At 41.7% G+C, this 72,089-nt stretch overlaps 1 protein-coding gene across 1 annotated transcript; it reads left to right on the top strand.

The window, feature by feature from the left end:
* The first annotated feature begins 34,278 nt into the window (after window positions 1-34,278).
* LOC139839333 (F-box/kelch-repeat protein At3g23880-like) lies at window positions 34,279-35,604 on the top strand. The gene has a single exon (XM_071829381.1). It carries the CDS (start codon window positions 34,279-34,281, stop codon window positions 35,602-35,604), a length of 1,326 nt encoding a protein of 441 aa, XP_071685482.1.
* The last annotated feature ends 36,485 nt before the right edge of the window (window positions 35,605-72,089 follow it).

Here is a 72,089-nt window from a genome sequence, read left to right as displayed (position 1 = left end):
TACCACCTGTATTTCACTATCTCTTCGCCGAACTAGTGCACCTATTAGGTGTGTTGGGGACACAAGAGACTTCTTGCTTCGTGGTTGCAGGGTTGCATGAGAGGGATATCTTTGACCTCTTCCTCCCTGAGTTCGATAAACCTTGGGTGATCCACTTAAGGGAAAACTTGCTGCTATTCTACAAACCTCTGCTCTTGGAGGCCCAACACTGTCTACAGGAAAAGGAGGGGGAAGTAGACATCAGATGTCATTCCCATCGACATTGAGGATGAGGGTAGCCACACCTGAGCACTGATGTAGGCATGAGTTGTATCCCGACACTTGTATCGTAGCATGTGAAATGGTTCTTAAAACCATTGGAGTGTTGAACTGTTAGTTTGTAATGTGCTATGTGGAATGAATGAATGAATGTTTGTGTGTGTCATCCAAAGCATTCAAGTTTTTACAAGTTTTTGAACTCATTCAAAATAAACCATAGAATTTCCCTCTTATCTTATAATCTACTGTATATTCATATGGTCCCTCCCAATCGCAACAACAACGATGCCATGATGCAACTGCTGCAAACCCTGCTTCAAGACAGGGAGACTGAAAGGGCTGAACGTCAAGCCAACATCGCAGCATTGCAAAACCTTGCTAACCAAGGCCATGGAAATCATGACCATCCCGGATCCAAACTCAAGAACTTCCAGAATACCAACCCTTCGGTGTTCAGCAAGACTGAAGAACCCCTCAACGCCGACGACTGGCTCCAGACTATGGAGAACAACTTGGAGGTCGCCGGAGTTGAAGCCAATGAGAAGGTCCTGTTTGCAACCCACTACCTTGCCGGACCAGCCCGAGCCTGGTGGACCAGCACCCGTTGATGACCCACAAGTATAGGGGGTATATCGTAGTATCTTCGATAAGTAAGAATGTCGATCCCAACGAGGAGCAGAAGGTGTTGACAAGCAGTTTCGATAAAGGATTCACTGTAAATGCTCACAGACAAGTATTCAGGGGGTTTAGATGTAACAGTTGAATAAAGTACGAGTAAGTAAAGTGCGAGAGTAATAATTGCAGCGAGTGGCCCAATCCTTTTTAGCACAAAGGACAAGCCGGTTTGTTTACTTATAATTACCAAACGTTCTCGAGGACACACGGGATTTTAGTCTAGTGCTTTCGCTACATACGGCTAAATAATCTTCATTGTTATGATAAGTGTTGTGTGGGTGAACCTATGCTAATGTACCGCCCTTCCTAGGACTAATACATACTTGTGATTATACCCCTTGCAAGCATCCGCAACTACAAGAAAGTAATTAAGAATAAATCTAACCACAGCCTTAAACTCTGAGATCCTGCGACCCCTCCTGCATCGATATACCAACGGGGGTTTAGGTTTCTGTCACTCCGGCAACCCCGCAATTGGCAAACGAGTACAAGATGCATTCCCCTAGGCCCATAAATGGTGAAGTGTCATGTAGTCGACGTTCACATGACACCACTAGAAGAATAACACCACAACTTAAATATCACACCATTGAATATTACTCAACCATAGTTCACTACTAACATTTAGACTTCACCCATGTCCTCAAGAACTAAACGAACTACTCACGAGACATCATATGGAACATGATCAGAGGTGATATGATGATGAATAACAATCTGAACATAAACTTGGTTCAATGGTTTCACTCAATAGCATCAACAACAAGTAGAGATCGATACCGGGAGAGTTTCCCCTATCAAACAATCAAGATCAAACCCAAATTGCTACGGCGGTGACGGTGTCCAGCGGTGATGACGGCGGTGATGATGGTGGAGATGATGATGATGGTGATGGCGATGATGTCCAGCTCGATGACGGTGACGATGGCGTCGATTTCCCCCTCCCGGAGGGAATTTCCCCGGCGGATTCCTGCCCACCGGAGAGCTCTTTTCTCTCTGGTGTTCTCCGCCCCGCAGAGGCGGCTGTAACTCTTCGCGAGGTACCCTCTGTGGCTTAGATTTTCGGGACGAAGGGTTTCGCGAAGAAAAGGAGGCGAAAGGGGTCGTGGGCCCCCCAAACCACATGGCGGCGCGGCCAGGGCATGGGCCGCGCCGCCCTAGGGTGTGAGCCCACCCTGGGTCCTCCTGGCCCCTCCTTCTGGCTTCCTTCGTCATCTTGAAAAATAGGATTTTTGGTATAATTTCCTCCCACAGTTGATCTTCCGAAATATTGCGTTCTGACGGTGCTTTTTCCAGCAGAATCCTGGCTCCGGTGCTTGATCCTCCAATAATGATGAAACATGCAAAATAGATGAAATAACATAAGTATTGTGTCCCAATATGAAATATATCAATGAATAACAGCAAATTATGATATAAAATAGTGATGCAAATTGGACGTATCAACTCCCCCCAAGCTTAGACTTCGCTTGTCCCCAAGCGAAACTGAGCTCGATAGACAGGACCACATGTTTATGGAGTGAAGAGTCGATAAATAAAATACGGACAAGAAGCATCATATTCATTCACACAGGACATTATAGTAAACAACCTCTTATAACTCATCTTGAAACAAGTATAAGGTAATCACAAGTAAAGGTGCATAAGAAATCATAATTGGTGATGGCAAACTTCGTTCTTGGTCAGAGAACAATTAACAGATTATATTTATCTCATTGAGCAGCACTCTCATGTTTAAAGTTTATAAGGCACAACTTGCATACTCAATCATAATAGTCTTTTCATGATCATTGATAACTTGCAAAGGTATATTCATTCAGATAAAACTTGTACTAAACAAGGAAGAATAAAAGACATGATGTAGCAAATCACAATATAATGGTTTGATCACAACTACTCAAATGCTTGCTTGAGATGGAGGGAAATAGGTTTACTGACTCAACATAAAGTAAAATACAGGCCCTTCACAGAGGGAAGCAGGGATTAAATCATGTGCTAGAGCTTTTTCAGTTTTGAAATCATATAGAGATAATAAAAGTAACATTTTGAGAGGTGTTTGTTGTTGTCAACGACTGGTAGCGGGTACTCTAACCCCCTTGCCAGACAACCTCCTAAGAGCGGCTCCCATATTATTTTCATTTTGTGTGGCACTCCTTCCAACCTTTCTTTCACAAACCATGGCTAACCGAATCCTCGGGTGCCTGCCAACAATCTCATACCATGAAGGAGTGCCTTTTTATTTTAGCTTTATTATGATGATGACACTCCCCCCAACCTTTGCTTACACAAGCCATGGCTAACCGAATCCTTCGGGTGCCGTCCATCAATCACATACCATGGAGGAGTGTCTATTTAGTTTAATTAATTTGGGACTGGGAATCCCATTGCCAGCTCTTTTTGCAGAATTATTGGATAAGCGGATGAAGCCACTAGTCCATTGGTGGAAGTTGCCCAACAAGATTGAAAGATAAAACACCACATACTTCCTCATGAGCTATGAAACATTGACACAAATAAGAGATACTAAGTTTTGAATTGTTTAAAGGTAGCACATGAAGTATTTACTTGGAATGGCAGAAAATACCATGTAGTAGGTAGGTATGGTGGACACAAATGGCATAGGTTTGGGTTAAGGTTTGGATGCACGAGAAGTATTCCCTCTCAGTACAGGTCTTTGGCTAGCAAGGTTAATTAGCAAGCATAAGAGTCGAGGGAAACAAACAAATATACATATGATAGAAACAATCATGCATCTTCCTTGTAAGCACAAACAATCTTAACTTCAGAATAATAAGCTATGAGCTAACAAGAAAGACAATGAAACATCTACATGTATTTCTCTTTTCTACTTAAACCTCAAAGTGTTGTTGCTATTGACCAATGCTAAGTTTGCCAAAACCAAATAGATTTATTCAATGCTCCCAAAGTGATACCAATACTAACAACAAGGTGAATCATATGATAGAGATTGCAAACTAGAATAAAATGTGCAATATGTAAATGATAAGACTTCTCATTAATATTCCATAACGATAACTCACACCAAGGGATACATTGATAACTAACTAAAGGAGAGACACTTCCAACTGCAACCCATCTTATATGATAACTTCCCTACTCATGATATGACACTACTTGACAATAAAAGTAAAAGGTAGTGATAATGTGATACCGCGGCACTCCCCCAAGCTTGGAATAAACCAAGGGGATGCCAATACCGATGATGAATTACTCCTGCAGAGATGGTGGTGATGAACTCCCGTCATCAAACTTCCAAGGAAGAGGCTCTCCATCAAGAAACGACATCTTGGTCTCGGGGATCCTGAAACTAGCAGCACGGCTTATGTATTTAAACCTGTTTTCATACTCACAGTTCTGATTCTGAAAATCATAGAGTTGTGCTTGGAGCTTGTTGGTGGTGTCGTGAAGTGAGAGGATGTCGCTCCAAAGCTTTGCAGTTTCCTTCTCATGTTCAGCAATGAGTTCAGACACAATCCTGTGGAAGATATCCACCTCACGCTCAGCCATATTCTTGTATTTGAAAACCTCTTGTTCTAGCTTCTCCATCCTGTCTTCCAGGCTTCCTTCTCCTTTAGGACCCTAGACATCCTTGACCTGCAGTTCTCCTTCAACGAGCCGCAACTCCTTGGGGTGCATCCTCAGCTCCTCCATGTACAAGTTGCCAACATCCTTGCTGGAGCTGTCCTTCGGAGTTTCCGACGAAGACATGATGGCTCTAGATCCGAAGCAAATCCTGGCAGAAACAACTCGAAACAAAACACGTCGAGAAAACGATATACGGACCTCCAGGGGTCCGGGGGATTATATAGCAAAAATTTTCGCGACAAACGGAAAGTACCAGATCGAACCAGAGTCGGAAAGGGGCGAAGGGGCGGCCAAACCATAGGTCGGCGCGGGCCCAGGCTTGGCCGCGTCGGCCTATGGTGCCACGCCCTCGTGCGTCCTTTCCACTCCGTTTCGAACTCATAATTTTTCATATTTTCCATAAACAGCAAAAATATTGTTCGGAAAGTAAATTGCGTACTTTTCATTACCAGTACTGTTACCTATTCAAAGTCGAGTTCTGGCGGACTGTCAATTTGCCCTTTGATGAAAGCTTCCGGTGTTTCCACTTGAATAATATCAACATCAACATTATAGGAATCACCTGAGATATAATGCTTGAGTCTTTGTCCATTCACCACTTGCGTAGCATTGCCTTGGAGAGAGCTAATTTTAATTGCTCCTGAACGATACACCTCCTCGACAACATATGGTCCTTCCCATTTCGAGAGTAATTTCCCTGCAAAGAATCTGAGACGAGACCGATACAATAGGACTTTATCCCCAATATTAAATTCTCTTTTGATAATCCTCCTATCATGCCATTTTTTAACTTTCTCCTTAAATAGTTTAGCATTTTCATAAGCTTCACTTCTCCATTCATCTAGAGAACTTAATTGCAACAACCTCTTATCACCGGCAAGTTTAGGATCTCTATTTAATTCTCTAACAGCCCAATAAGCTTTGTGCTCTAGTTCTAAAGGTAAATGACAAGCTTTCCCATAAACCATTTTATACGGTGACATTCCCATGGGATTTTTATAAGCAGTTCTATAAGCCCAAAGTGCATCCTTCAATTTACTAGCCCAATTCTTTCTAGTTTTATTAACGGTCTTTCCCAAAATAGATTTAATCTCTCTATTTGATAATTCTACTTGACCACTAGTTTGAGGATGATAAGCGGAAGCAATTCTATGATTAATACCATACTTAGCAAGAGTTTTTCTAAAACCTCCATGAATAAAATGAGAACCTCCATCAGTCATAATATATCTAGGCACTCCAAATCTAGGAAAAATAATATCTAACAGCATTCTTAAAGAGGTCTCACCATCAGCACTTTTTGTAGGTATAGCTTCCACCCATTTAGTAACATAATCAACAGCAACAAGTATATGAGTGTTACCTTCCGAAGACGGAAAAGGTCCCATGAAGTCAAATCCCCAACAATCAAACGGTTCAATAACAAGAGTATAATTCATTGGCATTTCATTGCGTCTGGAGATATTACCAACCCTTTGGCATTCATCACAAGATAAAATAAACTTTCTCGCATCTTTGAAGAGAGTTGGCCAATAAAAACCTGATTGTAGAACCTTTTGCGCGGTTCTTTCTCCGGCGTGATGTCCTCCATAAGCACTACCATGACATTTACTCAATATCTCCTGTTGTTCATATTCGGGAACACATCTTCGCATAATACCATCCACTCCTTCTTTATATAAGTGTGGGTCATCCCAGAAATAATGCCTCAAATCATAAAAGAATTTCCTCCTTTGCTGAGCTGAAAAGGTCGGAGGCAAGTACTTGGAAACAATAAAGTTAGTATAATCAGCATACCAAGGACTGTCTCGCGAGCTCACCTTTATTACAGCTAATTGTTCATTTGGAAAACTATCATTAACAGCAACAGGATCATAAGCAATATTTTCCAATCTAGACAAATTATCAGCAACAGGATTATCAGCACCTTTCCTATCTACAATATGTAAATCAAATTCTTGCAAAAGAAGTACCCATCTAATAAGCCTCGGCTTAGCATCTTTCTTTGTCATTAGGTATCTAATTGCAGCATGATCAGTATGAATAGTAACTTTTGAATCAACAATATAAGATCTAAATTTATCACAAGCAAAGACTACAGCTAATAATTCTTTTTCAGTTGTAGCATAATTTCTTTGAGCAGCATCAAGAGTTTTACTAGCATAATGAATAACATTCAGCTTTTTATCTACTCGCTGTCCAAGAACAGCGCCTACAGCAAAATCACTAGCATCACACATAATCTCAAAGGGTAAGTTCCAATCAGGAGGTTCAACTATAGGAGCAGTTGTTAAGGCTTTCTTAAGAGTTTCAAAAGCTTCCTTACAATCATCATCAAAAACAAATGGTACATCTTTTTGAAGAAGATTAGTAAGAGGCTTTGAAATCTTGGAGAAATCTTTAATAAATCTCCTATAAAACCCAGCATGACCAAGAACACTACGAATACCTTTAACGTCCCTTGGATAGGGCATCTTCTCAATTGCTTCAACTTTAGCTCTATCAACTTCAATACCTCTCTCAGAAATTTTATGTCCCAATACAATTCCTTCATTAACCATAAAGTGGCATTTCTCCCAATTAAGAACAAGGTTAGTTTCTTCACATCTCTGCAAAACTTTATCAAGATTTCGCAAGCAACTATCAAAAGAATTCCCATAGACGGAAAAATCATCCATGAATACCTCTACAATACTTTCACAAAAACCATGAAAAATAGCAGACATGCATCTTTGAAAAGTAGCGGGAGCATTACATAAACCAAAAGGCATGCGTCTATAAGCATAAGTTCCATAGGGACAAGTAAAAGTGGTTTTCTCTTGATCTTTAGCTTTAACAGCAATTTGTGAAAACCCAGAATAACCATCAAGAAAGCAAAAATGAGTATTTTTAGACAATCTTTCTAGCATTTGATCAATAAATGGTAAAGGGTAATGATCTTTCTTAGTAACTTTGTTAACTTTTCGAAAATCAATGCACATTCTATACCCTACAACTACTCTTTGAGGGATGAGCTCATCATTATCATTAGGCACAACAGTCATTCCTCCTTTCTTGGGAACGCAATGCACAGGACTAACCCATCTACTATCAGCAATAGGATATATAATACCAGCTTCAAGAAGTCGTAATACCTCATTCCTTACCACTTCCTTCATCTTCGGAATTAGACGACGCTGATGTTCAACAACAGGCTTTGCATTATCTTCCATATTAATAGCATGTTGGCAAATAGAAGGAGAAATCCCTTTCAAATCATCAAGAGTATAGCCAATGGCTCCTCGGTGCTTCTTCAATATTTCCAATAACCTTTCTTCCTCAATCTCTGAAAGCTTAGAACTAATAATAACAGGATATATTTTCTTATCATCAATATGAGCATATTTAAGATTATCAGGTAAAGGCTTTAAATCAAAAACAGGATCTTCCTTTGGTGGCGGTGTTGTACCCAAATCTTCCACCGGTAAATCATGCTTGAGAATGGGTTGGCGAAGAAAAATTTCCTCAAGCTCATCTCTTTCTTTCCTAAAAACTTCACTCTCGCTATCCTCCAAATGTTGCTGCAAAGGATTATTAGGAACAAGAACAATAGATGCACACTGCTCCATTTTAAAATCATTACTAGGCAAATCAGCTTTATAAGGAGTTTTAGTAAATTTAGAGAAGTTAAACTCATAAGATTCACCAGCAAATTTAGTCAAAATTTTCTCTTTCTTGCAATCTATAATAGCTCCACAAGTATTTAGAAAAGGTCTACCAAAAATAATAGGACAATAATCACTAGCAGCAGAACCAAGTACCAAAAAGTCAGCAGGATATTTAATCTTACTGCATAAAACTTCCACATCTCGAACAATACCAATTGGAGAAATAGTTTCTCTATTAGCCAGCTGAATAACCACATCAATATCTTCAAGTTCACAAGAATCAATTTCGTGCATAATCTCCGTGTAAAGCTCATACGGAATAGCACTAACACTTGCACCAATATCACATAATCCATAATAGCAATGATCACCAATTCTAACAGATAGCATAGGCACACTAGCTTGTTTGGGTTTATTAGGATGTGAAACAATATTAGAAGCATCCTCACAGAAAATAATATGACCATCCTCCACATTTTCAGTCACAAGATCTTTAATTATTGCAACAGCAGGTTCAACTTTTATTTGTTCTTCAGGTTCTACAGGTTTCTTTTCACTTTTATGAACTGCACTATTTATAACAGAGTACTCCTTCATTTTAGCAGGGAAAGGAGTTTTTTCAATATAAGCTTCAGGAATAACATGATCAGCAGTTTCAACTACAACACATTTATTAATAGATGAATCAATTTTATCTTTATACGGTTCATGATACTTATCAAAATTCTTCTTTGGCAATTCATAATGAGAGGCAAAAGCTTTATAAAGATTTACAGCAACTTGAGAATCAAGACCATATGTAGCACTCATATTACGAAATTTATCAGTATCCATAAAAGCTTCAATGCATTTATAATCATAAATTATACCTGATTCTCTATCCTTGTCGTTCTCCCAACCTTCAGTATTTTCTTGGATCCGATCAAGAAGGTCCCTTTTAAACTCTTCTTTGTTGTGTGTAAATGATCCAGAACAAGAAGTATCCAGCAAGGTCTTGTCTTGAAAAGAAAGTCTTGCATAGAAATTATCAATAATAACATTACCAGGAAGCTCATGAATGGGGCATTTGAGCATTAAAGACTTCAATCTCCCCCAAGCTTGGGCAATACTCTCTCCATCATGAGGCCAAAAATTATATATGCGATTCCGATCTTTGTGAATTTCACTTGGAGGATAGAACTTAGAATAAAACCGGGGCACAATATCATTCCATTCAAGAGAATCCCCGTTATCCAGTAATTTATACCAATGCGCCGCCTTACCAGACAGCGATAAAGAGAATAGTTTCTTCCTCACTTCATCCATAGCAATACCTGCACATTTGAATAACCCGCATAATTCATGCAAAAACAGTAAATGATCACCGGGATGGACAGTTCCATCCCCTTCATAGCGGTTATCCATAACACGTTCAATAATTTTCATAGGTATTTTATATGGTATCACTTCCTCACCTGGCGCCTCATCCACTACCGTTGCAGTAGTAGTAGATTTCCCAAATAAAAATTGAAGAGAAGATCTCTCCATAATGACTTATAGCAGCAGGCAGAAATAAAATCAGCACAACAGTAAAGGTTTTCCTTACCAATTCCACTTACCAATAGCGCTTCACTCCCCGGCAACGGCGCCAGAAAATAGTCTTGATGACCCACAAGTATAGGGGGTATATCGTAGTATCTTCGATAAGTAAGAATGTCGATCCCAACGAGGAGCAGAAGGTGTTGACAAGCAGTTTCGATAAAGGATTCACTGTAAATGCTCACAGACAAGTATTCAGGGGGTTTAGATGTAACAGTTGAATAAAGTACGAGTAAGTAAAGTGCGAGAGTAATAATTGCAGCGAGTGGCCCAATCCTTTTTAGCACAAAGGACAAGCCGGTTTGTTTACTTATAATTACCAAACGTTCTCGAGGACACACGGGATTTTAGTCTAGTGCTTTCGCTACATACGGCTAAATAATCTTCATTGTTATGATAAGTGTTGTGTGGGTGAACCTATGCTAATGTACCGCCCTTCCTAGGACTAATACATACTTGTGATTATACCCCTTGCAAGCATCCGCAACTACAAGAAAGTAATTAAGAATAAATCTAACCACAGCCTTAAACTCTGAGATCCTGCGACCCCTCCTGCATCGATATACCAACGGGGGTTTAGGTTTCTGTCACTCCGGCAACCCCGCAATTGGCAAACGAGTACAAGATGCATTCCCCTAGGCCCATAAATGGTGAAGTGTCATGTAGTCGACGTTCACATGACACCACTAGAAGAATAACACCACAACTTAAATATCACACCATTGAATATTACTCAACCATAGTTCACTACTAACATTTAGACTTCACCCATGTCCTCAAGAACTAAACGAACTACTCACGAGACATCATATGGAACATGATCAGAGGTGATATGATGATGAATAACAATCTGAACATAAACTTGGTTCAATGGTTTCACTCAATAGCATCAACAACAAGTAGAGATCGATACCGGGAGAGTTTCCCCTATCAAACAATCAAGATCAAACCCAAATTGCTACGGCGGTGACGGTGTCCAGCGGTGATGACGGCGGTGATGATGGTGGAGATGATGATGATGGTGATGGCGATGATGTCCAGCTCGATGACGGTGACGATGGCGTCGATTTCCCCCTCCCGGAGGGAATTTCCCCGGCGGATTCCTGCCCGCCGGAGAGCTCTTTTCTCTCTGGTGTTCTCCGCCCCGCAGAGGCGGCTGTAATTCTTTGCGAGGTACCCTCTGTGGCTTAGGTTTTCGGGACGAAGGGTTTCGCGAAGAAAAGGAGGCGAAAGGGGTCGTGGGCCCCCCAAACCACATGGCGGCGCGGCCAGGGCATGGGCCGCGCCGCCCTAGGGTGTGGGCCCACCCTGGGTCCTCCTGGCCCCTCCTTCTGGCTTCCTTCGTCATCTTGAAAAATAGGATTTTTGGTATAATTTCCTCCCACAGTTGATCTTCCGAAATATTGCGTTCTGACGGTGCTTTTTCCAGCAGAATCCTGGCTCCGGTGCTTGATCCTCCAATAATGATGAAACATGCAAAATAGATGAAATAACATAAGTATTGTGTCCCAATATGAAATATATCAATGAATAACAGCAAATTATGATATAAAATAGTGATGCAAATTGGACGTATCACCCATGCCATGAACGGAGGTCAAGTCATGACTTGGGCAGATTTCAAGCTCAAGTTCAGCAAGTACCATGTGCCCCCGGGTCTTATCAAGAAGATGCGGGATGAATTCCGCGAACTCAAGCAAGGACGGATGACGGTGGTAGAATACCGCGACAGGTTCCTTACACTATCAAGGTACGCCCCCGATGAAACTGACACCACTGAGAAGGGGCAGGAGAGATTCCTAAATGGACTACATGATGAGATGCAGACTGTCCTAGTCAACATCCCCTTTGCCGACCTTGAAGCCCTTGTGGACTCCGCCATTCAGATGGAGGGCAAGTTAAACCAAGCCAATAAGAACCGCAAACACCGCATGATGCACCAGAGTGGGCCCAGCAATACTCCCAAGTATCGCCCCAGCTCAAGCGGAGGTTTTACCCCCAGAAACAACAAGCCCCAGCTGCAGACTTCACGCCCCGGTTTCCAGAACCGGAGTGGAGGAAACCCCAGGCCAGGAGGCCATTCCAACAACAACCACCACAACAGCTACCAGAGCAACACCAACAACTTCAACCGTGCCCCAATGAGAGCCCCCAACCCCAACAACAACAACAACACCAACACCGCTCCAAGGACTGGGAGCAACGCCATCCCCGTCGCAACCAAGGACAAGTCCACCATCACTTGCTATGAGTGTGGTGTAGTGGGTCACTACTCCAACGAGTGCCCCAAGAGACTCGCCAAGCTCGCCGGCAACACCGCTGCACCTGTTCAGCAGCAACGCCGCGTCTCCACCGGAAAGAAGTTCGCCCCCAACAACCCCAATAACCGCAACGGTCGTCTCTTCCACATGAACGCTGAAGAAGCTCAGGAAGCACCAGATGTTGTACTGGGTATGTTTCCTGTCAACTCAGTACCTGCCAGAGTGTTGTTTGATTCAGGAGCATCTCATTCTTTGCATCAACAAGTAAAATTCAACCTCTCAGTTTGAAACATGTCATGATAGTTCAAATCCCCGGATCAACCACTAAAGCCAGAAAATTTTGTAAAAATGTACCCATCAGAATACATGAAGTAGATTTCTATGCCAATCAGATAATTTTGGGAACCAAAGGTTTGGAAATAGTGCTGGGAATGGATTGGATGGCCAAACACCATGGAATGATTGACTATGCCAAGAAAGCCATCACCATGACCAGTAGCACCGGTATCATAGTAGAACATGTCTCTGAACTGCTACCCAGAAAATTTACCTGCAACCAGAGTGTAGCCAAGCCAACCTTGGATCAGATCAGGGTCGTTTGTCGATATCCTGATGTGTTTCCTGATGGTTTACCCGGTATGCCCCAGATCGGGATATCGAGTTTATCATCGAGTTAATCCCTGTAACCGGACCTATAGCCCAGAGAGCCTATAGCATGAACCCAGCTGAGCTAGTGGAGCTGAAGAAGCAACTGGATGAACTGTTAGCCAAAGGTCTGATTCGACCAAGTGCATCACCATGGAGATCCCCAGTCCTGTTTGTAGATAAGAAGGACGGTGCCAGTCGTTTATGTACGGACTATCGTAAGCTTAATGATGTCACCATCAAGAACAAATACCCCTTGCCAAAGATAGAAGACCTGTTTGACCAGCTGACCGGTGCCGTAGTATTCTCAAAGATTGATCTCAGGACTGGATATCACCAGCTGAAGATTCGTGCATCGGACATTCCCAAAACTGCCTTTACCACCAGATATGGATTGTATGAGTACAATGTCATGTCATTCGGATTGACCAATGCCCCCGCTTATTTCATGAATCTCATGAATAAGATCTTCATGAACTTTCTGGATAAGTTGTTGTTGTTTTCATCGATGACATCCTCATCTACTCCAAGTCGGAGGAAGAACATGAACAACACCTAGAAGCTGTCCTGGAGACCCTTAGAGAGCATAAGTTGTATGCTAATTTCAGCAAATGTGAGTTTTGGCTGAAGGAAGTAGGATTCCTGGGACATATCTTGCCTGCATGAGGAATTGCCGTAGATCCCGCCAAGATCAAGACTGTTGCAGAATGGAAAGCCCCAACCACCCAGACTGAGGTCCGCTCTTTTCTTGGATTAGCCGGATATTACCGCAGATTTGTAGAAGGCTTTTCAAGTATCGCTCGACCAATGACCCAACTGCTGAAGAAGGACAAGAAGTTCGAATGGACTGACAAATGTGAGGAGAGTTTTCAACAACTCAAGCTTAGACTGACCTCAGCCCCAATTCTAATCATGCCGGATATCACCAAACCCTTTGATGTTTACTGCGATGCATCCAAGATTGGTCTCGGATGTGTGCTTATGCAAGAAGGCAAAGTGATATCTTATCTGTCCCGGCAACTGAAGCAGCATGAGCAAAATTACCCAACCCATGACCTCGAACTCGCAGCCGTAGTCTTAGCACTGAAGGTGTGGCGTCATTACCTCATGGGTAATCGCTGCGAGATCTATTCGGATCACAAGAGCCTGAAGTATATCTTTACCCAGAAGGATCTGAACATGAGGCAAAGAAGATGGTTGGAATTAATCAAAGATTATGATATGGAGATTCACTACCACCCCGGCAAGGCCAATGTGGTAGTGGATGCATTGAGTAGACTGCCGTGTCAGTTAAACTCAATGATAGCCGAAGAACAACCCAGCCTATACCAGGAGTTTGAGCAGTTTAGAATGGAGTTAGTTAGTGAAGGATTCCTAGCCAGCATGGAGCTACAACCCACCTTGATTGGTTAAATCAAGGAAGCTCAGAAGGGAAATGCCAGCATTGATGGAATCAAGACCCAGATAGCCGCAGGAAAGGCACCGGGATTCACCGTAGATGAAGAAGGAGTCCTTTGGTACAACGGACACCTGTGTGTACCATCGGACTCAGAATTGAAGCAAGTCATTCTGAAGGAAGCCCATGACACCTTATACTCTATCCACCCCGGTGGTACCAAGATGTATCAGGACTTGAAGGAACAGTTCTGGTGGCATGGAATGAAGAGAGAAATCGGAAGTTACATCGCCAAGTGTGATATTTGTCAACGAGTCAAGGCAGAACATCAGCGACCCGCAGGACTACTGCAACCACTACAGATTCCAGAATGGAAGTGGGACTCTGTAGGAATGGACTTTATCACCGGTTTGCCCAAATCCAGCAGAGGCAATGACTCCATATGGGTACTTGTTGATAGATTGACCAAGGTAGCCCATTTCATCGCTGTCAAGACCACCTACCAGGGCCCAAAGTTAGCTGAGCTGTACATCTCCAGAATAGTCGCCCTACACGGAACCCCGAAGTCAATAGTGTCAGATAGAGGATCACAATTCACCTCGAGATTCTGGCAGAAGGTGCATGAAGGACTAGGAACCCGCCTGAATTTCAGCACCGCCTATCACCCGCAGACCGATGGACAGACCGAGAGAGTCAACCAGATATTGGAGGACATGTTGAGAGCCTGTGTACTGGAATATGGATCCAAGTGGGAAGACTGCCTGCCTTACGCAGAATTCTCTTACAACAACAGCTACCAAGCCAGCTTACAGATGGCCCCCTTTGAAGCTCTGTACGGAAGGAAGTGCCGTACCCCCCTGAATTGGTCGGAAGTCGGAGAAAGTTAAGTCTTTGGACCTGATGTTCTTTGTGAAGCTGAAGAGAAGGTGCACAAGATTCACGAATATCTCAAGACGGCGCAATCCAGGCAGAAGAGTTACGCCGACAAGAGACGCCGAGAGATGACCTTTGAGATCGGAGATTTCGTCTATCTCAAAGTATCCCCCCTGAAAGGAATGCAGAGATTTCAGCTGAAAGGAAAGCTTGCACCCCGATACGTCGGACCCTTCAAAGTTCTGAGTCGCCGAGGAGAAGTATCTTATCAACTGGAGTTGCCTGAAGAAATGTCGGCTGTGCACGACGTGTTTCACATCTCACTCCTTCGGAAGTGCCTTGAAGTTCCTGAGAAGACCGAAGTGTTCAAGAACATCGATCACCGTTCGGTGGATATCAACCAAGATCTGACATACCGCGAAGTGCCGATTCGTATCTTGGAAGAAGCATACAGAACCACCCGCACCCGAAGCATCAAGTTCCTGAAGATACAGTGGAGCAATCATACCAAAGATGAAGCCACTTGGGAGCGAGAGGAAGATATGAAGAAGGAATACCCAGATCTCTTTAGCACCTAATTTTCTTTAAGATCTCGGGACGAGATCTTTTGTAAGGGGGAAGGGTTTGTAACATCCCAAATTTCAAATAAAAGAAGAAGAACAATTCCAGAGATCCAAAATTTAGAACCAACAAAAACTCTTATTTTGCATATAGTACCCTGCATAGGACTTGTGCATTTTGAGTGATATGCCATGATGATTGTTATCTTGTGTATGTGATGAATTTCAAAACCCTAGAATGATCAAGTGATGATCACCAACCAAATAAATCAAAAAGAGAAAGAAATCAAATCCTAAAAAAACCTAACATATGGTCTATGTCATTTTTGTAAATTTGACCCTAGACCCATTTGGTCTTCACCAATACTTGTATTATGATATTCAAGAGTAATTACAACTTTGAGAATCAAAGATATACCATTGAAATCAATTTCAACAATTAAAATGGGATCACATGAGATAATGGTCATTTCTGACTTTTATATTCTGGTCACCACTTTGAGCCTCTCTATTTCAAAATTTCTAAACCAAACAAATTCAAATCTTTGCATGCCATCCAAGTACTCATCAAGGTGAACATTTTCTGTAAAGACCATCACCCCAAATTCTTTTTGGATCAAGAGATAGGATCAAGCAAAGAGGAGACCTTGAAACATATGCAAGATTCACAATTTTCAAAATGTGATCAAATCCTGCCAAACCTTGACCACCAATTGACCTAGCCATACTCCCCTGACCAAACCCTACCTAGCCCATGCAAGAGATCGACATGGACACGACCAGAACATGGCTGGCCATGGCCATGCCGATCCCGTTCCACCTCGACACCCTCCCCTCTCATCTCTGCCTCTCCACCCTTCACCACCTTGCCAAACACGACGCCAAAGATCTCCTGGATCCGCCCGTACTCGCCATTGACCACGAGGACGACGACAGGACCCGGACGACGCGCGCCCAGGTACGCCCAGGTACGCCGCGAGCGGCATGGGCGACGTCATCGCGCGCGACACGGCCACGCGGCGCTCGCAGAATCTCGCCGTACCCCGACCAAGCCTGCGCGCCCTGGTACCTTCCTCGCCACGCGGAGCTCGCCGGACACGCTCACATCATGCCTTGGCGACCAAGGTCGCCGGAGAGGACGAACGCGCCCGCCATTGCCGCGCCAGTACATGCACGGTCCCGACCATCCTACGCGTCCCCTTGCCGCGCCGTTCACGCTCATAGCTTCGCCGTGACATCGTGAACACGACTGCGTCGCCGCCTAGCCCTCTAGCCCACCGGAGCGGCCGCACCCTTGTCGACCTTGCCGCAGCACCACGGCCACTCACGCGCCTATAAAAAGAGACCTCCCCTCGACTATCCCAGCACACCACCATGATCACCACTCACCACCGCTTCTCCTCGCACCAGTAGCCACCTCAATCGTCGCCGGAGCGAGCTAAATCGGAAGATCGGAGCCGCGGAAGCTCTGCAGCAATCGCCGTCGATCCAGGCCACCTCGAGCAACGCCGCTGCTACAGGCTGCCTCGCCGTCGTCTACAACCTCGTCAAGCACATTGCCAACCCTAGCTGGAGCCACCGTAAGCCCTCCGACCCCCTACCTGCGTCGCCGGCGAGCTTCTCTCTCGCCGTCGACGACGACACGCGTGAACCGTTAGATCACGTTCTAATCCAACGCCCCACGTTAGTCCATACCGCTTCGGCAGTTAAGTGTCGCTGACAGGTGGAGCCCACTGACAGGCGGCCCACGCATGCACGGATGCGTGGTGGGCTGGCCTTGGGCCGTTTTTAAATGTTTGGGCCCAGTTAGTTTTCCCGCCGGCCTATTTAATTCAAACTTCGTTTAATAAATTTAGTTTGAATTCAATACTGAACCCAACTTTGAAAATTCATAGAATCTGTTTGGCTTGGCCAAATTTAACAAATTTTATATATTTGGAAAGCTAGTAAAAAGATCTACATTATGCCACTGGTATCACCTCGAGATCTGTTGTGGAAATAAAATGATAAAAAGAAGAAGGCAGGGACTTTTTCATATTCAAATAATTATTAAAAATCAACCAAAATAGATATTTAATTAATTCCAACTCCAATAGCTCACATTTGACCTACACTAATTGTTTCTGCAAGAAAATGGTGTGGTCACTTTGCATGAACATGCCCTAGTTTAATTAATGGACAATATGGCTAATTTAGTTAAGTGATATTGTCCAAAACTATTATGTAAATCATATGAAGTATTTTACTTCATTTAAATCTTGTCCCAAATGAATTCATGAGATGTTTGCACCCCTGGTCCAAACACTCCTATATGAATATTTGGGGAATTAAATCATTTGTGGAATTATAACATGGTATGAGGTGATCTCCCTCATTTAAATCATTTTCTCAAATAATGATAATGAATGTTTGACTTAGGTCAATATGAATTCATGTATGGTTATTTGAGAAGTTAAATCTTAAGAAGATTTCAATGAGAGGAAATTATTTTTCTCAAAGTCTAAATGGAAATTATTAATTACATATGTAATGAGAGGAAATTACTTTTCTTTAATAAAGAACACCAATGCACCTAATTATTTTATGTGTGTGCTTAGCATAGTTTGTGTGAAGTAATGATGTGCTTAGTATAGCTTTTGAGCTTGCTTAGTGATTATACCTCGTATTCAAATTTAGACGCTAGCACCGGAGATTACCAAGAGGAAGGAGAATTCTACCCAGAAGAAGAAGAAGAAAACCTAGAGAACTACCAAGGCAAGATAATACTCTTGCAAAGTGCAAAGCTCTCCTTGAGAAAGGCACCATGATTCTTACCTTTCTTCATACAAGCCTATCTTATATTTACACTATACAAGTTTTACTTGTTTTGTTTACAAAGGATGGACTAAAATTGGTCTAGAGAACAAGATTACTAGATTAGTAAAGTTAGTCTTATAGATAACAAAGCAATGTAGCACCCCTCATGATTAGTGCTAGTGCTAAAATACTAAAACTTTGACTACTCTAGATGGGAACATATGACTTCTTGAATTTGAAACTTTGGAATGATGACACATTCCATTGAATGACTTGAAGTTGAATATGAACAAGAGAAGATAGTGATTTTTGATAAAACCCTGATACTGGTTTGAATGCGATACCTTTCCAATTTTTGAGTACCCCCACAATACCTGATTATTGGTAGGGCTTAGCTGGAAGTTTATAAATTTTAGTATGAGTTCCCTCTGAACACACATCATAGGGGTTATGCCGAGGCTGCCTCCGTTGTTACGAAATGATGTGAATTGAGGTGAGTTGTACGGCCAAGCCCTGTGCAGTTCCCAGGTTAACAGTTGGTTTTCACTGGGAGGCCAAGCTCATGGGGAGAGGTGCTCATACTAGGATTTGTAAGTGAAAGGTTATGGTTGATGATCCGTGTACTGTGTTACGATGATTCGGAGTTATTCCGACGGATGAAATCAAATGTTGTGGCACAAGTGTGCAACCTCTGCAGAGTGTAAATCTATTCGAATAGCCGTGTCCATGGTTACGGACGGTTGGAAAGGCCATACAGTTTCCTGTGTCAGATTTTTTAAAACCTTAGTGAATGTGAATGGTGACTTGGTGACTTGTTGGAATTACAACCAATGTTGTGGGAATGACACTAATGTTCCCACTTGAGTTAGTTAGCACATGATCAAATACTTGTGAACTAAAATATGGCTTATGCAAATTAAACTAGAGCTTAGCACCTTTACTCCAAGAGTTGGCATTTTACATTAGTATTAGTTTGCAAGTACTTAAAGTACTTACGGCTTTGTCCCTGGCTATTCAAATGGCCAGAGTACGATGATGAACAGAACTATCACGAGGATAACCAGCAGGACGCCTACGACAACTAGGGGTTTCTGACGTCAAAAGTTGGCCTGTGGACTAGAGAGTCCGTCTATAGTTACGCTTCCGCTATGTATGAACTGGTGTATGTATGTTGATTGAGAGATCAACTATTTATGTAAGATGAATCATGTGATTCGATATTGTAAGACATTATGGCTTGTAATAAATAATGACTGTGATATTCGACTATTATGCCTCGCAACAACATTATCCTGGGATTGCGATGAATGACATAATAGGCATCCGGACTTAAAAATCCGAGTGTTGACATATGATGAGGAGGGAGTAATTCTCCCTCGAGGCTAAGGGCTGTACCGTAGCTATGTGGTTCATCTCTCTCTCCCATGTGATATTTATGTGATCATGAGCTTTGTGATCTAGTTGAATATCATCTATGTGCCACTCTAGTGATGTTATTAAAGTAGTCTATTCCTCCTTCATGATGTAATGTGGACAGTGTGTGCAGCATGTAGTACTTGGCGTAGGTTATGATTGTGATCTCTTGTAGATTATGAAGTTAACTATTACTATGATAGTATTGATGTGATCTATTCCCCCTTTCATAGCTAATGTTGACAGGCGCATGCTATGTTAGTACTCGGTATAATTGCGTTGGTCTATCATGCACTCTAAGCTTATTTAAATATGAACATCGAATGTTGTGGAGCTTGTTAACTCCGGCATTGAGGTGCTCTTGTAGCCCTACACAATGAATGGTGTTTGTCATCCAACAAGAGAGTGTAGAGAAAGTAGTATTTGTTTATTCAGTTATGTGATCAATGTTGAGAGTGTCCACTAGTGAAAGTATGATCCCTAGGCCTTGTTTCCAAGCACTGAAACTCCGTTTATTTACTATTCTGTTGCATGTTTACTCGCTGCCATCTTTATTTCAGATTGCTATTACCACTCATGTTCATCCATATTACTTGTATTTCACTATCTCTTCGCCGAACTAGTGCACCTATACATCTGACAAGTGTATTAGGTGTGTTGGGGACACAAGAGACTTCTTGTATCGTGATTGCAGGGTTGCTTGAGAGGGATATCTTTGACCTCTTCCTCCCTGAGTTCGATAAACCTTGGGTGATTCACTTAAGGGAAACTTGCTGCTGTTCTACAAACCTCTGCTCTTGGAGGCCCAACACTGTCTACAGGAATAGAAGCGTGCGTAGACATCAAGCTATTTTCTGGCGCCGTTGTCGGGGAGGAAAGGTAAAAGGCACTCATACTCCGGTCCCAGGTAACTAAGTTATTTTCTGGTGTCATTGTGAGTGATCGAAGCTATTTCCTTTAGATCCTGCAATTGCATCTTTTTGTTTCTTGTTTTACACTAGTAAGGCATAATGGAAAACAACTGTGAGCTTTTTAATCTATTTCCTGAGTTAAGACATGGATGGTTTGATGCGAAAATTAAAAAACCTATGGAATCTTATTTGCATGCTAGTAGCAATGATATTAGTATGAACGCTTTGAACACCATTGTTGCTAATGATATGGAAAATTCTAACCTTGGGGAAGCTGGTTTTGATGAGCATGACATTTTTAGTCCCCCAAGTATTGAGGAAAATTTTCTTTGATGATACTTTGCCTCCTATTTATGATGATTATAATGATAGTGGTATTTTGGTGCCACCTACTATGGAGAGTAAATTTTATTATGATTATACTATGCCTCCTACACTTGATGAGAATAATAATGATAGCTACTTTGTTGAATTTGCTCGCACTACAACTAATAAAATTGATTATGCTTATGTGGAGAGTAATAATTTTATGCATATAGCTCATGATAAGAATGTTTCATTTGATAATTATATTGTTGAGTTTGTTCATGATGCTACTGAAAATCTTTATGAGAGAGGAAAATATGGTTGTAGAAATTTTTGTGTTACTAAAACACCTCTCTTTTTGCTGAAAATCTTGAAGTTACACTCGTTTTATCTTTCTATGCTTGTTGCATTATGCTTCATGAATTTGTTTATTTACAAGATTCCTTTTCATAGGAAGTGGGTTAGGCTTAAATTTGTTTCATACTTTCTTTTTGATGCTCTCTTTTTGCTTCAACTCTCATCCTTATGTGAGCATCATTAAAATTGCTGAGCCCATCTTAATGGCTATAAAGAAAGCACTTCTTGGGAGATAACCCATGTTTTATTTTGATACTGTTTTGTTGTGTCTTGGAAGTTGTTACCACTGTAGCAACCTCTCCTTATCTTTATTTTATTGCAATGTTGTGCCAAGTGAAGTCTCTAATAGAAGGTTGATACTAGATTTGGATTTCTGCGCAGAAACAGATTTCTATCTGTCACGAATTTGGGCAGGGCTCTCTGTAGGTAACTCAGAAAAATCTGCCAATTTACGTGCGTGTTCCTCAGATATGTACGCAACTTTCATTAGTTTTGAGCTTTTTCATCTGAGCAAGTTAAGTGCCCCAGAAAAATTCGTCTTTACGGGCAGTTCTGTTTTGACAGATTCTGCCTTTTATTTCGCATTGCATGTTTTGCTATGTTTGATGGATTTCTTTGTTCCATTAACTTTCAGTAGCTTTGGGCAATGTCCAGAAGTGTTAAGAATGATTGTGTTACCTCTGAACATATGAATTTTTTATTATGCACTAACCCTCTAATGAGTTTGTTTTGAGTTTGGTGTGGAGGAAGTTTTCAAGGGTCAAGAGAGGAGGATGATATATGATCAAGAAGAGTGAAAAGCCTAAGCTTGGGGATGCCCCCGTGGTTCATCCCTGCATATTTCAAGAAGACTCAAGCGTCTAAGCTTAGGGATGCCCAAGGCATCCCCTTCTTCATCAACTTATCAGGTTTCTTCTATTGAAACTATATTTTTATTCGGTCACATCTTATGTGCTTTACTTGGAGCGTCTGTGTGCTTTTATTTTCATTTTGTTATCTTAGTTCTCTGAATAAATTCATACTTGTGTGGGAGAGAGACACGCTCTGCTGTTGCGTATGAACACATGTGTTCTTAGCTTTACTCTTAATGTTCATGGCGAAGGTTGAAACTGCTTCGTTCATTGTTATATGGTTGGAAACAGAAAATGCTTCAGGTGGTAATTGGTATAATGTCTTGAATAATTTGATACTTGGCAATTGTTGTGCTCATATAGATCATGTTTAAGCTCTTGCATCATGTACTTTGTACCCATTAATGAAGAACTACATAGAGCTTGTTAAAATTTGGTTTGCATGATTGGTCTCTAGAGTCTAGATATTTTCTGGTTAAGGTGTTTGAACAACAAGGAAGACGATGTAAAGTCTTATAATGCTTACAATATGTTCATATGTGAGTCTTGATGCACCGTTTTATACTTGAGTTTGCTTCAAACAACCTTGCTAGCCTAGCCTTGTGATGTCTACGCACGCTTCTATTCCTGTAGACAGTGTTGGGCCTCCAAGAGCAGAGGTTTGTAGAACAGCAGCAAGTTTCCCTTAAGTGGATCACCCAAGGTTTATCGAACTCAGGGAGGAAGAGGTCAAAGATATCCCTCTCAAGCAACCCTGCAATCACGATAAAAGAAGTCTCTTGTGTCCCCAACACACCTAATACACTTGTCAGATGTATAGGTGCACTAGTTCGGCGAAGAGATATTGAAATACAAGTAGTATATGGATGTATATGAGTGGTAATAGCAATCTGAATAAAATATGGCAGCAAGTAAACATGCAACATAATTGTAAATAAACGGAGATTCGATGTTTGGAAACAAGGCCTAGGGATCATACTTTCACTAGTGGACACTCTCAACATTGATCACATAATAAAACCACTCTACACTCTCTTGTTGGATGATGAACACCATTAATTGTGTAGGGCTACAAGAGCACCTCAATGCTGGAGTTAACAAGCTCCACAACATTTGATGTTCATATTTAAATAACCTTAGAGTGCATAATAGATCATTGCAATTATACCAAGTACTAACATAGCATGCACACTGTCACCATCACACTATGAAGGAGGAATAGATCGCATCAATACTATCATAGCAATAATTAAATTCATAATCTACAAGAGATTACAATCATAACCTACGCTAAGAACTACATGATGCACACACTGTCACCATTACATCATGAAGGAGGAATAGAGTACTTTAATAACATCACTAGAGTAACACATAGATGAATAGTGATACAAAACTCATATGAATCTCAATCATGTAAGGCAGCTCATGAGATCATTGTATTGAAGTACATAGGAGAGAGATTAACCACATAGCTACCGGTACAGCCCTTAGCCTCAAGGGAGAACTACTCCCTCCTCATGGGAGACAGCAGCGGTGATGAAGATGGCGGTGGTGTCGATGGAGAAGCCTTCCGGGGGCACTTCGCGATGGCGGTGGCTCTGGAAGGTTTCTCGTACCGTGGCTTTTTCCGTATCGAAGATTTAGGTCAGGGGGCTTCTTATAGGCGAAGAGGCGAAGTCGGAAGGGTTACGGGGCCGCCACACAATAGGGGGGCGCGCCTGGCTCCTTGGCCGCGCCGCCCACACGTGTGGGCCCCCCAGGGCTCCCCTCTAGTGCCCCTCCGGTGTTCTGGAAGCTTCGTGCAATTATAATATGCTGGGCGTTGATTTCGTCCAATTCTGAGAATATTTCCTTACTAGGATTTCTGAAACCAAAAACAGCAGAAAACAGGAACTGGCACTTCGGCATCTTGTCAATAGGTTAGTTCCGGAAAATGCATAATAATGACATAAAGTGTGTATAAAACATGTGTGTATCATCATAAAAGTAGCATGGAACATAAGAAATTATAGATACGTTTGAGACGTATCAAGCATCCCCAAGCTTAGTTCCTACTCGCCCTCGAGTAGGTAAACGATAACAAAGATAATTTCTTAAGTGACATGCTATCATAATCTTGATCATACTATTGTAAGCATATGAGATGAACGCAGCGATTCGAAGCAGTGATGAAGACAATGAGTAAACAAATGAATCATATAGCAAAGACTTTTCATTAATAGTACTTTCAAGACAAGCATCAATAAGACTTGCATAAGAGTTACTCATAAAGCAATAGATTCTTAGTAGAAAGCTTTGAAGCAACACAAAGGAAGATATAAGTTTCAGCGGTTGCTTTGAACTTCAACATGCATATCTCATGGATAATTGTCAACATAAAGCAATATAACAAGTGCAATAGGTAAACATGTAAGAATCAATGCACACAGTTGACACAAGTGTTTGCTTCTAAGATAGAAAGAAGTGGGTAAACTGACTCAACATAAAGTAAAAGAAAGGCCCTTCGCAGAGGGAAGCAGGGATTAAATCATGTGCTAGAGATTTTTAAGTTTTGAAATCATATAGAGAGCATAAAAGTAAAGTTTTGAGAGGTGTTTGTTGTTGTCAACGAATGGTAGCGGGTACTCTAACTACCTTATCAACCAGACTTTCAAGAGCGGCTCCCATGAAGGACGTTATCTCTACCAGCAAGGTAGATCATCCCTCTTCTCTTTTGTTTACACATGTATTTTAGTTTCATTATTGATGGATGACACTCCTCCCAACCTTTTGCTTACACAAGCCATGGCTAACCGAATCCTCGGGTGCCTTCCAACATTCACATACCATGAAGGAGTGTCTATTTGCAAAATTAAGTTGCTTACTGATAGATCAGGGCAAAGCATGTGAAGAGAATTATTAATGCAAGTTAATTAATTGGGGCTGGGAACCCCATTGCCAGCTCTTTTAAAGCCACTAGTCCATTGTGAAAGTCTGTCAAAAGTAAATGACAAGATCGAAAGATAAAACACCACATACTTCCTCATGAGCTATAAAACATTAACACAAATAAGAGATAATAGCTTTTGAATTGTTTAAAGGTAGCACATGAAGTATTTGCTTGGAATGGCAGGAAATACCATGTAGTAGGTAGGTATGGTGGACACAAATGGCATAGTTTTTGGCTCAAGGATTTGGATGCACGAGAAGTAATCCCTCTCAATACAAGGCTAGGCTAGCAAGGTTGTTTGAAGCAAACTCAAGTATAAAACGGTGCAGCAAGACTCACATATGAACATATTGTAAGCATTATAAGACTTTACATCGTCTTCCTTGTTGTTCAAACACCTTAACCAGAAAATATCTAGACTCTAGAGAAACTAATCATGTAAACCAAATTTTAACAAGCTCTATGTAGTTCTTCATTAATGGGTGCAAAGTACATGATGCAAGAGTTTAACATGATCTATATGAGCACACCAATTGCCAAGTATCAATTTATTCAAGACATTATACCAATTACCACATGCAGCATTTTCTGTTTCCAACCATATAACAATGAACGAAGTAGTTCAACCTTTGCAATGAACATTAAGAATAAAGCTAAGAACACATGTGTTCATACGCAACAGCGGAGCGTGTCTCTCTACCACACAAGCATGAATTTATTCAAACAAAACAAAAACAAACAAACGCTCCAAGTAAAGTACATAAGATGTGGCCGAATAAAAATATAGTTTCAATAGAAGAAACCTGATAAGTTGATGAAGAAGGGGACGCCTTGGGCATCCCCAAGCTTAGACGCTTGAGTCTTCTTGAAATATGCAGGGATGAACCACGGGGGCATCCCCAAGCTTAGGCTTTTCACTCTTCTTGATCATATATCATCCTCCTCTCTTGACCCTTGAAAACTTCCTCCACACCAAACTCGAAACAAACTCATTAGAGGGTTAGTGCATAATCAAAATTTCACATGTTCAGAGGTGACACAATCATTCTTAACACTTCTGGACATTGCCAAAAGCTACTGGAAGTTAATGGAACAAAGAAATCCATCCAACACAGCAAAAGAGGCAATGCGAAATAAAAGGCAGAATCTGTCAAAACAGAACAGTCCGTAAAGACGAATTTTTTAGAGGCACTGGACTTGCTCAGATGAAAATTCTCAAATTGAATTAAAGTTGCGTACATATCTGAGGATCACGCACGTAAATTGGAAGATTTTTCTGAGTTACCTACAGAGAACCCTGCCCAAATTCGTGACAGCAAGAAATCTGTTTCTGCGCAGTAATCCAAATCTAGTATCAACATTACTATCAAAGACTTTACTTGGCACAACAATGCAATAAAATAAAGATAAGGAGAGGTTGCTACAGTAGTAACAACTTCCAAGACTCAAATATAAAACAAAAGTACTGTAGCAAAATAAAAACATGGGTTATCTCCCAAGAAGTGCTTTCTTTATAGACATTAAGATGGGCTCAGCAGTTTTAATGATGCACTCCCAAGAAATAAGAGTTGAAGCAAAAGAGAGCATCAAGAAGCAAATTCAAAACACATTTAAGTCTAACCCACTTCCTATGCATAGGAATCTTGTACACAAATAAATCCATGAAGAACAAAGTGACAAGCATAGGAAGATAACACAAGAGTAACTTCAAGATTCTCAACATAAAGAGGGGAAAATTAATATTATTAAGATGCATATAACCATGTTTCCCTCTCTCATAATAACTTTCAGTAGCATCATGAACAAATTCAACAATATAACTATCACATAAAGCATTCTTATCATGAGCTACATGCATAAAAGTATCATTACTCTCCACATAAGCATAATCAATTTTATTAGTTGTAGTGGGAGCAAATTCAACAAAGTAGCTATCATTATTATTCTCATCAAGTGTAGGAGGCATAGTATCATCATAATAAACTTTATCCTCCATAGTAGGCGGCACCAAAAGACCATTATCATTATAATCATCATATATGGGAGGCATATCATAATCAACATAAACTTTCTCCTCAATACCCGGAGGGCTAAAGAGATCATTTTCATCAAAACCAGCTTCCCCAAGCTTAGAATTTTCCATAGCATTAGCAACAATGGTGTTCAAAGCATTCATACTAATAACATTCCCATTAGCATGCATATAAAGTTTCATGGGTTTTTTAATTCTCTCTTCAAACACATCATGTCCTAATTCAAGATAAAGTTCATAAAGATCTCTCATTTTGTTGTTGTTTTCCATTAAGCCTTACTAGTGAAAATAAAAACAAGAAACAAAAAGATGCAATTGCAGGATCTAAAGGAAATAGCTTCGAACACTCACAACGGCACCAGAAAAGTACTTAGTTAGCTGGGACCGGAGTATGAGTGCCTTTTACCTTTCCTCCCCGGCAACGGCGCCAGAAAAGTGCTTGATGTCTACGCACGCTTCTATTCCTGTAGACAATGTTGGGCCTCCAAGAGCAGAGGTTTGTAGAACAGCAGCAAGTTTCCCTTAAGTGGATCACCCAAGGTTTATCGAACTCAGGGAGGAAGAGGTCAAAGATATCCCTCTCAAGCAACCCTGCAATCACGATACAAGAAGTCTCTTGTGTCCCCAACACACCTAATACACTTGTCAGATGTATAGGTGCACTAGTTCGGCGAAGAGATATTGAAATACAAGTAGTATGTATGTATATGAGTGGTAATAGCAATCTGAATAAAATATGGCAGCAAGTAAACATGCAACATAACAGTAAATAAACGGAGATTCGATGTTTGGAAACAAGGCCTAGGGATCATACTCTCTTGTTGGATGATGAACACCATTAATTGTGTAGGGCTACAAGAGCACCTCAATGCCAGAGTTAACAAGCTCCACAACATTCGATGTTCATATTTAAATAACCTTAGAGTGCATAATAGATCATTGCAATTATACCAAGTACTAACATAGCATGCACACTATCACCATCACACTATGAAGGAGGAATAGATCGCATCAATACTATCATAGCAATAATTAACTTCATAATCTACAAGAGATTACAATCATAACCTACGCCAAGAACTACATGATGCACACACTGTCACCATTACATCATGAAGGAGGAATAGAGTACTTTAATAACATCACTAGAGTAACACATAGATGAATAGTGATACAAAACTCATATGAATCTCAATCATGTAAGGCAGCTCATGAGATCATTGTATTGAAGTACATAGGAGAGAGATTAACCACATAGCTACCGGTACAGCCCTTAGCCTCGAGGGAGAACTACTCCCTCCTCATGGGAGATAGTAGCGGTGATGAAGATGGCGGTGGTCTCGATGGAGAAGCCTTCCGGGGGCACTTCCCCGTCCCGGCGGCGTGCCGGAACAGAGACTCCTGTCCCCCAGATCTTGGCTTCGCGATGGCGGCAGCTCTGGAAGGTTTCTCGTACCGTGGCTTTTCCTGTATCGAAGATTTAGGTCAGGGGGCTTCTTATAGGCGAAGAGGCGGAGTCGGAAGGGTTACGGGGCCGCCACACAATAGGGGGGCACGCCTGGCTCCTTGGCCGCGCCGCCCACACGTGTGGGCCCCCCAGGGCTCCCCTCTGGTTCCCCTCCGGTGTTCTGGAAGCTTCATGCAATTATAAGATGCTGGGCGTTGATTTCGTCCAATTCTGAGAATATTTCCTTACTAGGATTTCTGAAACCAAAAACAGCAGAAAACAGGAACTGGCACTTCGGCATCTTGTCAATAGGTTAGTTCCGGAAAATGCATAATAATGACATAAAGTGTGTATAAAACATGTGTGTATCATCATAAAAGTAGCATGGGACAAGAAATTATAGATACGTTTGAGACGTATCACCTTGTATTGAGAGGAATTACTTCTCGTGCATCCAAATCCTTGAGCCAAAATCCATGCCATTTGTGTCCACCATACCTACCTACCACATGGTATTTCTCTGCCATTCCAAAGTAAATTACTTGAGTGCTACCTTTAAAATTCTATTCTTTGTCTTTGCAATATATAGCTCATGGGAAAATAGCCTTAAAAACTATTGTGATATTGAATATGTAGTTATGTATCTTATTTCTTATAAGTTGCTTGTTGAGCGGTAACCATGTTTCTGGGGACGCCATCAACTTTTACACCTTTTTTGAATATCATGTGAGTTGCTATGCATGTTCGTCTTGTCTGAAGTAAGGGCGATTTTCATGATCAAATGGTTTGAGTATGCATATTGTTAGAGAAGAACATTGGGCCGCTAACTAAAGCCATGATCCATGGTGGAAGTTTCAGTTTGGACAATTAATCCTCAATATCTTATGAGAATATTATCTGTTGTTGAATGCTTATGCATTAAAGAGGAGTCCATTATCTGTTGTCTATGTTGTCCCGATATGGATGTCTAAGTTGATAATAATCAAAAGCGAGAAATCCAATGCGAACTTTCTCCTTAGACCTCTGTACATGCAGCATAGAGGTACCCCTTTGTGACACTTGGTTGAAACATATGTTATGCAATGATAATCCGTGTTAATCCAAGCTAATTAGGACAAGGTGCGAGCACTATTGGTATTCTATGCATGAGGCTTGCAACTTATAGGATGTCTTATACATAACACATAAGATTTATTACTACCGTTGACAAAATTGTTTCTATGTTTTCAAAATAAAAGCTCTAGCAAAAAAATAGTAATCCATGCTTCCCTCTGCGAAGGGCCATTCTTTTACTTTATTGTTGAGTCAGTTTACCTATTTCTTTCTATCCTAGAAGCAAACACTTGTGTAAACTGTGTGCATTGATTCTTACATGTTTACCTATTGCACTTGTTATATTACTTTATGTTGACAATTATCCATGAGATATATATGTTGAAGTTGAAAGCAACTGCTGAAACTTATATCTTCTTTTGTGTTGTTTCAAAGCTTTCTACTAAGAATTTATTGCTTTATGAGTAACTTTTATGCAAGTCTTATTGATGCTTGTCTTGAAAGTACTATTCATGAAAAGTCTCTGCCATATGATTCAGTTGTTTAATCATTGTCTTTACCATTGCTTTGAATCACTTCATTCATCTCATATGCTTTACAATAGTATTGATCAAGATCATGTTGGTAGCATGTCACTTAAGAAATTATCATTGTTATCGTTTGCCTACTCGAGGGAGAGTAGGAACTAAGCTTGGGGATGCTTGATACGTCTGCAACGTATCTATAATTTCTTATGTTCCATGCTAGTTTTATGACATTACCTACATGTTTTGTTCACACTTTATATCGTTTTGATGCATTTTCTGGAACTAACCTATTGACAAGATGCCGAAGAGCCAGTTCCTGTTTTCTGCTGTTTTTGGTTTCAGAAATCCTAGTAAGGAAATATTCTCGGAATTGGATGAAATCAACGCCCATTATCTTATTTTTCCACGAAGCTTCCAGAACACCGGAGAGAGACCAGAGGGGAGCCAGGGGCTCCACACGCCAGGGCGGCGCGGCCAAGGGGTGGGGCGCGCCCCCCTAGTGTGTGGTCCCACCAGGGTCCCTCCGAGGCTGCCCTTCCGCCTACTTAAGGACTCAGTCGCGAATACCCTAAAAGAATAAGTCACGATACGAGAAAAGTTCCAGAGCCGCCGCCATCGCGAAGCCAAGATTCGGGGGACAGAAGTCTCTATTCCGGCACGCCGCCGGGATGGGGAAGTGCCCCCGGAAGGCATCTCCATCGACACCACCGCCATCTTCATCACCGCTGCTGTCTCCTATGATGAGGAGGGAGTAGTTCTCCCTCGAGGCTAAGGGCTGTACCGTAGCTATGTGGTTCATCTCTCTCTCCCATGTGATCTTTATGTGATCATGAGCTTTGTGATCTAGTTGAATATCATCTATGTGCTACTCTAGTGATGTTATTAAAGTAGTCCATTCCTCCTTCATGATGTAATGTGGACAGTGTGTGCATCATGTAGTACTTGGCGTAGGTTATGATTGTGATCTCTTGTAGATTATGAAGTTAACTATTACTATGATAGTATTGATGTGATCTATTCCCCCTTTCATAGCTAATGTTGAAAGGCGCATGCTATGTTAGTACTCGGTATAATTGCGTTGGTCTATCATGCACTCTAAGGTTATTTAAATATGAACATCGAATGTTGTGGAGCTTGTTAACTCCGGCATTGAGGTGCTCTTGTAGCCCTACACAATGAATGGTGTTTGTCATCCAACAAGGGAGTGTAGAGAAAGTAGTATTTGTTTATTCAGTTATGTGATCAATGTTGAGAGTGTCCACTAGTGAAAGTATGATCCCTAGGCCTTGTTTCCAAGCACTGAAACTCCGTTTATTTACTGTTCTGTTGCATGTTTACTCGCTGCCATCTTTATTTCAGATTGCTATTACCACTCATATTCATCCATATTACTTTTATTTCACTATCTCTTCGCCGAACTAGTGCACCTATACATATGACAAGTGTATTAGGTGTGTTGGGGACACAAGAGACTTCTTGTATCGTGATTGCAGGGTTGCTTGAGAGGGATATCTTTGACCTCTTCCTCCCTGAGTTCAATAAACCTTGGGTGATTCACTTAAGGGAAACTTGCTGCTGTTCAACAAACCTCTGCTCTTGGAGGCCCAACACTGTCTACAGGAATAGAAGCGTGCGTAGACATCGGACACCGAATTTTTATAGTCCCGGTTGGGGACACCAACCGGGACAGGGGTTGCGGCGGGCTGCCTCTGGTGTGAAAGTCTTTTAACTCGAATCGGGATTAAAGGTTTTATGGTTTTTTTTGGCTCCACACACACCCCCTGTGGATTTTTTTAGCTTTGTAAAATACAAAAGAAAATGAAAGAAAATTCAAAATTCAAACTCCTTTTATATGTAGGTAGGTTAGGTGATCTAGTTATTATAAAAAATAACAAACATGATTTTGACATTTTTTTGCAAAAACATTGTCTTTTTTTCGTAAAATAGGAATATCTTTTGTGTACGAACTTAAAAAAAGTTTAATATACGAAAATGTATCAACGCAAAAAGTTACATCCGAATTCACCCGGGTTTACCCGGATAGCCAATTTTTAGATTCTCAATCTGCCAAAGGGAAGTCTGAAAATTTTCAGGTTTTAGGTTTTACCAAAAAAACTTATTGTTATTTATTTATTTATTCAAGATCATTATATCGTTACTTTTGTTTATGAAAATAATTATTTGAAATTCAAACAATAAAGAAGTGTGACATCGTGACGAACAAGTTAATTGACTTGGAAGCGGCACGGAAGGAACTGAGAAGTTAAGTGTGCTAAGGCTGGAGCAGTCTGAGGATAGGTGGCCGAGCGGGAAGTTTGACCACAAGTGAGACTGTTGATCTGAGATTAAGTGTAGTTGGAAACTAAACTAGTCAAACAACTGAAATATTAGAAATTCTGTAAAAAAAGAAAAAAGAGGGAGTGGAATTTTTTTACAAAAAAATAGCCGTCATGGCCTTTTGTCTCGGTTGCTGTTACAAACTAGGACTAACGGTCCTTTGCCTCGGTGCGTGCCCGCAGCCCATGTGGAGGGGTAGCACAACCGATACAAGTGGGGCTTTAGTCCGGGTTGCAAAACCGGGACTAAATGCTCTTATCAGCCGGAACGGAATCTCCTTTTTGTACTAGTTAATCCTTGCCAAACAAGGTGTAATTTTTGCTAAATGTGCATTATTTAATTTTCGTACCAAAAATTATACGGCTTATATCTAGGTATGGAGGGAGTACGGAATATTGAATGCAACCGTAGAACATGTCATCACTACAACAAAAACTAAGGAAATGAACATAATGTATACAAACCTATTTGTAATTACTCAGGATAATTTCTCCCACGATGGAGTCGCATATGATTATGTTTTACCCGCAAGGCCCTTTTCTCTTGCAGCAATTTTTTAACTTCTTGAGTTTCTTAAGTATTTTTTAGCTCACAGATTTGTTCCGCGGCGAAAGTGACCAAGCTCGCGGCGACCATGGATGTCGCTTGGAGCTCTGATTCAGTTGCCTCCCAATCCGCTGATTTGGAGGAAGATACCTTAATTCGACCACATCGGCCTCGCCGACTATCAGTCCCCGCAGAGTTAGAGGTAAAATTTTCAATTTAATTTGTTGCGGCGATCGTAGATGAGTTCTTATGGAGATTCTAGTTTGACATAGGATTTATAGATGAGTTAATCGTTGAGCCCAAGCACACATTTTTTCGAAGACTCGTTGTCCTCAAACGATTTAGATATTAATTAGGGACTGGTTCTTCGGAGAAGATGTTGAGAATATGATTGGGATCTACATCGCGAAGGAGCTCAAGGATAGAGAAAGAAGAAGCAGTGAGGATCAACAGTGGAACATATGTGTATCCCTTGGAACTGAGCGCTCGGCCATCAAACACTCGTGTGCAAGTATTTTCTGTGAGGTGCCCATTAGCGAAGATACTACTCTCGACTGTGTACGGAGGTTTGCCAAGATAATCACCCGTGTCTTTGGTACGGGTGTATCTTAGAGCTTCCAATGAAAAATATGCAAAGAGATTGATGACGATCAGCGTAAAAAGGGGTTGCCGGGTATACTTGAGAGCATATATTGTATGCACTGAAGATGGAAAAACTATACTGCGGCGTGACACGGTTAGTACATCGAAAAGAGTCGTGATCCAACAATTATTATTGAGGTTACGAAATTGGAGGACTTGTGAATTTGCCATTGATGCAACCTGCATTTTTTGTTGTTGTGCATGATATTTAAAATATTTGCAATTTATTTTTATATTATTGTTATATTTACATTTGGTTGACCAAAATCACACATATGTGATGAAATGCTGAAAAAATGATTTTATGGTTTCCATCTAGGGGTATTTTTTCTTTTAAGAGAGACACGTCAGAGACATCGACACTCACACCTATAACACCTCTGAGAGAACGCCGCCTCCCACAAAAAAGATATTTCGACTTTTTAGAAACACCAAAGCATCAAACTGAGATTTGATCCCTCATGTGCTAGGTACACCACTGCCGTGCCATGGATCCGGCCACAAAACCTAGTTCTCTGTACGGGATAAGTTAGAGATTTATCAATCTACACGGCCGGAGTCGTATCTTGCAAGGACACGTTCCCCACCATGGTGACAATATAAATCAAATAGTAGACGAATAAGCTACGATGTGCCTAGTCGTAATTGTCGGCCACCGTAAGCCCACCATGGTGACAATGCCCAACCTATCGAATCTGCCGGAAGACGTGCTGGAGTCGATCCTCGTCCGCCTGCCGGCCGGCTCCGTCGCTCGCTGCCGCGCCGTATGCAGGGCCTGGCGCTCCGCCGTCTCCCGCCCGTCCTTGGACCGCGTCCACGCCCAACGCCCGGCCGTCGTGGCCAAAGTCACGGTCGCGACGGCTGAAGTTGGCCGTACGGAGACCACCGTCGCCTTCGACTTCTTCCACGGTCGCTGGCACCGTGATAAGACGCTTCCATCTCCGCGCACCCTCCGGTTCACCTCGTGCGACTATCCTTCCTGCATCACCGTCCTCGGCTCCTGGGACGGGATTGTGTGCATACAGCGCCGGATTTATAAGCCCACACCTCCTGGTCCTGGCTACCGCCACTTCGATCAGTACACGCTCTGGAACCCGCTCACCATGGCTTGCGCCGACGCCTCTGCCCCGACCAGCAGCGGCGAGATCGTCGGCGCCTACGCGCATCCGTCGACGAGGCGCTTCCAGCTCCTGCACGCCTCCAGCGAAACCGTAGGCGATCTCCCGATTGCCCCGACGGCCTTCCGGATCCTAGGCGTCGGAGACGCCATCATGAACTGGCGCGAGCTTCCCCTCGGCCTTGAGGAAGAAATCCTTATGAACACACGCGACGCACGCCACGTGGTCAGCCTGCACGGCAACTTGCACTGGCTGGTGCTCTCGGGGCCGGCATCCACGCTGAGGGTGCTCGCGTTCGACACGACACGTGAGAAGTTCCGGTCGCTGGAGGCGCCGGAACGCCAGCGAGGACGAGGACGAGCCGACCTAACCACTGCGCGACTCCGCGCGCTGTCCGGGGACAAGCTCTGTATCTTCGACCTCGAGCTATCGACCAGCGCCATGGACGTTTGGGTGCTAGACGACTACGACGCCGTGCCGCAGAGCTGGCAGCTCAAAGAACGGATCAGTTTGGTTACGTGGGACAAGTCAGACCTGTCACGGACATTCTCAAAGGTGAAGGTAGTACAGAGCGTCTACGATGGCGAGGAGATCTTCTTCCACAACGAGGACGGCCGGATCTACACCTTCAACCTAGTGGAAAAGGAGTGGCTTACGGCGAAGTGGGCGAACGTTTCCAAGTCGAGTTATTCGACGTCTGTTTCATTGGTGATGCACAGGGAGAGCGTCCTGCCTGGCGAGGTGAGCTTTGGCGAGGCGTTGTCGCCGGCTCTTTCTCCGATGTTCCACCGGAGCGGCCAGCAAAGCTACTCCCTTCAGCAGTTTAGGAAACACTAGTAGTTAGTTTACTTCAACTTTGCTTTTAGGAAAGTCCGATCTACCAAGGAAACCTAAGAATCAAGGAAACCCAAAAATCATTGTTATGCATTATTTTTGTATTTCTGCTCATATACAACATAAAGATTGTACTATCACAATGTTTTATTACTTTCTCCGATCCAAATTAATTGACTTAACTTTATTTAGATACAAATGTAGTACTATCTAGATGCATTTATTAACTAATATATTTGTATCTAAATAAAGCTGAGTTAATTACTAATATAAATCGAAGCAGGTAAAATTTCTAAAAGAAAAATGCTCCTATACAGCCAGAGGACCGCAAGCTCGCGTCCTCCTCACTGTGAAGGCGCCACACGTCCTTCACGTACGAAAGCAACCCTTCAGGCGTTTTTCTCCCAGTTCGTCTCTCTCGGCTACTTTTCCTCTACATTTTATTCTCACAAAATCCACATTACTATGGTGCCCTGCACCTCCCCGCCATACCGCATGTGCCGTACACCTCCTCCCTTGTCGTTGGTACCGTGCATCTCCTCCTCCCCCACCACTCCTCCTGCGGGCGTTGCCGGTTTTGCTGATGCAGCAAAAGCGGCATCGCCTAATTCAAGTTGGAATCATGGCCGTCGGTGGTGCAACGAGCAAGATCTAATGCGAGGTAGTCCCGACGCTGCTATGAGCGTGAGGTGGTGGTGCTGCACGCGAAGGGCTCCGATGCTGCTAGGGAAGAGGGTGGTGCCACAAGCCAGACTCAACATCATCGGTGGTGTTGCGAGAGTGAGGTAGTGATGCTATCACGGAGCGAACTGATGTTGGCAGGGGAATATGCACGTGTTGCGAGCATTGGCGGTGGTGCTGCAAGCTGGACTCAACGCCGCTAACGGTTCTATGAGCGCAAGGCGATGATGCTACCAACGATGGAACTGATGCGTCCACTGGGAGATGCATGTGTTGCAAGAATCAGCGGTCGTGCAAGCCATACTCAAGGCAGCCACAACGGGGGAGAGCCACTTGAGCATGTTACAAGGCATTGCCCAGGCCCACTTGTGTACAAGGGTGAGTCGGGGGGAGGGGGATTTGTGGTTCGGTTTCAGCTTTTTTGGCGTGGGAGTATTTACCCCATGTTGGGTGGACCAAAGGGCTTGTCCTATCCCAATCGAACAGCCAGAGAAGTGGAGGATTGGGGCCATCGATACCCCGGAGGACACTCAACATGGTCCCTTCTAAAATGAGCACCACCTTTTGTGTGGTATATGCTAAATTCAACTTTGAGGGGAAACATACATTTATGTCAACTAAAAAATGGGGAGGAGATGGAGAAGATGGCATCACCTTGCTACTGAAGGGGAGGTTCGAGTTGTAACAGCCTGAACCTCAACCCCACGCCCCACATGCGGAGGCTGCACCGGACAGATCAGATCACGGGGGAGGATTGGAGATGCGGTGGCGGTGGAGGATGTTTCGTCGGGAAGGATTTTGGGATAAACGGCTGGGGCGGTAGATGTGGTTCACGTCGTCGTAGAGGATGCAGAGGCCGATGCCAGGGGTACAAAGGCGAGGATGATGGCATCAACCGTTCATGGTGGGATGGACTCGCGGAAGTTCTCGAGTAGGGATAATGGGCTCCTTTCAACGCCAAAGAGGGAGCAGAGCTCACCGGCGGTCGCACGTTCCCAATGTGGAAGGGCCAAACCCTAGTCATCTCTCTCTTTTTGACACATTTTTGTGTGAACCATGGTGTGATGGTGCTCCGGTGATGGCGCCATACAATCTTGCTGAGCGTTGTTGTGGAAGCGGTTGGGAAACCCCAAGAGGAAGGTGTGATGAGCACAGCAGCAAGTTTTCCCTCAGTACAAAACCAAGGTTTAATCGACCAGTAGGAGAAAGGCGCGACTTCTGAAGGTGTTTCTAGCTGACTAGTGGCAGGGCGCACTACCGACGTCAGCAACAACGTGGAACCTGCACACAACACAACCAAATTACTTTGCCCCAACTTGAAGTGAGGTTGTCAGTCTCACCGGTTTGCTGAACACAGAGGATTAGACGTATCGAGTGGAAAGAGATGTTTGCAGAAAGTAAATAGAACAGGATTGCAGTAGATAAATTTATCAGTGTAAAGGAAACGGACCGGGGTCCACAGTTCACTAGAGGTGTCTCTCCATAAATATAAATAGCATGTTGTGTGAACAAATTACAGCTGGGCAAATGACAGAATATCGACCATACATGACAAGATGATTACTATGAGATTTGATTGGGCATTACAACATAATACATAGACCGTAATCCAACTGCGTCTATGACTAATAATCCACCTTACGATTATCGTCTGAACCCCTTTCAGTATTAAGTTGCAAGCAACATATTATCATATTAACAATGTGTGTAAAGTAAAAAATGCAATTACCCTCGGATTAAACATTGTTGTTTTCTTCCTAGTAGCAACAGCACATCTACAATCTTAGAAGTTCCTGTCACTCTCCCAGATTACTAAAGGCATAACCTACTATCGAGCATAAATACCCCCTCTTGGAGTCACAAGCATCTACTTGGCCAGATTATCTACTAGCAACGGAGAGCATGCAAGATCACAAATAACATATGACATGAATATATAATCAACCTCAACATAGTATATAATATTCATCGGATCCCAGCAAACACAACATATAGGATTACATAAGGATGATCTTGATCATGTAGGGCAGCTCACAAGATCTATACATGAAGCAAAAAATTGGAGAAGACAGCCATCTAGCTACTGCTATGGACCCATAGTCCAGGAATGAACTACTCACGCATCACTTAGGAGGCGGGCATAGCGATGTAGATGCCTCCGGCGATGATTTCCCCCTCCGGTAGGGTGCCGGGAAGAGCTTCAGAACCCCTCAAGATGGGTTCTGCAATGGCGGCCGCGACGAAACTTTTCGTGGATGGAGGCTCGGGTATCCAGGGTTTTCCAGAGAATATGTATAAATAGGCGGAGGATTTAGTTCGGTGGGGTGCCTGGGGGGTGATACGTCCCAAACGTATCTATAATTTTTTATGTTCCATGCTAGTTTTATGATAATACCTACATGTTTTATACACACTTTATGTCATTATTATGCGTTTTCCGGAACTAACCTATTGACAAGATGCCGAAGTGCCAGTTCCTGTTTTCTGCTGTTTATGGTTTCAGAAATCCTAGTAAGGAAATATTCTCGGAATTGGACGAAATCAACGCCCAGCATCTTATAATTCCACGAAGCTTCCAGAACACCCGAGAGGGGCCAGAGGAGAGCCACAGGCCCACCACACGTGTGGGCGGCGCGGCCAAGAAGCCAGGCGCGCCCCCCTATTGTGTGGCGGCTCCGTAACCCCTCCGACTCCGCCTCTTCGCCTATAAGAAGCCCCCTGACCTAAATCTTCGAGACGAAAAAGCCACGGTACGAGAAACCTTCCAGAGCCGCCGCCATCGCGAAGCCAAGATCTGGGGGACAGGAGTCTCTGTTCCGGCACGCTGCCGGGACGGGGAAGTGCCCCCGGAAGGCTTCTCCATCAACACCACCGCCATCTTCATCAACGCTGCTGTCTCCCATGAGGAGGGAGTAGTTCTCCCTCGAGGCTAAGGGCTGTACCGGTAGCTATGTGGTTAATCTCTCTCCTATGTACTTCAATACAATGATCTCATGAGCTGCCTTACATGATTGAGATTCATATGAGCTTTGTATCACTATTAGTCTATGTGCTACTCTTGTGATGTTATTAAAGTAGTCTATTCCTCCTTCACGGTGTAATGGTGACAGTGTGTGCATCGTGTAGTACTTGGCGTAGGTTATGATCATAATCTCTTGTAGGTTATGGAGTTAATTATTACTATGATAGTATTGATGTGATCTATTCCCCCTTCATAGTGTAAAGGTGACAGTGTGTATGCTATGTTAGTACTCGGTTTAAATTGCAAAGATCTATTATACTCTAAAGGTTACTTAAATATGAATGCCGAATGTTGTGGAGCTTGTTAACTCCGGCATTGAGGTGCTCTTGTAACCCTACACAACGAATGGTGTTCATTATCAAACAAGAGTATATGTAGCACAAAGGAAGAGAACTTATTTATTATGTGATCAATGTTGAGAGTGTCCACTAGTGAAAGTATGATCCCTAGGCCTTGTTTCCAAATACTGCAATCATCGCTTGTTTACTGTTTTATTGCATCTTTACTTCCTGCGATATTACTACCATCAACTGCACGCCAGCAAGCACTTTTCTGGCGCCGTTACTACTGCTCATATTCATTCATACCACTTGTATTTCACTATCTCTTCGCCGAACTAGTGCACCTATACATCTGACAAGTGTATTAGGTGTGTTGGGGACACAAGAGACTTCTTGTATCGTGATTGCAGGGTTGCTTGAGAGGGATATCTTTGACCTCTTCCTCCCTGAGTTCGATAAACCTTGGGTAATCCACTTAAGGGAAACTTGCTGCTGTTCTACAAACCTCTGCTCTTGGAGGCCCAACACTGTCTACAAGAATAGAAGCACCCGTAGACATCAAGCACTTTTCTGGCGCCGTTGCCGGGGAGGAAAGGTAAAAGGCACTCATACTTTGGTCCCACGTAACTAAGTACTTTTCTGTTGCCGTTGTGTGTGTGCTCGAAGCTATTTCCTTTAGATCCTGCAATTGCATCTTTTTGTTTCTTGTTAAACACTAGTAAGGCATAATGGAAAACATCTGTGAGCTTTTTAAACTATTTCCTGAGTCAAGACATGAATGGTTTAATGCGAAAATTTAAAAACCTATGGAACCTTATTTGCATGCTAGTAGTAATATTAGTATGAACGCTTTGAACACCATTGTTGATAATGATATAGAAAATTCTAAGCTTGGGGAAGCTGGTTTTGATGAGCATGATATTTTTAGTCCCCCAAGCATTGAGGAGAAAATTTTCTTTGATGATACTTTGCCTCCTATTTATGATGATTATAATGATAGTGGTCTTTTGGTGCCGCCTACTATGGAGAGTAAATTTTATTATGATTATACTATGCCTCCTACACTTGATGAGAATAATAATGATAGCTACTTTGTTGAATTTGCTCTCACTACAACTAATAAAATTGATTATGCTTATGTGGAGAGTAATGATACTTTTATGCATGTGAATAAAAATGCTTTATGTGATACTTATATTGTTGAGTTTGTTCATGACACTACTGAAAGTTATTATGAGAGAGGGAAACATGGTTATATGCATCTTAATAATATTAAGTTTCCTCTCTTTTTGCTGAAAATCTTGAAGTTACACTTGTTTTATCTTTCTATGCTTGTTGCATTATGCTTCATGAATTTGTTTATTTACAAGATTCCTTTTCATAGGAAGTGGGTTAGACTTAAAAGTGTTTCTAATTTGCTTCTTGATGCTCTCTTTTACTTCAACTCTTATTTCTTGTGCGAGCATCGTTAAAATTGCTGAGCCCATCTTAATGGCTATAAAGAAAGAATTTCTTGGGAGATAATCCATGTGTTTATTTTGCTACTGTTTTGTTGAGTCTTGGAAGTTGTTACTACTGTAGCAACCTCTCCTTATCTTTATTTTATTGCATTGTTGTGCCAAGTAAAGTCTTTGATAGCAAGGTTCATACTAGATTTGGATTTCTGCGCAGAAACAGATTTATTGCTGTCACGAATTTGGGCAGGGTTCTCTGTAGGTAACTCAGAAAAATCTGCCAATTTACGTGCGTGATCCACAGATATGTACGCAACTTTCATTAAATTTGAGCATTTTCATCTGAGCAAGTCCAGTGCCTCTAAAAAATTCGTCTTTACGGACTGTTCTGTTTTGACAGATTCTGCCTTTTATTTCGCATTGCCTCTTTTGCTGTGTTGGATGGATTTCTTTGTTCCATTGACTTCCAGTAGCTTTGTGCAATGTCCAGAAGTGTTAAGAATGATTGTGTCACCTCTGAACATGTGAAATTTTGATTATGCACTAACCCTCTAATGAGTTTGTTTTAAGTTTGGTGTGGAGGAAGTTTTCAAGGGTCAAGAGAGGAGGATGATATATGATCAAGAAGAGTGAAAAGCCTAAGCTTGGGGATGCCCCCGTGGTTCATCCCTGCATATTTCAAGAAGACTCAAGCATCTAAGCTTGGGGATGCCCAAGGCATCCCCTTCTTCATCAACTTATCAGGTTTCTTCTATTGAAACTATATTTTTACTCGGTCACATCTTATGTACTTTACTTGGAGCGTCCGTTTGTTTTTATTTTCGTTTTGTTATTTTCCTTCTCTGAATAAATTCATGCTTGTGTGGGAGAGAGACACGCTCTGCTGTTGCGTATGAACACATGTGTTCTTAGCTTTACTCTTAATGTTCATGGCGAAGGTTGAAACTGCTTCGTTCATTGTTATATGGTTGGAAACAGAAAATGCTGCATGTGGTAATTGGTATAATGTCTTGAATAATTTGATACTTGGCAATTGTTGTGCTCATATAGATCATGTTTAAGCTCTTGCATCATGTACTTTGCACCTATTAATGAAGAACTACATAGAGCTTGTTAAAATTTGGTTTGCATGATTGGTCTCTAGAGTCTAGATATTTTCTGGTTAAGGTGTTTGAACAACAAGGAAGACGATGTAAAGTCTTATAATGCTTACAATATGTTCATATGTGAGTCTTGCTGCACCATTTTATACTTGAGTTTGCTTCAAACAACCTTGCTAGCCTAGCCTTGTATTGAGAGAAATTCTTCTCGTGCATCCAAAACCTTGAGCCAAAACCTATGCCATTTGTGTCCACCATATCTACCTACTATGTGGTATTTCCTGCCATTCCAAGCAAATACTTCATGTGCTACCTTTAAACAATTCAAAAGCTATTATCTCTTATTTGTGTCAATGTTTTATAGCTCATGAGGAAGTATGTGGTGTTTTATCTTTCGATCTTGTCATTTACTTCTGACAGACTTTCACCAATGGACTAGTGGCATATCCGCTTATCCAATAATTTTGCAAAAAGAGCTGGCAACGGGGTTCCCAGCCCCAATTAATTAACTTGCATTAATAATTCTCTTCACATGCTTTGCCCTGATCTATCAGTAAGCAACTTAATTTTGCAAATAGATACTCCTTCATGGTATGTGAATGTTGGAAGGCACCCGAGGATTCGGTTAGCCATGGCTTGTGTAAGCAAAAGGTTGGGAGGAGTGTCATCCATAAATAATGAAACTAAAATACATGTGTAAACAAAAGAGAAGAGGGATGATCTACCTTGCTGGTAGAGATAACGTCCTTCATGGGAGCCGCTCTTGAAAGTCTGGTTGATAAGGTAGTTAGAGTACCCGCTACCATTCGTTGACAACAACAAACACCTCTCAAAACTTTACTTTTATGCTCTCTATATGATTTCAAAACTTGAAAAGCTCTAGCACATGATTTAATCCCTGCTTCCCTCTGCGAAGGGCCTTTCTTTTACTTTATTGTTGAGTCAGTTTACCTATTCTTTCTATCTTAGAAGCAAACATTTGTGTCAACTGTGCATTGATTCTTACATGTTTACCTATTGCACTTGTTATATTGCTTTATGTTGACAACTATCCATGAGATATACATGTTACAAGTTGAAAGCAATTGCTGAAACTTAATCATCCTTTGTGTTGCTTCAATGCCTTTTACTTTGAATCTATTGCTTTATGAGTAACTCTTATGCAAGTCCTATTGATGCTTGTCTTGAAAGTATTATTCATGAAAAGTCTTTGCTATATGATTCATTTGTTTACTCATTGTCTTCATCATTGCTTCGAATCGCGGCATTCATCTCATATGCTTTACAATAGTATGATCAAGATTATGTTGGTAGCATGTCACTTCAGAAATTATCCTTGTTATCGTTTACCTACTCGAGGGCGAGTAGGAACTAAGCTTGGGGATGCTTGATACGTCCCAAACGTATCTATAATTTCTTATGTTCCATGCTAGTTTTATGATAATACCTACATGTTTTATACACACTTTATGTCATTATTATGCGTTTTCCGGAACTAACCTATTGACAAGATGCCGAAGTGCCAGTTCCTGTTTTCTGCTGTTTTTGGTTTCAGAAATCCTAGTAAGGAAATATTCTCGGAATTGGACGAAATCAACGCCCAGCATCTTATAATTCCACGAAGCTTCCAGAACACCCGAGAGGGGCCAGAGGAGAGCCACAGGCCCACCACACGTGTGGGCGGCGCGACCAAGGAGCCAGGCGCGCCCCCCTATTGTGTGGCAGCTCCGTAACCCCTCCGACTCCGCCTCTTCGCCTATAAGAAGCCCCCTGACCTAAATCTTCGAGACGAAAAAGCCACGGTACGAGAAACCTTCCAGAGCCGCCGCTATCGCGAAGCCAAGATCTGGGGGACAGGAGTCTCTGTTCCGGCACGCTGCCGGGACGGGGAAGTGCCCCCGGAAGGCTTCTCCATCAACACCACCGCCATCTTCATCAACGCTGCTGTCTCCCATGAGGAGGGAGTAGTTCTCCCTCGAGGCTAAGGGCTGTACCGGTAGCTATGTGGTTAATCTTTCTCCTATGTACTTCAATACAATGATCTCATGAGCTGCCTTACATGATTGAGATTCATATGAGCTTTGTATCACTATTAGTCTATGTGCTACTCTTGTGATGTTATTAAAGTAGTCTATTCCTCCTTCACGGTGTAATGGTGACAGTATGTGCATCGTGTAGTACTTGGCGTAGGTTATGATCATAATCTCTTGTAGGTTATGGAGTTAATTATTACTATGATAGTATTGATGTGATCTATTCCCCCTTCATAGTGTAAAGGTGATAGTGTGTATGCTATGTTAGTACTCGGTTTAAATTGCAAAGATCTATTATACTCTAAAGGTTACTTAAATATGAATGCCGAATGTTGTGGAGCCTGTTAACTCCGGCATTGAGGTGCTCTTGTAGCCCTACACAACGAATGGTGTTCATTATCAAACAAGAGTATATGTAGCACAAAGGAAGAGAACTTATTTATTATGTGATCAATGTTGAGAGTGTCCACTAGTGAAAGTATGATCCCTAGGCCTTGTTTCCAAATACTGCAATCATCGCTTGTTTACTATTTTACTGCATCTTTACTTCCTGCGATATTACTACCATCAACTGCACGCCAGCAAGCACTTTTCTGGCGCCGTTACTACTGCTCATATTCATTCATACCACTTGTATTTCACTATCTCTTCGCCGAACTAGTGCACCTATACATCTGACAAGTGTATTAGGTGTGTTGGGGACACAAGAGACTTCTTGTATCGTGATTGCAGGGTTGCTTGAGAGGGATATCTTTGACCTCTTCCTCCCTGAGTTCGATAAACCTTGGGTAATCCACTTAAGGGAAACTTGCTGCTGTTCTACAAACCTCTGCTCTTGGAGGCCCAACACTGTCTACAAGAATAGAAGCACCCGTAGACATCAGGGGGCCACACCACCCCTAGGCGCGGGCCCAGGCTAGGCTGCGCCATGGGGTGGTCTGGCCGCCCTGTGGAGCCTCTTTGACCCCCCCCCTTTGGATTTCGTCTTCGGTTCGGTAAAATATTGACTTCGGCTTTTGTTTCGTCCAATTCCGAGAATATTTCATGTACAACTTTTCTGAAATACAAAAACAGCAGAAAATAGGAAGCTGGCATTGTGGCATCTTGTTAATAGGTTAGTGCCAGAAATCATGTAAAAGTGCAACGAAGTGTAAGAAACACATATATGAATTGGTGTAAAACGAGTATGGAGCATCAAAAATTATAGATACGTTTGAGACGTATCATGGTGTCGAAGAGGACGATCTGAGAGGGGGGCTTGTGCACACAGGGAGGAGGCAAAACTTTTCACGGTTCATGAAGGAAATGACAAAAAAGCGAAGGCCATCTGATAAGACGGAACAACCATGGGCGAACCGACTCAGAGCTCAAAATGTAGCGACATCGCTCGGATCACTCACATCGCTCCAATTCTATGGAGCTTACGTTTCTACACATGGGACTCGTAGTAGGGACATGCGGATCAACAAGGAGCGCCCCCAACCCTGGGAGCTTAGAGCTCTTAGAAGATACAACAGAAAATCAAGTTGTCGACGAGCATACAGTGAAGAAAAACAAGTTTCACCAGAGTCGATGTTGTGGCAGTGGTGGTAGCGGAAGTCGAAGGCGGCGGCAAGCTACCATAGACAATAGTGTTAGCGGTTGTGGGAAAAACAAGGTGCATCTACGGAAGTGCCGCAACCTGTCACATGAGTGCACGGACTACCAGAAGCCATTGGAACTAGGGAGGTGGTCTATATCGCCGCCACAACATCTTCTGCAGCTCCGCTGGAAAGTTTGGTGTGGTGGTGGAGGAAAGGGGACGGGCCCGATTTTATCTCTGGCCTCCTGGTCCTGGTCGACATGGGCCACAAATGTTCGAACTAACGGATTTCAGGAAATAATATGGGCCATGTAGTTGGGAATGTTCAAGTGGACGTGTGCTTTTGCTAATATCATGCCCCCGTGCTCCTCTGCGGCGTGTCCCGTTGGCCACGGTGATGCCTCCCTAGCCGGCGGCGTCGCCTCCCTTACCGGTAGCTCTCCATCTACTGGCTACAGCCTCTCCGCCATCAGAACTTGTGCAACATAGGTATTTGTTTTGACCGCATTCCATGTTCTTAGGTACTTTATAAGGTTGAATGTATAGGAGATAATATAAATATCAAAGAGATACCAATTACACCTAACTTTTACAAAAACATAATTTCAAAATATCATAGTTGAATGATACGTCCAAAACGTATCTACTTTCCCAAACACTTTTGTTGTTATTTGCCCTCTAATTTGTGTGTTTTGAATGCAACTAACATGGACTAACGCTGTTTCGAACAGAATTGCTCTGGTGTCTCGTTTTTGTGCAGAAATCCAACTTTCAGGAAAATTCCCGGAAAATATCGCAAAATCCATATTTCACCCGAAGACTCACGGAGCTAGAAGACGAGACGGAGGGGGGCCACGAGGGCCCACACCTTCCCTAGGCGCGGGATAGGCTTGGTCGCGCCTAGGAGTGGTCTGGCCGCCTCGGACACCCCCTCGACCTTTTCTCCCGACTATATTAAGCCTCGTGAATTGAAAATAGAGGGGGGTTCGACGTTTTTCCAGAAAGAGTTCTGCTGCTCCGCCGCCATCAGAAACCCCAATCCGGGGACTAGAAACTCCATTCTGGCACCTGATGCGTGCAGTTGACACACGTCCGTTGGGAACCCCAAGAGGAAGGTGTGATGCAGACAGTAGCAAGTTTTCCCTCAGAAAGAAACCAAGGTTTATCGAAACAGGAGGAGCCAAGAAGCACGTTGAAGGTTGATGGCGGAGGGATGTAGTGCGGCGCAACACCAGGGCTTCCGGCGCCAACGTGGAACCTGCACAACACAACCAAAGTACTTTGCCCCAACGAAACAGTGAGGTTGTCAATCTCACCGGCTTGCTGTAACAAAGGATTAGATGTATAGTGTGGATGATGATTGTTTGCAGAAAATAGTAAAGAACAATTGCAGTAGATTGTATGCGATGTAAAGAATAGGACCGGGGTCCACAGTTCACTAGAGGTGTCTCTCCCATAAGATAAATAGCATGTTGGGTGAACAAATTACAGTCGGGCAATTGACAAATAGAGAGGGCATGACAATGCACATACATGATATGATAAATATAGTGAGATTTAATTGGGCATTACGACAAAGTACATAGACCGCTATCCAGCATGCATCTATGCCTAAAAAGTCCACCTTCAGGTTATCATCCGAACCCCTTCCGGTATTAAGTTGCAAACAACAGACAATTGCATTAAGTATGGTGCGTAATGTAATCAACAACTACATCCTTGGACATAGCATCAATGTTTTATCCCTAGTGGCAACAGCACATCCACAACCTTAGAACTTTCTGTCACTGTCCCAGATTTAATGGAGGCATGAACCCACTATCGAGCATAAATACTCCCTCTTGGAGTTAAGAGCAAAAACTTGGCCAGAGCCTCTACTAATAACGGAGAGCATGCAAGATCATAAACAACACATAGATAATAGATTGATAATTAACATAACATAGTATTCTCTATCCATCGGATCCCGACAAACACAACATATAGCATTACAGATAGATGATCTTGATCATGTTAGGCAGCTCACAAGATCCAACAATGAAGCACATAAGGAGAAGACGACCATCTAGCTACTGCTATGGACCCATAGTCCAGGGGTGAACTACTCACTCATCACTCCGGAGGCGATCATGGCGGTGAAGAGTCCTCCGGGAGATGATTCCCCTCTCCGGCAGGGTGCCGGAGGCGATCTCCTGAATCCCCCGAGATGGGATTGGCGGCGGCGTCTCAGTAAGGTTTTCCGTATCGTGGCTCTCGGTACTGGGGGTTTCGCGATGAAGGCTTTAAGTAGGCGAAAGGGTAGGTCAGGGGGCATCACGAGGTGGCGACACAACAGGGCCGCGCGGCCAGCACCTGGGCCGCGCCGCCCTAGCGTGTCGTCGCCTCGTGGCCCCACTTTGTTTCCTCTTCGGTCTTCTGGAAGCTTCGTCTAAAAATAGGCCCCTGGGCGTTGATTTCGTCCAATTCCGAGAATATTTCTTTACTAGGATTTCTGAAACCAAAAATAGCAGAAAACAACAACTGGCTCTTCGGCATCTTGTTAATAGGTTAGTGCCGGAAAATGCATAAATACGACATATAATGTGTATAAAACATGTAGATATCATCAATAATGTGATATGGAACATAAGAAATTATAGATACGTTTGAGACGTATCAAGCATCCCCAAGCTTAGTTCCTACTCGCCCTCGAGTAGGTAAACGATAACAATGATAATTTCTTAAGTGACATGCCATCATAACCTTGATCATACTATTGTAAGCATATGTAATGAATGCAGCGATCAAAACAATGGTAATTTCATGAGTAAACAAATGAATCATAAAGCAAAGACTTTTCATGAATAGTACTTCAAGACAAGCATCAATAAGTCTTGCATAAGAGTTAACTCATAAAGCAATAAATCAAAGTAAAGGTATTGAAGCAACACAAAAGAAGATTAAGTTTCAGCGGTTGCTTTCAACTTATAACATGTATATCTCATGGATATTGTCAATGTAAAGTAATATAACAAGTGCAATATGCAAGTATGTAGGAATCAATGCACAGTTCACACAAGTGTTTGCTTCTTGAGGTGGAGAGAGATAGGTGAACTGACTCAACATAAAAGTAAAAGAAAGGTCCTTCAAAGAGGAAAGCATCGATTGCTATATTTGTGCTAGAGCTTTTATTTTGAAAACATGAAACAATTTTGTCAACGGTAGTAATAAAGCATATGTATCATGTAAATTATATCTTACAAGTTGCAAGCCTCATGCATAGTATACTAATAGTGCCCGCACCTTGTCCTAATTAGCTTGGACTATCGGGATCATCGCAATACACATGTTTTAACCAAGTGTCACAAAGGGGTACCTCCATGCCGCCTGTACAAAGGTCTAAGGAGAAAGCTCGCATTTTGGATTTCTCGCTTTTGATTATTCTCAACTTAGACATCCATACCGGGACAACATGGACAATAGATAATGGACTCTTCTTTAATGCATAAGCATGTAGCAACAATTAGTGTTCTCATATGAGATTGAGGATATATGTCCAAAACTGAAACTTCCACCATGATTCATGGCTTTAGTTAGCGGCCCAATGTTCTTCTCTAACAATATGCATGCTCTAACCATTAAGTGGTAGATCTCCCTTACTTCAGACAAGACGGACATGCATAGCAACTCACATGATATTCAACAAAGAGTAGTTGATGGCGTCCCCAGGAACATGGTTATCGCACAACAAGCAACTTAATAAGAGATAAAGTGCATAAGTACATATTCAATACGACAATAGTTTTTAAGGCTATTTTGTCCCATGAGCTATATATTGCAAAGGCGAATGATGGAAATTTAAAGGTAGCACTCAAGCAATTTACTTTGGAATGGCGGAGAAATACCATGTAGTAGGTAGGTATGGTGGACACAAATGGCATAGTGGTTGGCTCAAGGATTTTTGATGCATGAGAAGTATTCCCTCTCGATACAAGGTTTAGGCTAGCAAGGTTATTTGAAACAAACACAAGGATGAACCGGTGCAGCAAAACTCACATAAAAGACATATTGTAAACATTATAAGACTCTACACCGTCTTCCTTGTTGTTCAAAACTCAATACTAGAAATTATCTAGACTTTAGAGAGACCAAATATGCAAACCAAATTTTAGCAAGCTCTATGTATTTCTTCATTAATGGGTGCAAAGTATATGATGCAAGAGCTTAAACATGAGCACAACAATTGCCAAGTATCAAATTATCCAAGACATTTTAGAATTACTACATGTAGCATTTCCCGATTCCAACCATATAACAATTTAACGAAGAAGATTCAACCTTCGCCATGAATACTATGAGTAAAGCCTAAGGACATATTTGTCCATATGCAACAGCGGAGCGTGTCTCTCTCCCACACAATGAATGCTAGGATCCATTTTATTCAAACAAAAACAAAAACAAAAAACAAACAGACGCTCCAAGCAAAGTACATAAGATGTGACTGAATAAAAATATAGTTTCAGGGGAGGAACCTGATGATGTTGTCGATGAAGAAGGGGATGCCTTGGGCATCCCCAAGATTAGACGCTTGAGTCTTCTTAAAATATGCAGGGGTGAACCACCGGGGCATCCCCAAGCTTAGAGCTTTCACTCCTCTTGATCATAGTATATCATACTCCTCTCTTGACCCTTGAAAACTTCCTTCACACCAAACTTCAAGCAAACTCATTAGAGGGTTAGTGCACAATCAAAAATTCACATGTTCAGAGGTGACACAATCATTATTAATACTTCTGGACATTGCACAAAGCTACTGAACATTAATGGATCAAACAAATTCATCCAACATAGCAAAAGAGGCAATGCGAAATAAAAGGCAGAATCTGTCAAAAACAGAACAGTCCGTAAAGACGAACCTGGAAGGGGCACTTAACTTGCTCAAACGGAAAAACTCAAAACTAATGAAAGTTGCGTACATATCTGAGGATCACGCACGTAAATTTGCAGATTTTTGTTATTTTTTACAGAGACTTCTGCGCGAATTCGTGACAGACAGCAATGCTGTTTCTGTGCAGCAATCCAAATCTAGCATCAACTTTACCATAGAGACTTTACTTGGCACAAAAACATGATAAGGAGAGGTTGCTACAGTAGTAAACAACTTCCAAGACTCAAATATAAAACAAAGTACTGTAGTAAAAACATGGGTTGTCTCCCATAAGCGCTTTTCTTTAACGCCTTTCAGCTAGGCGCAGAAAGTGTATATCAAGTGTTATCGAGATTTGAAGTATCAACATAGGTGTTGGGAGTTTTCTCAACTATGCATTTTATCTTATCTATGTGAGTTTCAGAGGCTCCATTTTCATTATTCTTAGGTTTGCTATCCTCGTCAAACAAATTTTCAGGGACAAGCCAACCATAATTAGTTTCTAGAGCATCGCTCATTCCCAGGAGCTTACAGGGTACTATTGTCTTAATCTCCCCACCATCATTAACATTATTAGTGTACCTTACTCTCTCCATGTCCATCTTTTCAAGGATACTAACAAAATTGGTATAAGCGCCTAGCATATTGTATTTAATAAAGACCTTTCTAGCCTCTCTTGCTACACCACCAAATTCTTTAAGAAGGGTTTCTAAGACAAAATCTTTCTTCTCCCCTTCTTTCATATCACCAAGTGTGAGAAACATGTGTTGGATTATAGGATTGAGATTAACAAATTTAGTTTCCAACATGCGAACTAAAGAAGCGGCAGCAATTTCATAAGTAGGAGCAAGTTCTACCAAGTGTCTATCTTCAAAATCTTCAACTTTACTAACATGAGTGAAAAATGCTTCTATATTATCTCTTCCAATGATAGACCCGCGTCCTACCGGTATGTCTTTTAGAGTGTAATTAGGAGGAAACATGATGAAATAAAAAAAAGGTAAATAAAGTAAATGCAAGTAACTAATTTTTTTTTGTGTTTTTGATATAGAGAGCAAGACAGTAAATAAAGTAAAGCTAGCAACTAATTTTTTTGTGTTTTGTTTAAGTGCAGCAAACAAAGTAGTAAATAAAGTAAAGCAAGACAAAAACAAAGTAAAGAGATTGGATTGTGGAGACTCCCCTTGCAGCGTGTCTTGATCTCCCCGGGAACGGCGCCAGAAAAAGAGCTTGATGCGTGCAGTTGACACACGTCCGTTGGGAACCCCAAGAGGAAGGTGTGATGCAGACAGTAGCAAGTTTTCCCTCAGAAAGAAACCAAGGTTTATCGAACCAGGAGGAGCCAAGAAGCACGTTGAAGGTTGATGGCGGAGGGATGTAGTGCGGCGCAACACCAGGGCTTCCGGCGCCAACGTGGAACCTGCACAACACAACCAAAGTACTTTGCCCCAACGAAACAGTGAGGTTGTCAATCTCACCGGCTTGCTGTAACAAAGGATTAGATGTATAGTGTGGATGATGATTGTTTGCAGAAAATAGTAAAGAACAATTGCAGTAGATTGTATGCGATGTAAAGAATAGGACCGGGGTCCACAGTTCACTAGAGGTGTCTCTCCCATAAGATAAATAGCATGTTGGGTGAACAAATTACAGTCGGGCAATTGACAAATAGAGAGGGCATGACAATGCACATACATGATATGATAAATATAGTGAGATTTAATTGGGCATTACGACAAAGTACATAGACCGCTATCCAGCATGCATCTATGCCTAAAAAGTCCACCTTCAGGTTATCATCCGAACCCCTTCCGGTATTAAGTTGCAAACAACAGACAATTGCATTAAGTATGGTGCGTAATGTAATCAACAACTACATCCTTGGACATAGCATCAATGTTTTATCCCTAGTGGCAACAACACATCCACAACCTTAGAACTTTCTGGCACTGTCCCAGATTTAATGGAGGCATGAACCCACTATCGAGCATAAATACTCCCTCTTGGAGTTAAGAGCAAAAACTTGGCCAGAGCCTCTACTAATAACGGAGAGCATGCAAGATCATAAACAACACATAGATAATAGATTGATAATTAACATAACATAGTATTCTCTATCCATCGGATCCCGACAAACACAACATATAGCATTACAGATAGATGATCTTGATCATGTTAGGCAGCTCACAAGATCCAACAATGAAGCACATAAGGAGAAGACGACCATCTAGCTACTGCTATGGACCCATAATCCAGGGGTGAACTACTCACTCATCACTCCGGAGGCGATCATGGCGGTGAAGAGTCCTCCGGGAGATGATTCCCCTCTCCGGCAGGGTGCCGGAGGCGATCTCCTGAATCCCCCGAGATGGGATTGGCGGCGGCGGCGTCTCAGTAAGGTTTTCCGTATCGTGGCTCTCGGTACTGGGGGTTTCGCGACGAAGGCTTTAAGTAGGCGAAAGGGTAGGTCAGGGGGCGTCACGAGGTGGCGACACAACAGGGCCGCGCGGCCAGCACCTGGGCCGCGCCGCCCTAGCGTGTCGTCGCCTCGTGGCCCCACTTCGTTTCCTCTTCGGTCTTCTGGAAGCTTCGTCTAAAAATAGGCCCCTGGGCGTTGATTTCGTCCAATTCCGAGAATATTTCTTTACTAGGACTTCTGAAACCAAAAACAGCAGAAAATAGCAACTGGCTCTTCGGCATCTTGTTAATAGGTTAGTGCCGGAAAATGCATAAATACGACATATAATGTGTATAAAACATGTAGATATCATCAATAATGTGGCATGGAACATAAGAAATTATAGATACGTTTGAGACGTATCAGCACCCTGCCGGGACGGGGAATTGGAGGAGATCATCACCATCGCCATCACCGACGCCTTTCCATCAACCATCCATGATTCCCCCATCCATGTGTGAGTAATTCCCCGATGTAGGTTGTAGGGGATGTAGGGATTGGATGATATTGTTCATGTAATAGCTATAAAATTGTTATGGGCATAGTGTCTAGTATCCGTTGTTAGTATTTTTGACATTGTTGCAACTTGTTATGCTTAATGCTTGTCACTTTGGGTGCAAGTACAATGATCTCAGATCTGAACATGTTATTAATTCATGAGGATAATTATTGTTTTTGATTATACATGGAAGTTGTATACGCATATCGTTATCCGGAACCTGAGGATCCAAAGTGACAATAATTGGGATAACCGGAGGGGATGGCTATGATGTGAGGATCACGTGTGTTCACGGAGTGTTAAGGATTTGCTCCGATACTCTATTAAAAGGAGTACCTTAATTACCAGTAATTTCCCTTGAGGCCCCGCTGCAACGGGCTGGTAGGATAAAAGATGGCGTGCAAGTTTCTCATTGCGAGCACGCACGACTAAATAGGAACACACGCCTATGGTTATTTTATACTAGGATGCTTTTATCATTATTACTTGCAATGCCCACGTCTTGTTATTATATGAACTATCTCACTCATGCAGCGCCCGTTCATCCATCCCTATGCCTACAATATTTTAATCCTGCTGTCTACTGAAATCATCGCTACTTCAGTTTTTATTTCATTACTGTTGTTACTTCACTACTACCACTGCTATAAAACTGTTACTACTGATAAACTACTGCGAGCAAGTCTATTTCTAGGTGCAGGTAAATTAACAACTCATCTGCTAAAACTTATAAATACTCTTTGGCTCCCCTTGTGTCGAATCAATAAATTTAGGTTTTACTTCCCTCAAAGATTGTTGCGATCCCCTATACTTGTGGGTCATCAAGACTATTTTCTGGCGTTGTTGCCAGGGAGCATAGCTTTATTTATAAGCCCACTTGAAGGTGATATTGTTCGCTGAAATTTATTTATTATGGGGAAAGCTCCTGAATCGAAGTTCCCTATATTGCCATCCACTACAAGAAGAGGTACAACTCTAAACACCTCTGTTGCTCTTGATTCACCATCTGTTATGAGTAAACTTCTTACTCCACCACATGTTGTTACTTCTGCTGAATCTGGTAATGCTCCTGATGATTTTGATGATGCTTCTACTGTGCTTGATAAGAGTGGTTCATTAGGTCCTTTCCTAGACACTAAAATTTCTAGAGCTAAACAAATTGAAAATGCTGAAAATATTATTACACCTGTTAGTTCACCTGAAGCTAGAGGTGATCCTAGAGATGATTTTGATGAAATTTATATAGAACTTGATGATGACTTCATTGAAGAATGTACGCTACTAGAGATGCAAGTGCTATTAAAAGTCTTCTTGCAAATGAGCTGTTAGATATAAACCATCTCGTGATTCTAAGTTTGCCACATCTCCCATAAATATTTGAGATAAGGATTATGATTTCTCTCTGGATTTATCTTACATATCTATTGTTGAGAAAGAACCTTTCTGTGGTACTGAAAATGAAAGTGTTATGAAACATATGAATGAACTCTCTACTCTGAGCAATTTATTCTCTGATGATATTAAGATACGTACTTACTTTATTATTAAATTTTTCCCTTTCTCTCTGAAAGGAGCGGCTAAATTTTGGTATGATAATTTGTCTCTTGGATCTATTGATAGTCCTATTGGTTTGGTTAATGCCTTCTTTTAGAAATATTTCCATTCTAGTTCCCAACATGCTACTTAGCAGAAAATCTTTGACTTTGTGGAGGTAGAAGGAGAGAAATTGCCTGAGTCTTGGGCAAGATTTTGTTCTTTAATTAGATCACTACCTAAACAACCATTAGCTAAAAATGAAATCCTCTATATATTCTATAATGTACTAACTGTTGAATCTAGGACATACCTGGATAGTTGTGTTGGTTGTGTCTTTAGGAAAAGAACTCCTGTCGAAGCTGAGGAATTATTGGCCAAAATAAGCAAAAAATTATGATGATTGGACTATACCGGAGCCAACACCAACACCGAATAAAAGGGGAATGATTGAATTAAATGATGAAGTGATGAGGGAAGCCAAGAAATCTCTTAAGGAGAAGGGTATTAAATCTGAAGATGTGAAGAATCTACCACCTATAGAAGAATTATGTAAGCTAATCCCTCGTTCTTCCTCTATTGACGTACACTCTCTCCAAAATTTGTAGTAGAGATATTCCCTACTCCAAGCCTCCTGATCAATGCTTAGATGAATTTGTTAATTATATTGTTTAAGAAAGATAATTTTAATAAGAGAGTGGGAAATCACCTAATGAAAAATTCTAGAGCTATCAATATTTTGCATGATATTGTGGAAAGAACCTCCAATGATGTTAAAATGCTTGTTAAACATTTCCATATGGTCCAAACTCAAATTGATCAGCTCACTAAAGTGCAAAAAGATTTGCTAGTTAATGCTTCTAGGGAAAAACATGCCTATGAAATAAGAACTAGAAGTGGTGTTTCTACTCAGGATCCTTTATATCCTGAAGGACATCCAAAGAGCAAGCTAATGATGCTAGGACTAAATCTAATAAAAATAAAAATAAAAATAAAACTGTTGTAGAATCCTCTGAACCTGCTAAAGATCCTAATAGTATATCTATCTCTGATGCTGAAACTGAAAGTGGTAATGATAAAAAATGATGCTCCCGATAAAGAAGAAATTGAAGAGGAACCTGAAAAGCATACTAAGAATAAAAAATACACTAAGGAAGATTTCATTGCTACTAAACATGGTAGTGAAAGAGAATGGGTGCAAAAACCAATGCTTTTTCCTGATAAGAAACATAAATCAAAGGAAGATGAATACTATAACAAGTTCTGTGAATGGACGATATTGTCTCTAATAAAAGGAATATTCCAAATGAGGAAATCTCCACTATGCTCTCTAATTACTCTTTTAATGTCAAGGTTCCGAAGAAGCTTGGAGATCCAGGTGTACCCACTATTTCATGCTCCATCAAAAATAATTATGTTATAACTGCTTTGTGTGACTTGGGAGCATGAGTTAGTGTTATGCCTTTCTCTCTCTAAGAGACTTGATCTAGAAAAATTAATACCAGCCGATATATCCTTGCAAATGGCTGATAAGTCTACAACTATTCCTGTTGGTATATATGAGGATGTTCATGTTCAAGTTTCTCATAATTGTATGATATTAACTGACTTTGTTGTGCTGGAAATGCCTGAAGATGAAAATATGTCTATTATTCTTGGAAGACCTTTTCTTAACACTGCAGGGGCTGTTATTGATTGCAACCAAGGAAAAGTTACTTTCAATGTTGATGACAAAGAGCACACGGTTTATTTTCCCAAGAAGATTGATAAGAAATATAGTCTAAATTCGATTATTAATATTGATACCATTCAAATTGGGAAATTTCATTTTCCTTTGCCAATGCCCAAGAAATATAATGATATTGACATGATTGGGACTATGCCTATCAAGATTGAGGTAAAATAATCATATAGTGAAATGCAAAGTTTTGATTCATATGAAATTGTTTTGGTAACAAGACTTGATCAACCTTGTTAGCAAAGTAATTTTGAATGAATGAAACTATGTTTTCACCTATGCACCATTGATTAATTTCATATTGGAATGTCTTAGAGTTTCTGTAGATTTGGTTTTGAGTTTGTTCTGAAAATTTCCGAAAAATAAAGTTTCTCGAAAAATTACAGAAAAAATCTGCAATTTTTTTACGCATGAAAAGGGGCAGAGAGGCACTTGGGGCAGCCTAGGGACCCACTGGCCGACCACACATGCGCGGGGGACACCCTGGCCGTGCCAAGGCCAGGCGTGGGCCCCACTGGCCCTCCACTTGCTCTCTCCTCTACCATTTCACTCTCTCTCCCGAAAAAACACATCCTCATTGCTCAAACCCGTGTTCTTGCTGTTCTTACTCGCGAATTTTTGATCTCCTTTCTCAGCCCATATTTCCTGCTGAAATTTGAAGCATTTGCTCTCTGGTATGTGACTCCTCCGATTATCCAAGTAGAATTTTGTTTGGCGGAGTATTTCTTGAGTATTTTTCTGCTGTAGATGACATGTTAAGTGAGCTTGCATACTTGTATTATGCTTAGGTAAGTTGTTTTGATGCATGTTTAGTCCTCTTGCAAGTCTCTATAAGTGTTCTCCTTCATTTGTTTGTCTTAAAATCACTTTTTATGAGGTTTGTTAAAAAAATCAGAGATGGAAGGCAATGCATACCAACTCAATCAACATGAATTGGAGGTGAATGAAGTCATGAGGGTCCACCGGGAAGGAGTTTTCCCTTCTCTTTATCCATGTGCGGAGTTCATGAGTGTTGCAGGGATTCTGCAGGATTTTCAGACTTTGGTCTCCAATGCAGGGTTGGTAAGTTTTGTTGATGGTGAACCATACCAATATGCAAAACTAACTATGTCTATGGTGCAGGATTTCAGATGTAGTTGGAATTTTCCTAACCCCATGGTTCACTACAAAATTTATAATAAAGTTGTCAACTTGCATTTTGATGATTTCTGTGCAGCCATTAGAGTGCCACAATGGGGATCGTGCGGAAGGATCAAGGAACGACCCAAGCTATTGTTGGACCTCTACAAAGAAATCTGCCAGGGGAGAAGTTTCTCAAACGAGGATGGTAAAATCCGAAGTATTCAACTTCCATCTATCCGGTATTTTGCCTATTTCATTACTAAATATGTTCTAGCTAGAAAGAATATAAATAAATTATCCTCTTATGATTTAGCTTTCCTAGCTGCTACCTTGAGATGGGAAAGGAATTATAATTTAGGTGCTTTGATAGTTTCCCCTCTTACTACTAACCATGAGAAAGGAGGAGTTTGTGGAGGCCTCATTGCCTCTCATTTATTAGCCTTTCACAGCCTAGTTCCACATGATTTAGACATTAAATTTTCATTAGAGAGGCTTGATCTTAACTCCATGATGCAGCACAAATTTTTTATTTTCAAGCCAACATGGGAAACCTACCTTATGAAATAACCTTTTTCAAGAAATCAGCATGGAGGGTAGCTAAGTCCGATCGTTTAGTCAATTTGCATGCGTCTCTTTTGTTTAACCTTGATGTCAGGGTAGGATGGTCACTCACGGAGCAGGAGCTTGACACATACATAGAGGAGCAGGGCCAACATATAGAGGATGATGGAGGGGAGGCCGAAGATAATTTCGTCCAGCCCTCCAACACTCATGGGTTCCCATATCAGCAACCTGGCTATGATTATGAGCCTTCTGCTTCTTCTTCCTGACGAGGGCCGGGGTACGATCATGCTAGGGATGACCCACCATCCTGGAGCTACTACTCACGTTGTGGTTGATCTCCACTTAGGGCAAAATCCTAAGCTTGGGGGGAGGTATATCGATATCTCACTCATATATATATCATATTCCGTCGGAACTTTGTATATCCATGTTTCGCTTTCTTTTTGTTCTTATTTAGTTTATTCTGTAATTTCTCTTTTACTGAATCTTAGAAGTTTTTAATACTGTAATAACCTCTTCTTAGCTTATTTATTTCGTTTTTATACCAAGGATAGCCTCTAATAGGAAGGAGGTAAGAATTGGGGAAGTTGCTGCCCAAAAACAGATTTTGTGATGTTACCGTAAAAATCCGTATTCCCAGCCAGAACGGAAATGTGAGTGATGTCTACTTCCCCCTCCTTTTCCTGTAGACAGTGTTGGGCCTCCAAGAGCAGAGGTTTGTAGAACAGCAGCAAGTTTTCCCTTAAGTGGATCACCCAAGGTTTATCGAACTCAGGGAGGAAGAGGTCAAAGATATCCCTCTCATGCAACCCTGCAACCACAAAGCAAGAAGTCTCTTGTGTCCCCAACACACCTAATAGGTGCACTAGTTCGGCGAAGAGATAGTGAAATACAGGTGGTATGAATAAGTATGAGCAGTAGCAACGGTGCCAGAAAATAGCTTGCGGGCGTGTAGTTGATGGTGGTGGTATTGCAGCAGTAGTAACACAGTGAAACAGTAAACAAGCAATAGTAACGCAGCAGTATTTAGGAACAAGGCCTAGGGATTAGACTTTCACTAGTGGACACTCTCAACATTGATCACATAACAGAATAGATAAATGCATACTCTACACTCTTGTTGGATGATGAACGCATTGCGTAGGATTACACGAACCCTCAATGCCGGAGTTAACAAGCTCCACAATAATGCTCATATTTTAGTAACCTTTTAGTGTAAGATAGATCAAAAGACTAAACCAAGTACTAGCATAGCATGCACACTGTCACCTTCATGCATATGTAGGAGGAATAGATCACATCAATATTATCATAGCAATAGTTAACTTCGCAATCTACAAGAGATCATGATCATAGCATAAACCAAGTACTAACACGGTGCACACACTGTCACCTTTACACAGGTGCAGGAGGAATAGAACTACTTTAATAACTTTGCTAGAGTAGCACATAGATAAATTGTGATACAAACTCATATGAATCTCAATCATGTAAAGCAGCTCATGAGATTATTGTATTGAGGTACATGGGAGAGAGATGAACCACATAGCTACCGGTACAGCCCCGAGCCTCGATGGAGAACTACTCCCTCCTCATGGGAGCAGCAGCGGTGATGAAGATAGCGGTGGAGATGGCAGCGGTGTCGATGGAGAAGCCTTCCGGGGGCACTTCCCCGCTCCGGCAGGGTGCCGGAACAGAGACTCCTGTCCCCCAGATCTTGGCCTCGCGATGGCGGCGGCTCTGGAAGGTTTCTGTGGTTTTCGTCGAACGTATCAGGGTTTTCGATCCAGGGGCTTTATATAGGCGAAGAGGTGGCGCAGGAGGGTCGAAGGGGCGACGACACCATAGGGCGGTGCGGCCAGGGCCTGGGCCGCGCCGGCCTATGGTCTGGGGGCCCAGTGCCCCCCTCCGGTCCTTCCCGGGTGTTACGGATGCTTCCGGTGAAAATAGGAACTTGGGCGTTGATTTCGTCCGATTCCGAGAATATTTCGTTACTAGGATTTCTGAAACCAAAAACAGCAGAAAACAGCAACTGGCACTTCGGCATCTTGTTAATAGGTTAGTTCCAGAAAATGCACGAATGTGACATAAAGTGTGCATAAAACATGTAGATATCATCAATAATGTGGCATGGAACATAAGAAATTATCGATACGTCGGAGACGTATCAGCATCCCCAAGCTTAGTTCTGCTCGTCCCGAGCAGGTAAAACGATAACACAGATAATTTCTGGAGTGACATGCCATCATAACCTTGATCATACTATTTGTAAAGCATATGTAGTGAATGCAGCGATCAAAACAATGTATATGACATGAGTAAACAAGTGAATCATAAAGCAAAGACTTTTCATGAATAGCACTTCAAGACAAGCATCAATAAGTCTTGCATAAGAGTTAACTCATAAAGCAATAATTCAAAGTAGAGGTATTGAAGCAACATAAAGGAAGATGAAGTTTCAGCGGTTGCTTTCAACTTATAACATGTATATCTCATGGATAATTGTCAATGTAAAGCAATATAACAAATGCAATATGCAAATATGTAGGAATCAATGCACAGTTCACACAAGTGTTTGCTTCTTGAGGTGGAGAGAAATAGGTGAACTGACTCAACATTGAAAGTAAAAGAATGGTCCTCCATAGAGGAAAAGCATCGATTGCTATATTTGTGCTAGAGCTTTGATTTTGAAAACATGAAACAATTTTGTCAACGGTAGTAATAAAGCATATGTATCATGTAAATTATATCTTATAAGTTGCAAGCCTCATGCATAGTATACTAATAGTGCCCGCACCTTGTCCTAATTAGCTTGGACTACCGGATCATCACAATGCACATGTTTTAACCAAGTGTCACAAAGGGGTACTTCTATGCCGCCTGTACAAAGGTCTAAGGAGAAAGCTCGCATTGGATTTCTCGCTATTGATTATTCTCAACTTAGACATCCATACCGGGACAACATAGACAACAGATAATGGACACCTCCTTTATGCATAAGCATGTAACAACAATTAATAATTTTCTCATATGAGATTGAGGATATATGTCCAAAACTGAAACTTCCACCATGGATCATGGCTTTAGTTAGCGGCCCAATGTTCTTCTCTAACAATATGCATGCTTAACCATAAGGTGGTAGATCTCTCTTACTTCAGACAAGACGAACATGCATAGCAACTCACATGAAATTCAACAAAGAGTAGTTGATGGCGTCCCCAGTGAACATGGTTATCGCACAACAAGCAACTTAATAAGAGATAAAGTGCATAATTACATATTCAATACCACAATAGTTTTTAAGCTATTTGTCCCATGAGCTATATATTGCAAAGGTGAATGATGGAATTTTAAAGGTAGCACTCAAGCAATTTACTTTGGAATGGCGTAAAATACCATGTAGTAGGTAGGTATGGTGGACACAAATGGCATAGTGGTTGGCTCAAGTATTTTGGATGCATGAGAAGTATTCCCTCTCGATACAAGGTTTAGGCTAGCAAGGCTTATTTGAAACAAACACAAGGATGAACCGGTGCAGCAAAACTCACATAAAAGACATATTGAAAACATTATAAGACTCTACACCGTCTTCCTTGTTGTTCAAACTCAATACTAGAAATTATCTAGACCTTAGAGAAACCAAATATGCAAACCAAATTTTAGCATGCTCTATGTATTTCTTCATTAATGGGTGCAAAGTATATGATGCAAGAGCTTAAACATGAGCACAACAATTGCCAAGTATCACATTACCCAAGACATTAATAGCAATTACTACATGTATCATTTTCCAATTCCAACCATATAACAATTTATCGAAGAAGAAACTTCGCCATGAAAATTAAAAGCTAAGAACACATGTGTTCATATGAACCAGCGGAGCGTGTCTCTCTCCCACAAAAGCATTTATTCAAACAAAAACAAAAACAAAAGCACACAGACGCTCCAAGCAAAGCACATAAGATGTGACGGAATAAAAATATAGTTTCAGGGGAGGAACCTGATAAGTTGTCGATGAAGAAGGGGATGCCTTGGGCATCCCCAAGCTTAGACGCTTGAGTCTTCTTGATATATGCAGGGGTGAACCACCGGGGCATCCCCAAGCTTAGAGCTTTCACTCTTCTTGATCATAGTGTATCATCCTCCTCTCTTGACCGTTGAAAACTTCCTTCACACCAAACTCGAAACAACTCATTAGAGGGTTAGTGCACAATAAAAATTAACATATTCAGAGGTGACACAATCATTCTTAACACTTCTGGACATTGCATAAAGCTACTGGACATTAATGGATCAAAGAAATTCATCCAACATAGCAAAAGAGGCAATGCGAAATAAAAGGCAGAATCTGTCAAAACAGAACAGTTCGTATTGACGAATTTTAAAATGGCACCAGACTTGCTCAAATGAAAATGCCCAAATTGAATGAAAGTTGCGTACATATCTGAGGATCATGCACGTAAATTGGCTTAATTTTCTGAGCTACCTACAGGGAGGTAGACCCAGATTCGTGACAGCAAAGAAATCTGGAACTGCGCAGTAATCCAAATCTAGTACTTACTTTTCTATCAACGGCTTTACTTGGCACAATAAAACACTAAACTAAGATAAGGAGAGGTTGCTACAGTAGTAAACAACTTCCAAGACACAAATATAAAACAAAGTACTGTAGCAAAATAACACATGGGTTATCTCCCAAGAAGTTCTTTCTTTTTAGCAATTAAGATGGGCTCAGCAGTTTTAATGATGCACTCATAAGAAATAGTAATTGGAGCAAAAGAGAGCATCAAGAGGCAAATACAAAACACATTTAAGTCTAACATGCTTCCTATGCATAGGAATCTTGTAAATAAACAAGTTCATGAAGAGCAAAGTAACAAGCATAGGAAGATAAAACCAGTATAGCGTCAAAAATTTCAGCACATAGAGAGGCATTTTAGTAACATGAAAATTTCTACAACCATATTTTCCTCTCTCATAATAACTTTCAGTAGCAACATGAGCAAACTCAACAATATAACTATTACATAAAGCATTCTTATCATGAGTCTCATGCATAAAATTATTACTCTCCACATAAGCATAGTTATTCTTATTAATTGTAGTAGGAGCAAATTCAACAAAGTAGCTATCATTATTATTCTCATCAAGTGTTGGAGGCATAGTATAATCACAACAAAATTTACTCTCCATAGTAGGTGGCACCAAAAGACCACTATCATTATAATCATCATATATGGGAGGCAAAGTATCATCAAAGAAAATTTTCTCCTCAATGCTTGGGGGACTAAAAAGATCATGCTCATCAAAACCAGCTTCCCCAAGCTTAGAATTTTCCATATCATTAGCAACAATGGTATTCAAAGTGTTCATACTAACATGTTCCATGGGTTTTTTAATTTTCGGATCAAACCATCCATGTCTTAAATCAGGAAATAGAGTAAAAAGCTCATTGTTGTCCATTATGCCTAACTAGTGTAAACAAGAAACAAAAAGATGCAATTGCAGGATCTAAAGGAAATAGCTTTGAGTACTTACGACGACAGAAAATAGCTTGGTAGCCGAGGTCCGGAGTGTGAGTACCTTTTACCTTTCCTCCCCGGCAACGGCGCCAGAAAATAGCTTGATGTCTACTTCCCCCTCCTTTTCCTGTAGACAGTGTTGGGCCTCCAAGAGCAGAGGTTTGTAGAACAGCAGCAAGTTTTCCCTTAAGTGGATCACCCAAGGTTTATCGAACTCAGGGAGGAAGAGGTCAAAGATATCCCTCTCATGCAACCCTGCAACCACAAAGCAAGAAGTCTCTTGTGTCCCCAACACACCTAATAGGTGCACTAGTTCGGCGAAGAGATAGTGAAATACAGGTGGTATGAATAAGTATGAGCAGTAGCAACGGTGCCAGAAAATAGCTTGCGGGCGTGTAGTTGATGGTGGTGGTATTGCAGCAGTAGTAACACAGTGAAACAGTAAACAAGCAATAGTAACGCATCAGTATTTAGGAACAAGGCCTAGGGATTAGACTTTCACTAGTGGACACTCTCAATATTGATCACATAACAGAATAGATAAATGCATACTCTACACTCTTGTTGGATGATGAACGCATTGCGTAGGATTACACGAACCCTCAATGCCGGAGTTAACAAGCTCCACAATAATGCTCATATTTTAGTAACCTTTTAGTGTAAGATAGATCAAAAGACTAAACCAAGTACTAGCATAGCATGCACACTGTCACCTTCATGCATATGTAGGAGGAATAGATCACATCAATATTATCATAGCAATAGTTAACTTCGCAATCTACAAGAGATCATGATCATAGCATAAACCAAGTACTAACACGGTGCACACACTGTCACCTTTACACACGTGCAGGAGGAATAGAACTACTTTAATAACTTTGCTAGAGTAGCACATAGATAAATTGTGATACAAACTCATATGAATCTCAATCATGTAAAGCAGCTCATGAGATTATTGTATTGAGGTACATGGGAGAGAGATGAACCACATAGCTACCGGTACAGCCCCGAGCCTCGATGGAGAACTACTCCCTCCTCATGGGAGCAGCAGCGGTGATGAAGATAGCGGTGGAGATGGCAGCGGTGTCGATGGAGAAGCCTTCCGGGGGCACTTCCCCGCTCCGGCAGGGTGCCGGAACAGAGACTCCTGTCCCCCAGATCTTGGCCTCGCGATGGCGGCGGCTCTGGAAGGTTTCTGTGGTTTTCGTCGAACGTATCAGGGTTTTCGATCCAGGAGCTTTATATAGGCGAAGAGGCGGCGCAGGAGGGTCGAAGGGGCGACGACACCATAGGGCGGCGCGGCCAGGGCCTGGGCCGCGCTGGCCTATGGTCCTGGGGCCCCTGCCCCCTCTGGTCCTTCCCGGTGTTCTGGATGCTTCCGGTGAAAATAGGAACTTGGGCGTTGATTTCGTCCGATTCGAGAATATTTCGTTACTAGGATTTCTGAAACCAAAACAGCAGAAAACAAAGAATCGGCACTTCGGCATCTTGTTAATAGGTTAGTTCCAAAAAATGCACGAATGTGACATAAAGTGTGCATAAAACATGTAGATATCATCAATAATGTGGCATGGAACATAAGAAATTATCGATACGTCGGAGATGTATCAGTGAGCTGCCAATTTTTGAGCATATGCCCCAGGTTCTTATGTAACTTTCGTTAGTTGAGCACTTTTCGACCTGAGCTAGAAGTTTTTTTTAGAAAAAATCGATTTTTACCTGTTGTTCTATGTTGGCAGATTCCTGCCACTAGTTGCATTTGCGTATCTATGTTAGTTTTCTTTCTTTTATTGTTCTTGCTTTTGTTTCTAATTTCCAAAGAATAAAAAGACCAAAAATATTTCTGTTGTTTCTCTTTATTTGCTTCTTTAGTTTGCTTCATTTTCTCTTTATGGTTTTCTATTTGAAAATCCAAAAAGATTTTGCTTTATATGTTGATTAAAAATCGAAAACCCAAAAATATTTGTTGTTTTTTTTTGGTTTTGTAAATTTGTTGCAGGGTTCAACGGACTTCCGTGACTTCATTGGAGCTTGGTTATCATTCAATATTATTTAATCCACACAATTAAAGAGCAATAATGACGGCTACGACAATTCGAGATGTGGTGAGAGGCTGGTATGAACTCTATTTATTTTCGTTTTTGTACATATACTCATTTATGTGGACATGCTTAGTTTGTTTGTGTAGGGTGTATGCTAGTTAATGATGCTCAGTAGTTTATGCTCTCTCATGATTGGTTGAAATTTACTAATAGTAGGTAACATGTCATATAGATGTTTGCTTGCATTGCTCTATTCATATAACGGTATGACATTGTGGTATCCTCCTCTGAATGCTTCATTTGAATCGACTTAGCACATTCTCAAGCATGTATAAGACTAAACCAAAATCATTTAAGCATTGATGATTTATCTTGCCTCGGAGTTCTTGTATTACTTTTATGCTTCCGTTAATTTCTTCTGTTGCAAGCATGATTATGACAGTTACTGCTTTCTTGATTGTCGCTTCCCAGTCTATTGCTAGCCTTCACTTGTACTGAGTATGAACTCTAATCGTGCATCCAACCACTATAAACCAAAGTTTGCCAATTGTGTCCACCATACATACCTATATGTGGTATTTCACCGCCACTCCAAAGTGAATTGCTTGTGTGCTATCTTTAAACCTTCAAAATTACCACCTGTTTTGTGTTTTATTTTAGCTCGTGAGGAAGTATTAAGTGCTTTATTGTCTTTTCATGACTTCATACCGCGACTAGCATGCATAATGTGCTAGTCCATAATATTGCAAAAAGAGCAAGGCAACCGGGTAGCCATCCCAAATAAAATATAAAATGAACAAAGAAACAAACACTGCTTCGCACATTACGTACTGGAGAGATCCTAAATAATGGTGTGCATTGGAGAACTACATGGAAGCCTCTATTGAGGTCACTATATGAAGGGATGATAAATAATTTAATGCCAGTCGTTGACATAAACATGCATACTTCTCAAAAAAATATTTTCAACACTCCTATTGCATTTAAAATGAAAAGCTCTAGCACATGAGTAATCTTGCTTCCCTCTGCGTAGAGTCAATATTTTAGTTTTTTATGTTGAGTCGCCATCCTCTCTTTGAGCACCTTCTCGAAAGCATAGCTGTCACTCTTAGTGTAATATGCTTGTCCCAAAATAAGATTAATTATGGTATAACTGTGATGCTTGAATCTTTGTATATTTTTACTTCTAGTCTTCTCTTGAACTTCAGAGGTGCCTTGGCATTTATGTTTTTCTCCACACATAAGGGCAAGCGAGATACCACTTTATCATATCATGTTATGAGTATTGCAATCCTGCAGGTATTTATGTTTCGTGTTGCTTATTATTACGTTGGTATCTTTTCATAGCTTGCATAACTATTGACTACCCTTAGTTGCATACTTCTTATTATGAATTGCCTAAGTATTTGATCATGTAATGAGAATATACATCATATGAAGCAAATAGGTTTGTGAAAGTTTCATTTATCGCACTCAGTTTTCACTGAATTGCTTGAGGACAAGCAATAAGCTAAGCTTGGGGGAGTTGAAACGTCCAAAACGTATTTACTTTCCCGAACACTTTTGCTGTTGTTTGCCCTCTAATTTGTGTGTTTTGAATGCAACTAATATGGACTAACGCTGTTTTCAGCAGAATTACTCTGGTGTCTCGTTTGTGTGCAGAAATCCAACTTTCAGGAAAATTCCCGGAAAATCCATATTTCACCCGAAGACTCACGGAGCCAGAAGACGAGACGGAGGGGGGCCACGAGGGGACCACACCTGCCCTAGGCGCGGGCCAGGCTTGGCTGCGCCTAGGGGTGGTCTGGCCGCCTCGGCCACCCCCTCGACCTCTTCTCTCGACTATATTAAGCCTCATAACCTGAAAACAGATGGGGATTCGACGTTTTTCCAGAAAGAGTTCCGCTGCTCCGCCGCCACCAGAAACCCCGATCCGGGGACCAGAAACACCGTTCTGGCACCCTGTCGGGACGTGGAATTGGAGGAGATCATCGCCATCGCCATCACTGATGCCTCTCCATCAACCATCCATGATTCCCCATTCATGTGTGAGTAATTTCCCGTTGTAGGCTGTAGGGGATGGTAGGGATTGGATGAGATTGTTCATGTAATAGCTAGCTATAAGATTGTTATGGGCATAGTGCCTAGTATCCATTGTTAGTATTTTTGATATTGTTGCAACTTGTTATGCTTAATGCTTGTCACTTTGGGCCCGAGCGCCATGATCTCAGATCTGAACATGTTATTGATTCATGAGGATAATTATTGTTTTTTTTATCATACCTGCAAGTTGTATACACATATCGTTGTCCGGAACCCGAGGCCCCAAAGTGAAAATAATTTGGATAACTGGAGGGGATGGCTATGATGTGAGGATCACGTGTGTTCATGCAGTGTTAATGCTTTGCTCAGGTACTCTATTAAAAGGAGTACCTTAATTACCAGTAGTTTCCCTTGAGGCCCCGTTGCAACGGGCCGGTAGGACAAAAGATGGCGTGCAAGTTTCTCATTGCGAGAACGCACGATTAAATAGGAACACACGTCTATGGTTATTTTATACTAGGATGCTTTTATCATTATTACTTGCAATGCCCACTTCTTGTTATTATATGAACTATCTCATTAATGCAGCACCCGTTCATCCATCCCTATGCTTACATTATTTTAATCTTGCTGTCTACTGCAATCATCGCTACTGCTGTTTTTATTTCATTATTGTTGTTACTTCACTACTACCACTGCTATAAAATTGTTACTACTGATAAACTCTTGCGAGTAAGTCTATTTCTAGGTGCAGGTGAATTGACAACTCATCTGTTAAAGCTTATAAATATTCTTTGGCTCCCCTTGTGTCGAATCAATAAATTTGGGTTTTAATTCCCTCGAAGATTGTTACGATCTGCTATACTTGTGGGTCATCATCGAACACATAAAAGTGGCCTGCCAAGATGATCGATGGCACGAAGTGCACCGGTCGACCAACTCACAGTCCACATGCGCATGGTTAAACCGTATTCGCATGGCTTTGAGGCATCAACTTTTCCCAATCCAAGATCCTTGCAACCGCCATCGCTTAACATGAACAATTAAGAACCCCTAGCTTTCCTCCCACTATGATGTGGCCGCCTCAACCAACACCATGGTAATGTTGATCGACATGCCCACATACGGATGAAAAATTGGTATCCAACTGCTAGCACCACCACCACCGAAGAGAAAAAGAACAAAATGATTGACACAGAGAGCGCATTTGTTTCGGCATGAGGTTTTCACATCCCTCCTCGTCTGCACGCAATTGAGACGTCTAGAACTTGGAGCTTCCTATATCTGCGCAACATGCTCATGACTAACTTACCGACCCAATTTTTTTTCCCAATTCCAAAGGGAAAATGACCTGCACGGTGCGACTCCAGACTTCATATGTAACTATTGGAAGAAAAAAATGCCGGGAAGAACCAAAGTCATGCAATCTAGCAACCACTTTAGAGGAATTTTACAGTACCCAATACTCCATAGTTAGAGAATGGAGTACCAATCAAATCCTACCGTCAATTTGAGAGGGAATTTTAGACTTTTGCTCTTTTTCTAATGAAGGGGTTATATCGAATTCGGCAATAGATCGCCAGAGAGCCTTCCCCTCATTATACGCTGATCATGATCTCACAACTGCCTTCCTGCATCTCCGGTCGCCCTCTGACATATGGACGCATCTCAGGACACCATGGGCCTCACCGGCACATTCTAAAAAACTCCTGAAGGAAAATCTGTATTGGCGATGCTCATAGTGAAGGGATTGACAATTGACACATCTTAGCCAGATTTGCAATGAGATTTTTCCCTCTCACTATCTCTCAGCTCCCCCCAAACAAAGCTACAACTAATTAATCTAGTGAACACACAAATTAAATTGCTCGTTCCGGAAGCGAATCAACAAAGTCAATTTCTATGAACTCGGAGGGAAGCGAAGATATGGATCCGGTGCTAGCGGTGGAGGATCACACCAGTTAACCTCCGTTGCATGCATGTCCCTACCAACGATCATCAGATCGCGAAATATCGTTCTGTGGACATTGCCCTTGTGGTCTCTCTGGCTCGGTTCGGTACTCGGCCGCCGGCGATTGCTGCTGGCGGTTTCCCTATCTGGAATTTTTAATTGCCTTACTAAGTGCCCACTAAAAGTACAATTTTACTCCTAAATAGTGGAGTGCCATCTAACCTAATATGTTGGATCACACGAAATGGATGGCCTATGTTCACCTAGGGGTACCGTAAAAGAGCTCCCACTTTATATGACGAAAACCATTATCAATCAACAATATAATAATGAGTATACATGGAATCCAAGGAATAACCAATCAGGTTCCATAAGAAAGTCCACATCTATCATATGTTTTTGCTGCACTGTGTTGGGCTATTGATTGTTCACGACCGAAGAACTCAATATGAAAAGGTTGTAAATATTTGTGAAAGTTTCCACTCATCTGGTTCGTTCCAGTCTACTACCGGTATATTTTCAGCACCATCAAGGTCAACCGATGTGCTCTGATATTCCAACCTTAATTAAGGTGTATGGAGTGTGAAATTTCATGTGCATCATAAGGATTCCTGACCTCCCACTGCTATAAATAAAAAGGGTGTGAAGTATAAAATGTCATGAAAAACTTGTGAAGAAAATTGCACCCCGGAGAAAATATTATGTGTTGGAGTGTGAGTTAGTATAGTAGTACTCTGGTAGAATATAGAGTATTCTAAGGAATGTTGAAGTCTTAGTATAATAGTAGTGTCCTAAGAAAGTCTAGAATATTCTTTTGGAGTGCTGGAATCTGAGTTAGTATCTTAGCAGAGTCTGGAGTATTCTAGTGAGTGTTGCTTTAGTAGTAGTGTCTAGATTATTCTAGTGTATGAGTGAAGATGTAAGCTTAAGTTGAGCTATATATAAGAGGGTGTGAAGGTCTAAGGGACTATCCCATCCAAAGTTCCTCTCCTAAAATCAACATGGTATTAGAGCATAGGTTTCGTTCCTCTGCCGCCACAAACATCGCCATCGTCTGACAACCACCAAGTGTACAAGTTGTTTGTTCGATAAAAATACACCATCGAGTTTAGACATCTAGGCGTGGGAGACCGCATCAGGTGGTCTGCATAGGCTACGGCCATCTCACACAACTATTTGTGTTGTGTGAGATCGGCGGCTGCTTGCACGTGCAGAAAGAAGAACATGGAGGCACCAGTAGGAAACTAGCTATAGGTGAAATGCCTTTTTGTGGAGCACCAAATATATAACCATGCGCCACTAAACAAAATTTTGTAGCGCACCCAAGCACGTGTACCATTAAATAACTGCATTTCTGTGGCGCACCAAGGCTCCATGTACCACAAAGTTTGGCATTGCTCTGGCGCACCAACTCTCCATGCGCCACAAAAATCTAGTGGGGCCCGCGGTCAATTATTGGGTTGACCAATTCTGGGTATTTCGGTGGCGCATGGAGCTAGATGCGCCACAGGTCACCTTTCTGTGGCGCATGTGGCCAACTACACCACAAAAAGAAGCATTTTTGTGGCACATGGAGCTCCATGCGCCACAGAAGATTTTCCAACCGTCCACGCACCCCCCTCTCGTGGATCGCCTTTTCAGTGTTCAAAAAATCACAGAAAATTATAAAAACTTCAAAAAAGAATCCTTTGAACTCTACTTATACTAAGTGGTATACTTGTAGGGAAAATTGGAAAACATGAACTTCAATGTATTTTGCAAAAAAAAGGTCATGAATCTTCAAACTGGATTTCTGGTTGCATACGAACTCGAAAAAAACACACAATATATCAAAATGACCAGAAGAAAATTGTACATCCGAATTCTAGGCCGTTATAAAATTTACAGAATCGGCAAATTCGAAAAGAGTAAAAAGTTACGGCAAAGTCAATATTTTTCCTGGAAAAATAAAAAATTT

The sequence above is a fragment of the Lolium perenne genome, chromosome 4 (assembly GCF_019359855.2).
Source record: "Lolium perenne isolate Kyuss_39 chromosome 4, Kyuss_2.0, whole genome shotgun sequence".
Lineage (NCBI taxonomy): Eukaryota > Viridiplantae > Streptophyta > Magnoliopsida > Poales > Poaceae > Lolium > Lolium perenne.
This window is presented reverse-complemented; position numbering and strand designations above follow the sequence as displayed.

What these genes read in the sequence shown, in the direction of transcription:
- LOC139839333 (XM_071829381.1), top strand. Translation starts at nt 34,279, where the DNA reads ATGTGCCTAGTCGTAATTGTCGGCCACCGTAAGCCCACCATGGTGACA.